The sequence below is a fragment of the Aulostomus chinensis genome, chromosome 21 (assembly GCF_037954235.1).
Source record: "Aulostomus chinensis isolate RoL2024-O1b breed Wild chromosome 21, RoL_Achi_v1.0, whole genome shotgun sequence".
Lineage (NCBI taxonomy): Eukaryota > Metazoa > Chordata > Actinopteri > Syngnathiformes > Aulostomidae > Aulostomus > Aulostomus chinensis.
The window spans coordinates 4,734,144-4,804,645 of record NC_141340.1 but is presented as its reverse complement, the minus strand read 5'-3'; the positions used below and the strand labels follow the sequence as shown (position 1 = coordinate 4,804,645).

Here is a 70,502-nt window from a genome sequence, read left to right as displayed (position 1 = left end):
CCCTTGGGAGCCAGCTTCTTCTTTGTTAATAAGAATGATTCCTCCCTCCGTCCCTGCATCGACTTCTGTGGCCTCAATGATATCACTGTCAAAAATAAATACCCCTTTCCCCTCATCGACCTTGAACCCCTCTGTTCCGCTTCCATATTCACTAAACTCGACCTGCGCAACGCCTACCACCTCATCCGTATCAAGGAGGGGGACGAGTGGAAGACAGCATTCAACACCCCGTTGGGCCACTTAGAATACCAGGTCATGCCTTTCAGTCTCACTAACGCCCCTGCAGTTTTTCAGGCCCTAATTAACGACGTATTACGAGACATGACTGACCGCTTTGTGTTCATTTATTTGGATGATATTTTGATTTTTTTTTCCGCACCACTGAGGAGCATAGGCAGCATGTCCGGCTCGTCCTACAACGCCTACTAGAGAACAAACTCTATGTTAAACCCGAGAAGTGTGATTTCCATGCCACCTCCGTTAGCTTCCTGGGCTTCATTGTGGCCAAGGGACAGCTGCAGCCCGACCCGGCCAAGATCCAGGCGGTAGCCAACTGGCCTACCCCCACCACCCAGAGGGAGCTCCAACGGTTCCTCGGATTTGCCAACTTCTATCGGAGGTTCATCCTGGACTACAGTAAGGTGGCTGCTCCCTTGACCAAACTCGCGTCTCCCAGTTCTCCCTTTCAGTGGTCCCCTCTGGTGGACCGGGTATTTGCTCAGCTCAAGAAACTCTTTACCTCTGCATCTGTCCTCCGGCACCCTGATCCCTCTCGGCAATTTGTGGTGGAGGTTGACACCTCTGTCTCGAGAGCTGGCGCAGTGCTGTCCCAACGAGACCCCCTTACGGACAAACTCCATCCCTGCGCCTTCTTCTCCCGTCGTCTCTCCCCGGCTGAGAGGAATTATGACGTGGGCAACCGTGAATTGCTGGCGGTGGTTTGGGCTCTCCAGGAATGGAGGCACTGGCTATAGGGCGCCACTGTTCCCTTTTTGATTTGAATGGACCACAAGAACCTGGCTTACTTGCGCTCAGCTAAGAGGTTAAATTCCCGACAGGCCCGATGGGTCCTGGCTCCCGCAACGCAAAGCCAGACGCCCTTTCTTGGCTCCACTCTCCTCCCTCGGACTCGAAGAGTCCGGACCTCATCCTTCCCCCCTCCTGCGTCGTGGGCATGACATCCTGGGAGATCGAGTTTGCCGTGCGGGAGGCGCAGGCTCAACAGCCAGGTCCAAGTAATGGACCTCCCAACCGGAGGTATGTCCCCGACTCTGTACGCTCCCAGGTTCTCCAGTGGGCTCACTCCTCCAAGCTCATTTGTCACCCCGGCGTCGACAGAACCCTCCAGTTCCTCCGGCAGAGCTTCTGGTAGCCTGGTATGAACCGAGACACACGTGAATTTGTCACTGCCTGCTCTGTCTGCGCCCTCTTCCCGTTCCTAGTCGCCCTTGGTCCCACATCGCCCTGGACTTCGTCACCGGCCTACCCCTGTCCAAGGGTAACATGGTCATCCTCACCATCACAGACCGCTTCTCCAAGTATGTGCACTACGTGCCTCTCCCTAAGCTGCCCTTCGCTCTTGAGACCTCCCGACTACTTGTGACTCACGTCTTCAGGCTCCATGGCATTCCAGTGGACATTGTGTCAGACCGCGGACCCCAGTTTTCTTCACAGGTTTGGAGGGAGTTCTGCAAAGCAGTGGGTGCTATGGCCAGCCTCTCGTCAGGTTATCATCCCCCGACCAACAGCCAGACAGAGCGGGCTAACCAGACCCTGGAGACTGCGCTGCGTTGCGTAGCTGCCCACCATCCAGTCTCCTAGTGCTCCCATCTCCCCTGGACGCACCTCGTTTCGTTGGACCTTTTGAAATCATTAAAATAATAAACCCCAGTGTGGTGAGGCTTAACCTACCTGACTCTTTGAAGGTCCACCCTTCGTTCCACGTATCTCTACTTAAGCCTGTCACTGCCTCCAGCAAGCTCTCTCCCCCACCGTCGCCCCTCCACCCCCCGCCTCGTCGACGGTGGTCCCGTCTACTCAGTATCGTGGATTCTGGACGTCTGGCCCCGTGGACGAGGTTTTCAATACCTCGTGGACTGGGAGGGGTACGGTCCCGAGGAATGGCAGTGGGTCCCCAAGAGCTTCTGCATGGGGGAGTCCCTCCTCCAGGATGTCTACGCGGCTCATTTGGACGCACCCGGTAGACCGCCAGGAGGCGGTCGTTGACGGGGGGGGGGGGGGGTACTGTCATGGTTTCATTTCCGGTGCTTTTATTTTGTCAGCCTGATTTCCTGTTTTGGTTCATGGTGTTGTGTGCTAGCTTTTCTTTTGCCTTCTGTTCACTCCCTTCCCCCGATGGCATTGAGGAGTAATTGGCTTCACCTGCGTCCCTCGTTACTACAAGCCTTCTTAAGCCCTGCGGTGACACTCCTCAACGCCAGAGTATATGTTTTACCCATGCGGTACCTACGTGGCTCCCACCTTGTGTGATAATATTCGCGATCTCTGTGATTACTTCAGTGGCTATTTGTGGGACCCTTGTCTCTCCGCTCTTGTTTTTCCAGTGCCTCCCCGAGCCGTCACTGCCCTGCACGTTCTCGTCATCTCATGTTGTTTTTTCGTTGGAACCCCTTTTTGGATGCACATCACGCCTTGTAAATAAAACCTTTGTTACCCCAACTGTTTCCGCTCCTGGGTCCTTCCTACTCTGCACGTCACAAGTGTTCCTTTATTTTGAAAGATCTAATCTAATAATTTTTCCCCCTATACCAGTGTTTCCCAAAGTTTTTTCTCTCTTGACACATCTTTTGTTTTTGTATCTAACAAACCAGTATGACCCGAATCACAGCAGTGCTAATCTTTAAATCACGAGAACAGCCAAAACACAAATGAAAACTTCTGCTTCACTTCGTTCGCGACTTTGACTCACGGACATTTTGTCATAAATCACTTGGCTTTCTGCACACAATGTTGGTTTTACTTCAATCAATAAATAAACAGTTTAGATACTTATAATAACATAGAATGAAAAGTTTGTCGTCTGGTTTTTAGCTTTCTTTTTTTTTTTTAAATTCGACCAGCATTTATTTCTCACTGCAGAATCTAGCAGAACTTGTGAGTGAGGTTGGAAACTGATGAGACCCCAGCGTGTGTTTTACAGATGTGAGAAGACTTGTGTGTGTGTGTGTGTGTGGTGGGTGGGTAAGACAACAATGATTTTCCACAATCATGGCAGCACTCAAATGTGTGTGGGCGTAGCATAGTTTGACTTTTCTGGACTACATTCATTAAAGCTTGTTAACTCTTGATAATGACGTGATATGGACTTATGGTGTTGTGACACACACATTCAATATCCGAGCCAATCAGAAACAACTGAACCGAGTTTCACATCCACACACTAATAATCTACACATATATTAAATTCAGATTGATATTTATATTCTGGCTGACATGCACTTGTACTAATTAATGTTCCTCCATGTATATATTTCATCACTTTTTCTATATTTGAATCATGTGATGGAGGACCTAAGATGGCGACTCTGTTTGTTACCCTCGAACATGAAATGTTACACACATCATAAAGTGGTAAACAGCAGCTTTTTATGTGTGCTGATCGCATTCTGCCTTTATTCATAAAACCCTGTTACCACAAGACAACGGCGTGAAACATTTATCAAGAACGGCCTTTCTTGGCTTCCGTACTTCTGCTTGGACTTTCTGTACTCTGGAGCCTTTGACTGAAGTTCCCTGATGCTAACAAATTAGCCCAAATTAACTCCATAAAATGAAACCCCCATTTGCCTTGTGTTAATAAATGTATGTGCTACCCCAAGATGGCAAGATGGATTATGAATAAAAGAAATAAATTGCTTTGTTTATTTAATCTCACTGCCATCAGTGTGATTTCATGGCTCTGAATCCTGGAAATTAATCACAAATCTGGAACAAATGTTCTACTAATCGGGGCAACTTGAAAGTGAATTTACAGCTCGCACCTCACCTTAGCCTTGGAATAGAGAAGCTCAAACTTTCCAAAATCCATATGTTCTGAGTTTAAAAACTATGTTACACACTCCGGCCTGAAAATCACACGTCCAAACTTTTCTGATTGCAGGATTTGGACTGAGGAAAAAAAAAAAAGACAGCCTTAATTTCAGAGGGAGTTTTGAAAATCAATTTTCTCTCATTCAAAGCGCAGAGAGGCACAGGCAAAAAGCATTTTTCGGGAAAAGAGCAATCAAAGCGTGCTGTTGTTCCCTCACTGGGTCACAGTGGGGGTATTTTCCCTTCCACTGCTTCCTTATACAACACTACACTCTAAGTATTTGCTGCCTTTGCCGTTGATCCATCATTTCACTCTGCCAGTATTGATTGCATCAAGTCCTTCCAAATGCACGAGTGGAATAACCTTCCTCTCCGAATTCACTTCCTTTTCAGCTGATGGCAGAGACATAGAGGGGTAGCACTGAGCCAAACGAGGCAAAAAGGTCGGTCCATGTGGATTCCTGCCCTGTTGATCATGTGCATCGACTGCAACCTCAGACAATCACCCTCTTCCACTCTCCCCTTCAACCTTAGAACAGCCCAGCCGGCCACAGCTTGCACAGAATCAATCTGCATTGAGATATGGCCATCTGTCACAGTGCTGACCGATGTTGGCATGCAAGGCTCTCCCTTAATAGACAAAGAGACTGAGATCAATAGCCAATTCAGCCTTGGAATGAGGCTGGAATGGATGGAGGAAAATGCATTTTATTCACCTCCTCCAGGCACAGAGAAGTTAGAGGGAAGTATGATGAACATGCGCGACCAGTACAGTAGAGAAGGGAATCATTCACCGGCTCCATGACTCACCTTGCTGGTGCAGATGAGATTACTGCTATGTGATCTGTACTCGTTTGCAGAGAAAGAGCTATTCCATTTAGAACTCATTAGCTATCAGGAGGGGAGGGAGGGTTGGCTGGCACGCTGCGGCGGCTGATACTGGGCGAAAACACCACATTTCACAGCCAGAAATCAGTAATCGGTTCTAACACTTGAAAGGTCCAGCGAGTTCGAACACACACTGCAGCAAAAATATCTGATTTGTGAAAAATTTAAAAACCAACGGAAGCAAAATAAACATGAAAAAAAATCCCCAAATTTCCTTTTTCCACAAGAACAAACTGAACCAATGCAAGTGTAATCATAAAAATCCACCAACATTTGTTCCACTTTTAATATTTAAAGGAAAAGACCAGCATATCAGAACCTTGGGTTTTTTTTGGGGGGGATACCTTCACTTTCAGGGGCGGCATGGCTTGGAGGTAGCATGGTTGTCTAGCAACCGAAGGGTTACTGGTTGGATCCTCACTTCCCCTGGTGACCATGTCCAAGTGTCCTTGAGCAAGATACTGAACCCCTAATTGCTCCTGATGGCCCTGTGACGGACTGGTGACCCATCCAGGGTGAACCCCGCCTCTTGCCCAATGCCAGCTGGGATAGGCTCCACCCCCCCCCCACCCCCCACCCTGGGGACCCTTAATGGATAAGCGATATAGAAAATGGAAGGATGGATGGACTTCCACTTCCCTCTCAGCGAACAAGGATGGAACACTTGAGCTGACTGAATTTTGCTGCATGAAACCAATGAAGGAAATTTAAAATAATGACAAGCTGTGCAGAAGTGTCAGTGTAGAGGAGTAGGAGAGGAAGCAGTGCATCAAGGAGTGATGACCGGGAACATGGAGGCGCAGCAAGGCCAGAGAGCAGCGGCGACCATCTCAAACAGGATGAGAGCGGCTCAGTCACTCAAAGAAGCTATTCTGCATCAGAAAAAGAAAAAAAAAGCCTGAAGTATAAAATTCTCTTCTTCCCTCTTCCTGGCAAGGTGATCCACAGTTAGGTGCATTCCCCACTGCTGTTAGCGTAGCTGGTTTGTCTCCCGGCTGCAGGGGTTGAAGTGACCTGTAGAATTTAGTTGAAAGAGCTGAGCGCCAGGTGGGCGGCCATCTGCCTCGACCAGTGTATCAACAACACGGTTCAAATCTGGTGAGATTAAGGCACAAAAAGGAATGTTGACGGTGTGGAAAGATGGTGGCTGGGGATAAAAGACAACTTCTTATCAAGGTGGAATGGCCAGATTTCTGCGGTCTATTTGTTGGACTAAAAAAAGTAACTTTCCCCTCATTTCCCAACATTTTAAAAAACTTTTCATAAAAAAGACTTTTGTTTGGATGATTTCAGGTCATAAATACAAATATGGCACCATTTTCATCATGATGAAATGTCCACTTTTTATACTTTAAGTTCCTTTTGCTACCAATCACTGGGCGATCTTCAACACACATTTCTGCCCTCAACTTATTTTAAAAGTTTTGTCATGATGTAACTGATGATTATGGCAGTTGGGACTGGAATGACAGTCATTGTGACTGTGCATGAACGGACAGCAGCCTCTTGAGAATGAGGTGCAGGAGTGGAGTCAGTCACGAAAACTGAAGGGTTCCTTTTCTATCCGTTCACCGCTCATAATTATAATGTGACAATTCTCTGTTTCCATGTTATCATTTCCCCATTGAGGTGCATAATAACCTTTCCCATTAGGAGCCTGTCTCCATGGTGCGTGGTAGTTCTCAGTGGAATCAGCGGGGGCAACTGTGGCCTGCGGTCTGCGGTGGGGTTCGCATCGCCTTCCTCAGGCTGTCCTCAAGCGGCCTCGGCCTCACCGCGGTACAAAGGAAGGGATTCAATTCTGAAGTTTCCACCTGAAGGATTGTAGCAAAACCACACTGCTTCAAAGGAGATCACTCCGAATGCATCTTCTACCTCCTCTTCTCTCTCTCCGTCTCTAAAGGCGGCCGTCCCTGATGTCGCCTCTCAAGGTCACGATGCTCTGAATGTGATTGAGAGCTTAAATGGTTTTATTGATCCGGAGTGATCGCACAGCACTGGAGGGACCAATCAGCCCACACGCTCGCATAGCTCATGTTGATTATTCACCTCTGGTTTCCTGTAAGACCTCCCGCTGCACTGACTCTCTTTCCCTCTCTACCCCGCTCTCGCTGGCTGTATCTTATCCGCATGCTTTTATCTAAAAAGTCCATGTTTGTGGTTTTTCAGTAAGTTTTAAAGGAGCCGTGTGTAGAATCTATTGGTGTAGTTAAAAAACAAAAAAAACCAAAAACGGCCTGGTGTTCAGAATCATTCGACGTCTGCAAAGTAGTGTTTTTGTATCATTGTGAAGAAATTTTAAAGAAATGAAAGCATGAAATAAAAATGTCTTCGTTGGTCACTTCTGTTCACGTAGTGTTTTTCATTGGAAGTCAAACTTCTTTCTAAAGCACTTAATTTAAAAGTCTTTCTGTGGCACTTTAAATTATAATCATGATTTAAGTTTCACATCACAGTCAGTCACATATATAACGTTTATATATAATATGTTGATCCTGTGTGAGAGGTAAAATCCAGTGACACATTCACCGTCCAAAATGTTTCCTGTAACCTGTGCTGGTGGCGATGGGGCGCGTCCTCGTGTTCATGTCCTCACCGCGATGCTGCTGCTACTGTTGAGACCATTTCAAGACACAGAATCCTCATGAAAATGCAAACAATGTGCTTGAAACTGAACCGATCGCATAACTGATTTCCCAAATGGGAAGAGGCGAGTTAAACAAGTGATTAGAGTCGGTCGGCTGGAGGGAGCATGTGTTTAGAGACGGGGTTGAGACTGAAAAACAAAAACAATCATAATTTTATATATATATATATATATATATATATATATATATATATATATATACATACACACACACATATATACATCCACACACATCTCCAGAGAGGCTTGCCTTTCCAATCTTGCCAGAAGCAAAACTACCAATAATTTTAATCTATTTTTTATTTCAACAGCAGCTGCACAAGTTAAAAAAAAAAAAAAATTCAATACTGCAGGAGGAAAAACAGCCTCAGCAGTATTAAAATTACACAGTTGGTTTGATCCTTAGGTTAACTGTCACGGCTGAATGTCTATTTTTCACTTCAGAAACTTCTTACTGTATAAATGAATAAAGTGTGGTGCATTACGTGAGGTGACACGTTCTCTCTTCTGCAGCTTGAATGGGAGCAGCTGTGTGCAATCATGCCAGTCACTGGTGCTGTGGACTTGATACTGCAGGCTAATTGTGTGTGGCAATGAAGTTGGCCCTCATTAACCTGACTGCTTTACCTTTGACTGTGGATAAATGGAGGGCTTTAAAGCCACCATCTGTTGCTGCCACCTACTTTTACAGTCTCCAACAGATTGGAAGTGACATGCGGAAACCTTTCAAGGGCGTTAATGTTGGGAGGGAGTCTCTTAATAAATCCCTGCAGAGCTCCGACTGGTCGGATCATCGCCATCATTTAAGTAATCACAAGCACTCTTTTGTCAAAGGATTTGCTTAAATGTCGAGAGCGTTACTGTTGCTTTTAGCCTTTTGGTCTATGGAATGTTTTGGTTTCGTTTTAGCAGCGACTTATTGTGGAGAAATAAACAGCAAATAGAAACCGATACGATGAGATTGGGACGAATATCACATGCATGACAGTGACCTTGCCCTTTGACCACCCAAATCCTGTCGTGAGTCCCGGTGGACACTTGCGCCAAATTTGACAAAATTCCCTGGAGACGTTCCTGAAATTTCGTAGGGCTGTACGACCTCTGATCTGTGCTCTGATTTGAAAGGCTGATCACATCTGCACCTGCTGGATTTAACAGCTCGAAAAAGGCAAATAGACACAATCAAACCAGTCGCACACAGTGGTTCCAGTGGGCACCGCTCACCCATCCAGCAGGGGTGTTTACCCGTCCCCGCCGTAACATCCTGCAGCTCTGAGAGATGAGAAACATGTTGACGTTGACTGACTGTCAATGCTTCCTCGCTGAGCCTTTTTCAGACTTTCCAAACTTCACATGAAATCCAAGGCCAAACCAGGGTCGCAATCAGACGCTCAATCATGTTGTAGGTTCCCAAGTGAAACAGAACCGCACTCTTTGTTGGTTTGTGCGAATGTAATAAATGAAGAGAATTCTGCTTATATCTGCCTCCATCCCTCCAACGCGTCCTTCAGCATGACAGTGACTGCACTCGTCGGTTATGAAACCTGCTCGTCTGAAAGGTTAAAAATCTCAATTCAATCCGCAATTTAATTACTTATCGAAGTGTCGGCTCGCCTTCAACATCAAGGATACGTGTTTAAATCAAGTTTGTTCATATTCAGTTGACTTGGCTATGTCATCTCTTCCTGTGTTTCCTCGGCTACAGGAGATTTAACAGTGCCTTTGCTTGCTGGCATTAAGAGAATTCAGAATATTTTAATCATGGCTTTAATTAACCCAGCGAGGAGTCCTCTTAATCAAGACTTTCCCAAAGACCTCCTGATGGCACGTTAAAAAAGCTTTCATAAAACTGTAACGAGCTGAATCACAACTGTTCCCAAGATGGAACAGAGAACATTCCAACTTCCAGGTTTAATTCAGGTGCATCTAACATGGACAGGTTGGAAACCACAGGACCAAATGAACCACACCGTGACCTTGTGGAGGAGATGAAGAGAAACAACAGGGGAGGTCAATGAAATTTAAGTGACTGATGCCACCTAGTGGCCATATTAATTATTGTAAATCAGTTGACCTCATGACAGAGAAAACCATTGGCCAGTGCCAAAAAACCTTGTCTTTTCCCTTAAACTTGAAACTCGTGTCGCATCAGGGGGTCGGAACTAAAACTTAGAGCTCTGTTGCCTCACAGCAAGAAGGTTCCATCCATCCATCCATTTTCTACCACTTATCCTGTTCAGGGTGGGGGGGGGGGGTGGAGTCTATCCCAGCAGCCTTCAGGTGAGAGGCGGGGTTCACCCTGGACAGGTCACCAGTCCATGGCAGGGCCAACACATATAGACAGACAACCATTGGCTCTCCCAGCCACACCTACGGTCAATTTAGAGTCTGGATTAACCTGGTCCCCCTTGATGTCTTTGGACTGTGGAGGAAGCTGGAGTACCAGAGAGAACCCAGCAGGAACAGGGAGAACATGGAGACTCACACAGAAAGATCCTGTGCTGGAGCCGGGGCTCAAACCTGGAACCTTCTTGCTGTGAGGCAACAGTGCTGACCACTGCACCACCGTGCCACCCTGGCAAAAAGGTTGTGGGATTCAAATCCAGCGGCCTTTGCGTGGCCTTCTGTGTGGACAAACAAGCAAAGGGGAAAATCAGAGGTACAACTGTGACCTGCCCAGGATGTACCTCACCCCTCGGCCAATGACGAGCTTCAGCCCCCGACCGCGGCCATCACCGGGATATGAAGTGCAGACAATGGACGGACATGTTTCCATGTTCAAAGTCAAAGTCAAAGTCAAATTTATTTATATAGCACGTTTCACACACAAGGCACTTCAAGGTTTGTTGGCTGGCTGGGTCCGGTGGAGGTTGCGTGTTCTCCAATTTGCCCATAAGCAAGAATGTGAGTGAAATGTGTGAAAGACAGTGGATGGACTGTTTAGTATAAAACATGAAAGATACATTTGAAAGGTGTTTCCAGCTGAACGTCAACTGATCTGCACCAGAATAAACCAACTGTAGGTGTGAAAACACCCTCATACAGGAGCAAACGTCTGCATGCTACCAAAAGACCATGGGGTACGTATACTTCACTGTTTTTCTCTTCTACTTAAAGTCTTCCAATTTAACAATTTCAGCTCTAGATTTATTTTATCTATCAGTCTGTCCGTGATCCTAATCTAATGTGTGAAAAGGAGCCACAAAGGTGGGCTATATCTCAGCTTTAGACCGACAGACTCTCGTTCAAACAGCAAATCCCACTGAGGGCACAGTAGCTGCCGAAATCCCCGACTTCAACACCAAGATTGAAGCAAAATATACAGATCACATAGGTCTGCAGGCATGAAAGCGTGAGGAGAATCCCTGAAAGTGTGGTGAGACATCGCTCGGCGCATGAGCTCTCGTCCCCAGAGCAAACTTTAATCACAATTAGAATCCCGGCGGTCAAACCTACTGGCAAAATGCCTTCTGAAGACATTAAATAGAGAGTCAAACGGCCTGGAAAAGGTCTCACTTTTTTAAAACTGGACTTTCATTCTTCTTGGATAAAGATACATCAGGAGAGAGAACTTCTGTCATCGTACCATTATTAAACATGTACATTTAAAGCAAAAATATTCAGGAGAGGTGCGTTGGATTTGCAGGAATTCAGCTTCAGCTGGCAGCAGACTCCATCATTCCAGCATTTCCTGGCGTGATGGAGAACCTGGGGTGGCTAAATTACCTGTCAAACCGGTGTTGTGGTCTCACTGGAAACGTGGCGTCAAGAAGCTACAAGCTTCAGTGTATCTGGTGTAATACTTGAGTCGGACAAGAAGTCTTAATTCCACTCTTTTTGTTTCTACCTCGCTAGTTGCACCTTGGCATCTGTATATTAATAGTATTGTTTGCAGAACATTAACTTTCGTTGGCCGTGGAAACAGCTTGGTCAGAATAGGGTCATTTTTGGAATAAAGGCAAACACCAGAATAACGGTTAGTCGTTAATGATGTGTAGTTGCTTTAGTTTGGGGGCATGAAAGACAGTTTGGGGGTTTGCTGCTGTTTACGCGCGAGTGAGTACAAACCAAATCTGGATATTAAAAACAGAAATTTTCACCATAAATACCTGAAAACCCCAAAAATGAGGGCGTTATTGTTCCGTGGTGGGTTCTAATCTCCCCACAGATGTGAGAGGCTCATCCCACATAAAACAATTTAGCAACAACGACTCAGGTTTAAATGATTATAAAGCAATAAAAACATATTTAATTTGCTTTTAGAACTTTCAAATATTGCAGCACTTTCAAATTTGCTATTCAAGCTTTGCTTTGAATAGTTCACAATGTCTCTATTGACAGGGAAAATAAGCTGAAAAGCCTTAATCCTTGAAAAGCATATTTCATTAAAATGTCCTTCTATAAAGCCGGTAATGTATTCACTTTAAAAAGGTGGAATGAGAAGCGGTGGCGAGGAGAGGAGTCTATCTCCGCCGAGTCTTTGGAACGTTTATTTCTGGGGTCGATACTGTGGCAACTGCTGCGATCTGAATTGGTTGCGAAGGCAAATCTGCATAGGCAAACACACTCCGACGACGCTCTTTCCTGCACAGATAAACACACTGATTCTTATTTCTGTCGCAGGGAGAGGTGCAGGTGCTGTAACCTTTTGCTGGCGGTCCTGTCAGAGTGAAAAACTCAGCTGTGCGGCAGGAATGACATACTGCAAATAGGCCTTCAGCTTCTCATTGGTATTCAGCGAGCCCGACACTTCTCTCTTCGCCCTCAACTCACGCACTCACACACACTCACACACACACACACTCACACACACATACTCCATTCCACTTCCCTGCTTGTCATAGTGCATATTGATAAAGCCACCCGGAGCGCCATCTTGTGGACACCACTGGTGGTTGTTGAAAACATCACGTCCCACTGTATTAAATCTAGAGGCTGACAAATCGTCTTTGCTGGAGAGTAAAAGGGAGCTTTGCTTCTCTGTTAGAGACATAAATTATCATAATCAATGTGCACTTTCCACCATAAAAAAACAGCTTCACTTATCTTGTCTGTGTCTCTCTGGGCATTTGGCTAAGTACAGAGTTCATTTTGGCACTAACGAGACTCAAATGTTCACCAACAGTCTGACAGATTTTGTCGGTTTAAAAAAAAAAAATCAAACAGACAAAAACGGAGCAAAAACTGTGACGTTTACAATAAAATTTTGTCGACTCAGGCCTCGCTTCTACACACGTACACCTGGACACTACAATTTTGGTGTATGATACAGACGAGAGCCTGCATGGTGATAGAAGCACCTGCTGATTAGCCAGGGGCGAGAGGCTGACGTTTACCAACACCTAGAAGTGGGGAACATTGGCACAGAACACTTAGCAATAGCATGTTAGCTCATTTTTGCTTTCATGGTCCAATCCATGAAAAACTACTTAAAAAAGAAAGAAAAAAAGTCTTCATTTTGGGCCAGGCTAAGCAAAGTAAATGTGCCAACCAACTCTCTTTGGCGTGACACACTCACTTCCATCCTGCTACAGGCTCAATCAGATTACATTCACATTTCGACGCGCGCTCGTGCTGTTATATCCCTCTGAGTGGCGGTGCAGCGCCGGCTCCATTGTGTTGTCATCTGGATCAAAGTAGGAATCACCTGATACCTGAACACAGCACCTGTCACACTCTCCTCCCCAGTCGTCTCCTATGGAAACACACCGCCGCCGTACCTCGTATTAATCCATCAGTCAAGTCGGCATCAGCTGAAGGGCTTTCAGGGAGAGCCGTCGCGTCCGTTCCCTGTGATGCTGCTGAGGAAAGTTGCCATTTACAGCTTCTAATCATGCTAAAGGTTGGCTTTATTCAGTACACGTATATTTATACGCGGTCTTTGGAAGATCATTCAGTGAAAGAACCAGTAAAACAATGTCAAAAATGCTGTTTTACTGCAAGAGTTGAAATTAAAAAGTCATTTTTAATCAAGTACCTTCCTCAACTACAATGTCAAGGCATATTCACTGAAGTACTTGACCCTTGGAGCAAAACGGATCGAACACAAACTCCATTTAACTTTGACTTGAAGGAAGTGTGTACTTCCTCCATCACTGCTGTGGCTTGACAACAATGGATATTTGATATTCAACAGGAACAGTGATCGTCACTCCAGCATCTCCACTCAAGGATTTAACTCGCAGGTCAAGTCTCAAGTCATGAGTCCGCGTCTCCAGTCTCTATGAGGGGAGCTCGGAGGATTGAGAGGTGAGTGTGCGCCTCTGGTGAGTCTAAAGCTTGTCCTGAGCCCTCACGTCCACAGAACTGCCAGTGCAGCTTGAAGCTCTTCACCAGAACTCCCTGGACTGGAAATCTTCCCCGGAGTGGATAAAGCCTGTCAGTCAAAGCTCTGCTGCCGTGATGTTCACCTTCAAAATCTCATCCGCTGCCTCAGAACAGGATGTCAACGCAGTTGAGCGCCGGTTCATTTACCCCACACCATACTGGCGCTTTCACCTTGATCCAGATTTATCGACCAACTAACTCAGACGGAGGACGCCGTGGAGACAAGCAATCAGCTGGGCCGCGGTGCACCCAGGCCTCTGATGTCAAGTTGCTCCAGCTGGATGCAGCAGCAGCAGCATACTGATAAAAACCGAGCTGGAAAATCTGTACTCCACTTGCAGGAGCCCTGACGGCGATGACAGCGTCAGGGGCGGAACGGAGCTTCTAACGTAGCAGAAACTGAGCGTGTGTGACACTACGGACCTTGGATTAACACCTGGATTAAGATATTAATGACTAATATTCAACTATTTCTTGAATATCTCTACATGTGGGAAAATCTTAATTTTCTGAAGTTTTAGTATGACAGCATCTACGTGAAATATGTCTTCCTTTTAAACTTGTATAAAGCAGAGGAAGCATCAGGTACGAAGTATCGTCAAGCTTTTCCAGGGCCTTCCAGCTATGGTCTACAAAAAAAAATGTCAAAAGGTTTTTGTTTCTGCATGAATTTTCTATACTTTTCCTCATTTTTATCGATTCTTCATTGGTCAGACATGGTTACAATTTCCCACCATACCTGTGTAAAATGTATCAATCCCAAAACTGCCAGAAAAAAAAAAAAAAAAGAGAAGGCGTAGTTGCGCTGAGGAATGGCCATCATATACTTCCCTCATAATGTGCGACGCACTTCCGTCACTTCCGTAAATTTGAAATTATCTACCAGACTAAAACCCACTCGGCACACAGAGTTGAGCTGCATCTCGAGTCAATGTTAAGGCTCAGGTCGAATTTTGCACTTTAATGCGGCGCACACTTCTGATGAACCCCTTTTTAAATGCAGACAGATTAAAGATTATGAAGAGCCGACACTCATTTAAACATGTTTTTAATAATGCACGTCTATCAGTTCCTTCCTTGTTCAACAGAAATGAATGTTGACCGCTCAGAAACACAAAAACGAGACTGAAATCACTCAAATGTGAGGTTTTAGAGCTCCTAATTCATGATTTTGTTTCAGAGGGAAAACGACTTAACAGGAGGTTTCCACTGTCGTCTGACATCAACAACAAATCAACGCACAAGAAAATAACTAGCTGATAAACAGTTATTTGAAGCCCCGACGGAGAGCAGAACGTCTCCTGATTAAAGAGTATTCATCAGAAAAACAGAGAAATATCCTGGCATTCCTTGACTCAATATCACAACTGACAGCTCTTACCATTAAATACACCAGGAGCTTTAATCACTACCCGTCGGTCACTGCCCTTCCCCTCATCATCCCTCCAACATGAGCAAAGACCAGTGGATGCTCGTTTCAGTCCATCTTTCTTGGTCCGTCACAGCTGGGAGAAGAGTTGAGCAGCATTATCAACGTTCACAGATTCCTTCGGCGTCTCTCTCACCCCCTAGCGAGACAAAAGTAATGAAACCTAGCAGGAGCTGTAGATTTTTGGGGAGAAATGTGTGTATTTACCATCCTCCCCAGATTCCGACAAGAAGATAGATGCCACTCACGCCTCATTAGGGAGCTGACACACAGAAACCTGAAGAATGCCAGTTAGCTTAGCACAATGAATGGTAGTGAATGGTAAGTGTTAGCAAACTACTTGTGGGTCCTCCTCAAGTGTTGCCTGGTTGAACTAGCTCAGGGTTCAAGATCTTGAACCCCTCCTCTCTAACAAAGTCGGCCATGATCAGCAGCAGCAGTCGCTCAGTTTGGGTGGTTAAAGTTTAGAAAAAATGTGATCACATGTCATAATTGTTGGGTAATTATCAAATGCTATGACCAACCCCAGATACAGTGAGCATACAAAGACTAATGTCAAGAAATGGGTATTTGACGACCCTGAACAGGAGCATGCTAACACTTACCATCCACCACCATTCTATATGCTAAGCTAACTAGAAGTCGGCTGGGCTCTTCAGGTCTCAGCTCCCCAACAAAGCACAGAGGAGACACACCTGTGTCACCGCCACCGCACCTGCGTTTGTTTCTTCGGTTCAGGAGCGACAGATTTGGAAATGCTCTTCACGTCCCTCTGAACCTCGGTGAAGATTTGGTTGAGGTTCTCCACCTTCTCATTTTTCACCACGTTGATCTGTGACACACACACACACACACACACACCTCAGTCTGTATCTTCCTCAATGAAGACTCAACTGATCACATGATCTTCACTTCAAACATCAGTCTCTAATGATCAGTGTTGCCATAGTTTGTTGTCCCCATTCAAAATACATTTTTCTCGATAGCGCTTGTTTTGTGACACCACAAACAATGATTGTGCACCTTTTAATGACATGAAGCAGGCACAGTAACAGCGTTGTTTTCTTTGTCCCTGCAACAGCAGGTATGGCTGCTAGGAGGGAATGTGTACAAGTGAAGAATCAAAGCTGCGAGGGCTCTTACACGCTTGAGTGATGTCGTGACAGGTTTGGCTTTGTTCTTCAGCTTCGAGTGCTTGTTCGCCACTTGAAAGACGTTCTTCTGCTTCTTCCCTCTTTGTTTATTCTTGGCCATGTTACCTGAGGAGAGAAGGCCAATCAGTGCCGATGCCCTCCTGGGGAATGTTTCATTGCCAAAATGCGGTTCGTGTTTCATCATCTAATGTTGGAGTTTCCTCGCTCCGACAGAAAAGCTCGCCGCTCTGCTGCGTTAAGGAATCACTGGTTGGAGGGATTCTGATTATAAATAATGCACAAAATAAATGAGGTTTTTTTTCAAACAGCTTCCTTTTCTGTCAGCAGTGCTTGGGATTTTACCGGTATTGCAAATTCATGTGCATATTCTAATGTGCATTTCTTTTTTTAATCATATGGATGTTTTAATTTAGTATTCATAAAGAACAATGATTAATTTTCCATTGTCTTCAATTAACATAATTGTATGATATAAATGAATGCATAATATTTGAGATATCAAAAGTTGTTTTAATTAATTGAGGCCCTAGGTCCCTATGCAAGCTATCGAGAAAAAAAAGAAACTGAATTTTGCAGCATATGAAAGACAAAATAAATGTTAGCGTACTGTGATAATTGGTGGAAAAATAAAATTCAAGAAGCCATAAAAAATTATACAGTAATTATTTTAATTATATTAATCTGGTGTGGTAATAGCTGATATTGATTTTGAGTCAGTAGGTCACATGACCTGGAAACTTATTTCAATATAAATATCATTATAATAATTATTTATAATGCAGCCCGAATACATACTAGCATCTTATCTATTATTCAATTTCCATATAAATAACTTATATTTTCCAGATGATGGATTATGAGAACTCTTTCGTCTCATTCAAACTGTAATTTATTGATGGTCCCTAACTGAAACGCCTGTGGTTGAGAGCGAGTGTTCGGTTCTCCGTTAGCCGGACCCTGACTGCCGAACCAGGGTGAAACCGAGCAGGAGAAGCCGCCAGGGCCCATGACGGCCAAAGTAAACTAGCTTCACCGTGGTGTTAGCTCGACATGCTAACCGTAAGCTACATATGAGCGAAACATATTCTCGTCGTTCTTCCGGTTTAGCTGGTTCCTTTAATTTGCTGAAGCGGTTTAAGCAAAGCGGGACTCCGTCAGATACACGGTCCTAAAAGACGTAACTGTAAAGCCCCTTAAAACACACCTTGGTGGAGGAGATATTAGGTGTTGGTGCCCTCATGTGCTGCCACAAAATAAAACAAACGTGATTTCATCTACGTCATACGCGAGCGACGCCGTCGCACCAATAACACGTATGTGATTTTTTTGGCCTTTTCCCACTGGAAGCCCTCCTATCACCGTATACAATAACCGACATTATAACTTGTTTTATTGTTGTTTCTCCTGCTGCGGCTTTCCTGTGGGAGGGGGAAAAAAATCTAAGTGTTAGTGCTGCAGTTTTGCGGACTTACAGCAGATGGCGCCATTCTACTGCGACCTGCGTGTACCGGGCTGCCGCTGACTGCACCTGTATCAGTTCCCATCACTGTCACTGCGTTGGAAGGTTCACGTATCACTAGAGGGATAAAACTCTACGGTGGAATCTAACCTTAACCGCCCCGTGGTCATCGGATTAAATTCATTATTAATCCAATAAAGAAGAGATCCTCTGCTCCATTTAGGTAGATCCGCCCGGAGTGATCAACTGGATCTTCCGTGCTCCGTCCCAGCAGAGCAACATCGAGGCTTTTTTTTTTAATTAATTTTATTGTGTACACCTGAAAACTGCTCTTTTTGTTGTTGTTGCTGTCTTTAATGACTTTCCCCCTCTCATTCTTTTTGAAGCTGTAACTGGTGAACGATCTGTTAGAATGTTAGAATATGATTGGTCTGTTCCAGTTGTTGTTGATCTGCTGCAGCATCGTTAGTGACACACAATCAGCTGATTTTCTTGTTTTGTTTTGTTTTGTTTTACTTTGTGTTAAAAGAAGGAGCCCAAGAGAAGAATTCGTCTAGAACTTCAGAGCCATTTTCAATAAAATGCTATTTTACCGCTTCAATTTTATTCGATTCGTGTGCATTTTTGCTTCTTTTTTTTTTTTTTTTTTTTTTTTTTTACATGAATCCGACCTCAGAGGGACGCGTGCGTCGCCTTCAGAAGGCAGTTGTTCGCACAGGAACCGCGTAAATCACCAGGAAAAAAACAACATCAGCACCGAATTCCACTCTCAGACGTTTACAGGTGATTCCTGGGCGCAATCAGCTTCACCAGTAACGACGTCTTAACCTTTTTATTGTTATCACGATAACAGGACAACTTCCGGCCGCTACACTACCGACTGTAGTTGTAAATCCGTCTGCTCAGCGCGTTCTGGAGGGGGGGGGGGGTGACAGAGATAGAGAGAGGGAGGAGAGAGAGAGAAAGAGAGAGATGGAGAGAGAGAAACAGAGAGAGGGAAGGATAGAGAGGGTGGGGGAGAGATAGAGAGGGTGGGGGAGAGAGAGAGAGAGAGTGGGAGAGAGAGAGATCATTGATCCACAGTGTTGCAGCGCTGCGTCTCCTCTAAACTCCTCCCGCTCATTGCGCGGAGTGGACAGCACCAGTCTGGCACACACACCTACACACCCGCAAACACACACACCTACACACACACACACACTTTCACAATCATACACACACACACACGGGCGCGCGCGTTCGCACTCACACGCACCGCACCAGGGGGCCCCTATATAAGCTCCGCAGCTGTCAGGTGAAGGGCACTGGCTGCCTTGCGCCCGGGACTGGACTCGCTATAGGAGGGGAATCCGGCTCTGAACATCCAGAGATCCAACATGTCTTGGGGCTACGCAGCGAACAACGGTGAGGCTTTCTACGGCAGACCGAGGTGTCTTACTGGGATTGCACCAGTGGCGTGTGTGTGTGTGTGTGTGTGTGTGTGTGTGGGTGCTGAGGGATGACACATACACAACGCATTTTACGCAGAAGCGCAATTTATGATCAGAAATGAAACCAATTTCACGATTATTTAATAATCATTATCATCATCATCCTAGGACCCGACAAGTGGGCTGATAATTTCCCCATCGCCAACGGACCCCGCCAGTCTCCCATTGACATCGTGCCCAGTGCAGCATCGTACGACGGGGGGCTGAAGCCGCTCGTCCTCAAGTACGACCCCTCCACCTGCCTGGACATCCTCAACAACGGACATTCCTTCCAAGTGACCTTCATAGACGACAACGACAGCTCAAGTCAGTGCCTCCACGTTTATTTGATTTCAGTTAATGAACGGCGGCTGACGGCGATTTAACGGTGCGGGACAACCGATTCCACATTTCTGCCTGCAGCTCAGATTAAAAAAACAAAAAACAGAAACAGGTTCACTTGTTTTATTCCGTAGTTTTTCCTCTCCCTTTGGCGCGTCTTTCCATGCCAGGCTGGGGTTCTCGGCAGGCTGGAGGAGCTTTCATTCAAGAAACAAAGAACGCACGTAGCTCGTGATTGAATTGGTAACGCAACCCTGGGTGACGCTTTCCCACGCCGACGCGTTTCTGCTGCTGGTGAGGTCAAGAGAGCAACTACAAAAAAAGAAAAAAAAGATTACTCTCCAAACAAACCCGGACTTAGTTAACTATTAATGGGCAAAAGGTGCGCGGGATTGTGTGTGGCTGACATATAAAAGAAGGTTGTTTAATTTTACTTCTTTTTTTTTAATAAAATGTAGAAAGAAAACGTCAGGTTGTAATCGGGTTGCGCGCTGTTTTCCCTCACGGTTCGAGTTCAGGCAAAGATCTGGACTCTGCTCCTTCATGCTGCATTTTATTTTTCAGATCTCAACAATTTTTAGTTTTTCTTTAGTCGTCAGCTTGTCCCCACCCGGTCGAGCATAATGCATGTTTACATAATCAGTGCAACTGGGTTACTTAACGATTGGTACATAAAGGCAAAATGTCACCTATTTCATTAAAAAAAAATCGAATTATTAGACCTGTAAGTCAAACCCGCTTGTGTTTGTGCTGAAAACAAACAATTTTAAAGAAAATGACGCTCACTATTTCAAGTGTGGGATGTTTTTCGATGTAAACATCAAGGTGATACAATGGTGCATCAGCGACAGGTACGTCAGAGTTATACAAGTGCATCAAGATTATCCTACACCAGCCTCTACTCCTACCTTGATAGCTCTCAGCAATGATTTTCCACTGCGCGGTTCTGAGTAAAGAACAAGCTCTCAGTCTGCATCACGCATCATGTGAAAAAAAGATGAATATTACAACTTCCTGTTCAGTCAGAAAAGACACATCTCCCCGTGGATCATGTGACGACTGTTAGAGGCCGGTGTTGATAAGGTGGCACCAGAAATAGAAGGACATACAGGATTATCTGCTCCTGTAAATAGATGCATGATGTAATAAGGAGGGAGGCCGGATGGTCACAATACCTGGACATCATCTAAGCCTGGATGCAGCCTCCAGGTGGACACAACAGGATCCGAGTCCCTGAAACAGGAAGTCTGCTACTGTGCTGATGCACTTATTCATCTGCCAGAAAAGATCCTCTGAGGAAGATGATTCAGACGCCGCTGTGAATCACTCTGTCACTGCTCCCACGTTCAGCTCAGCTCACGCCGGCCGACTGGCTTTTCTTTCCTGCAGCTCTGACCGAGGGGCCCATCTCAGGGACCTACAGGCTCAAGCAGTTCCACTTCCACTGGGGAGCTTCTGACGATAAAGGCTCGGAACACACCGTAGCCAGCACCAAGTACCCCGCTGAGGTGAGGACTCTCCCTCCTGCCAAAAAACTCCTCACACAGCTCACGCATGTAACGTGTTTCTCATGATAGACTGGAGTTCTATTAGTTTTGGGGAACATTTGGCTGCACTAAAGCCAAAAATAATCTAATCCGTGGGATTAAATTTAATGGATGAAGGAGAAAAGCACTTAGATTCAATTAGGACCCCCCCCCACACACACACACACACACACACACACACACAAATAAAAATACTGTTAATTTATGCCATTTCCATCCAAAAATGTTTTTCACATCATGGTGTTTGTCTCCTCTCAGCCAGCATGTTTATTTATACCTCACATCAGTGTTGCAGTCTAACATTAGACGTAAAATATGACTTATGGATTCCACTAAACGGGGAAATGGACAGTTTTATTTCAAGTAAATGATCCCTGCTGATGAAGTTGTATTTGTATAGCGCTACATGTGTAATATCTACCTTTTTAAAAGCACGTTTTATGCAAAATAAACTAAATATTTCAAATGCACCCAAGCGTATACTTCACTACCTGTAGAGATTCAGAGAGAAACAGATGATTTCTTCTCCAGCAAAAATGTCAGAAAGTAAGGATTTCCAACTGAAGATGTGAATATTAATATTTTGTTTGAATGCCTGTGTTTATTCTCTGATTCACCTCCAGCTCCATCTGGTGCACTGGAACACCAAGTACCCCAGCTTCGGAGAAGCCGCTAGCAAACCAGATGGACTCGCTGTTGTCGGAGTTTTCCTGAAGGTCTGGATCGACCGTGGCCTAACACATTGGGGGCCGTATTTTAACTGCATTCGATTGATATTAAAGTTTATGTTCACACTAAATCGTCGATGTTTTCGCGTGTTTTCAGATCGGTAGCGACAACCCAAACCTCCAGAAGATCCTGGATGCTTTTGATTCCATCAAGGCCAAAGTATGTTGCCGTGACAACCCTATTTTTCCTGCACTGAAGTGATATAACCTGCTCCTCACTCACTACTCCCATTGTGTTCAGGGCAAGCAAACCACTTTTGCTAACTTCGACCCTTCCACCTTGCTCCCCGGTTGCCTTGACTACTGGACGTACGACGGCTCTCTAACCACGCCCCCTCTGCTGGAGAGCGTAACCTGGATCGTCTGCAAAGAGCCCATCAGCGTCAGCTCTGCACAGGTACGACTGCTCCGACAGGGATTTGACTCTCACCCCTTGCTGGATGTGTGCCCAACGTCTAGAATAGCTCTTTCAGCAAATCAGCTCTTTTTACATTCATCCAAATCAAGGACTTAATTGTTCAGATTAGCGGTGCAGCTGAAAGGAGAAGAAGAAACCTTTGTGAGAGGAGGAAAGGCAATACAGCCACCTAGTTCTCACTTGACCGGCTGGGAGGACAAATGAGTTCACACAGCTGCTGGTGATGCTCGTCAGTACGGGGCAGCCAACAGGGAATGTTTATCTGATCAGTTTGACAAGATGGGGATTTAGACTATGATTCCAGCCACGACTGAGTCAAGATAGCTGCCATTTCCTGTATTTACAGTGTACTTTATACTATACGATTACACCCAATCCTACTACAACCCATTCATCTAAATAAACTGGCTCCAGTTTGCCGGGGTGGTTCAAGTCTGGAGGCAGTGGGGCAGCCTAAGGTGGGCCAAGACCACTTCAGGAGAGCCCTGGCCAGAAAATGAATTAACTTCCAAATGTATGTAAATTATGTTACGGCACAATGCTGTTTTTTTCTACTACAATGAGATGAAAACTAGCTAAAATGGATAAATTCAAACAAAGCAACCCATAACTGTACCCAAGCATTCTTGTACACCAAGTAGATAGAAAAAGCTTAAAGTTATATGGTGGTAAACCTGGTCAGATGTTCATTCATAGAGGCGAGGCGGTGACTAAAGGGTTAACATGTGAGGACGTAACCTTTGGACTTGGTCCCATGAAAGACCAGGGACTCAAAGAACTCAATACATGTCATTAGTTATTGATTAGTCAACAGCTAACACACATAAATCATAACTCTGTCCCTCTGGTTGGAGTGTGTACATTACTGGCTGAAGTTGGGTAATTGTACCAATACATTATCCAGAGTTAATGACACATCCCTTAAACAGGTCACCTGATCCCATCCTGTTATTTCAGGCTCGTTTTTCTTGCCCTGCCTGACTAATAGTTCAACATATTTTCCCTTATTTGCTTTCTTGTGTTTGGTAGGAAGCTGGATGGCCACGTTAACATCAGTTAAGAATGGAGGTACAGCCTGTTTGCTTAGCTTAGCTTAGCTTACTTTAGCATAGCTTATCATAACTAAGGACGTAAGGCAGAGGGAAAGAACCAGCATTTGATCTGAACAAAAACGTCTCAAAAGCTCACAAATGTTCATGCTATATCTCATTTGATTAACAGTACCAAACCTGAGAGTACAATCAACCTTTATTGATTAAATAATTAAAGAATTTTTAGTGGTAGCAAGCAGATTTGTCCTTTTGGGGGGGGGGGGGCCTTAAGTTAAGAGTGGAGTGGAGAGAAAATATATTTTTGAGGCTTCAAGATATAACTTGTACCATCAATTTTTTTTTTTTTAATTCATGGCGACAAGTCAAATAGGACATATCATTTCTCTTTAGCCATTCCAGGTTCAGCTAAGCTAAGCTAAACTAAGCTAGGCTAACCAACGTAAACCGTGGCGCTCCGTTATGCTGCCTGCTGAATCAGGGTTGTTAGTTTAAATCTCCATGCCCCTTCTGTCTCTGTTGGGCGTCCCTCCAGACACCATTGGCAGCCGCCGCTAGGCGAGGAGCCCTGGGGAGAGACAGTTCACCATAGTAGCCCCTTTATGCTACAGTGACTCACTGTTGCACACTGGAGAACAAAATAGTCAAATCCAATTTTATTCATATAATCCAAAAAAACAAATCACAGTTGGGCTCAGGGGGGTTGACAATCTGTACAAGTTACAACACCGTCGGTCCTTAGAGCCTTGACTAGAGCATGAAAACCCTTTTAACAGGGAAACATGGACAAAATCCACAGAGGAGGATCTCTCGCTCTCTCTCAGTCCCACAAGCACAGAGACGATGAACAGAGTCACATGGCATCTAATATAAACAACCTCAGACGAACATGTCTGATACGTGGGTTTGTGTAAATGGTGTCACCGCTAAGGATATTAAACCCGAGTCTCTGGATTCCCAGCAGCGGGAGTATTGACAGGTTCGGTGAGTGACAGTCACAGCAGGTCGGCGCGGCTCACTAACCCCACAACTGCTGTCTGCCCTTTCACAGATGGCCAAATTCCGCAGCCTGCTCTTCTCCGTGGAGGGTGAGGCCGAGTGCTGCATGGTGGACAACTACCGCCCTCCCCAGCCGCTCAAGGGTCGCCGTGTCCGTGCTTCCTTCCAGTGATCCCCCTCCCCCTCTTTCACCCTTTTTAGCCTGCTGCCCGCCCCCCCCCCATCCCCCGGACCTTCCATTTTAGTCAGTTACCTCTATTGCAGTGAGCCACAGAAAACATATCCGTCCAATTTTAAATGAAATTCCCGTGGCCCGTTGCTAAGTGTGGGATTGTAGGATCTCTGTCTCTATGTGTGTGATAAACCAGCAGAGAAGCCCTGTCGTAATTTATGCTATATAACAACACTTCACGGTGGTGGCGGCACGTTTACCAGGATTTTGCATCTGTTGTCATGGTTCGTCGCCTCCAAAACGCCACAATACTGAAAAATAATAGTCAAAATGGTGCTCGGGAGCCAGCAGGAAGCTGCTGTAGCAGCCAAGGGGAAGGACGAAGCAATATCTTAATCTGAGTGAGGTGCAGAGGAAACATGTCTGCATGTTCACACACACACACACACACACACACACACACACACACACACACACACACACACACACACACACTCTCGCTGCCAGTCTGGCTGTAATCTCCAACCGGCTTGCAGCTTCTCCATCACAGCAGCTTAACGAAACACTGCAGCCGCCTCCATCAGACCCCGATTGACTCAGAAAATCCCCCTCTGGCACACACACACACTCACGACTTCGCACGCACACGGACGTGACGCCTACGGCTCTGACCTGCTTATTGATCTGCATCCAGCAGCAAAGAGGACAGCTCGATACCTAGCATCCTGACAACGGCTTCTCTTTAATCATGTGATTGTCGTCCCGTGTTGTGGTTTTTACTATGATTGTCTCTTCTTTTTTTTTTAAACCTGACAGCTTATATAAATAAGTCTTACGTGATTCCCCGATTATTGTTTTGTTACCAAAAGCTCCTGTGTATTAGTGATAACAGCAATAGAAAGAATTGATTCTCCTTGTCGGAATGAAAATGTCGAGTGCTAATGCTTCAAACGCACAATCGATGCCATAGCGGCTAATGCACAAAGCCAAGGAAGAATTAAACCTGCCAAGGAGAAAAAGAAGCTGCCAACAGATAAGATTATAGCGTCCGACTGATGTCAGCAGGCCCAGCAGGACAATAATTAACAAAAGACCGTGTGAGAAGTATTTATGAAACAATAGCAGCCTGTTCCCATAACGGACTGTAACTAACCTTTAAAAAATGCCTTATGCCAATCGCTGTTAGGGCCATCCAGGATTATGTCTTGCTGTCATTCTATTTTGGAAGTGGACATTTTACTAGTTGAATAAATATATTTTAAGATTAACATGTGTGCGGTGTTTTCTGTGATTATACAGGGATGGTTCTATCACCAGGAACCTTCTTTTGAAGGTACTGGTAGGGTTTGTTTTTTTTTTTTAATTTTTGGTACTTTTATCACAGCCTGCGATAAGAAGTACTTGAAGGTATCCTTCAACGAACCGATGCCAACTATTCTCCTGTCGAAAAAGTCATTCATGGCATAATTTTTCTTCTATTAAAAAGTGTAAAAAAAAAAAAAAAAGCTCCCAAAGATCTGAACGCCACACAAAAGGTTCATCAACAGCAGCGCTTCAACCTCTTTGACTTCTCACCCCTCTTGCAAGCCTTTGGCAGGAACACGAGAGAGATTTTAATCGACTCCACCTTCTCTCCGAGGTGTTAACTCGGTTCTTCAACCATGTGTCTGCACGTGCGCCGTAAAATACCAACACAACACACAGAATCAACGAGACAGGCCTAATAAGAACTGTTGTATTCAAATTGTAGTGGTTTGTTAAGGGTCAAACAATCACTCTCAACCCAGTGAAACCAGTTCAGACGTGTGGTATTTTACATTTTGCTAACCGAGGCTAAATATCCTTCACACTGAGTTAGCTCTCCAGCATTTATCCAGACACTTTTGTCAGAGGAACAACAAGGAGGAGAGTTTTGGCATCCGTGTTTCAGCCGCCCACGTTGCCCATAGCAACAGCGCACTCATGATTCAACCTCTTCTATGACGTATCACAACTTCCCTTTTCTTATGAAAAGCTGCATGTATGTATGAAACATACAGAGAAAGACAAGCTGAGCGGGCAAGACAGTGGTATGCTAACCTGCCCATCTGCTACCATTCATTGTACTAAGCTAACTAGCAGTCTGCTGGTCTCTGTGGGTCTCACAAACGCAGATGTTGTGTTCCTTTAGGATGTCTTTTGCCATCGCTGCTGCTTTCATTTTATTTTTGAATCAGTTGTTTCACCGCAGCTTCCCGCTTCCACAGACTCAAAGCGCCGGCTGCCTATCTTTTCATCTCTCTGGTGTTGTGACAGCTGGACGGGAGGAGAGATCCTGCAGGGTTCCATCGTGTCGCACAGATGTGTCCACACTTAATTAGCCTCCCTCAACGCATGCCTTCATAAACTGATGAAGTGACCGACTGGCGTAGTCCGCAGCGTGAATCTGTGCCAAGGTCAAACCAATGTCATAACAGATTCATATTAGTTACACCGGGCTGAGCAGGAAACACGTGATAATGGCGAGTTGTAAATGGATTTCATTGAACCAGTAAGGTGAAGTCAAACAACTCCAGCTTCAGTGACACAGTTAGCACAGAACAGAGATTTGACACAGTCACCACTCTGGCTCCCGGGCGTTTGACCAGCGCGTTGCATAATCAGAGATGTCAGACTGGTGACACACATTGTGGAGACAGGAAAACATCATTAACCTGAGAGAGTGGAGGGCGTAGGCGAGTCTGGGGAAAGCAAAATCGAAAACTGCACAACACTGCAGGGCCGAGAGCTGACATCGCACTTGTGTGTGACTAACAAGCAGGGTGAAATCTCACCTCTGCTCAAGGACGGCAGCAGCGAGGACCTGCGCAGGCTCACCCAGGGAGGACAGTACACCTTCAGAATCAGCCGCTCATGATACATGCAACATCCTTACTGCCATATGTTTTACATTTATGCGCATTTCTTACTCTGGTTCTTCTATTCCCACGTATATGTTGTATCTCAAATATATATTTCATATATGACACATCTGCTGTTACTTGGACTAAAAAAAGCTATAGCTCGTCTTCTTGCTGTTACACTTGTAGCACGAGGCAGATGCTGTATTTCTACACCTTTTACATAGATTTCTGTTAGAAGACCTTTATACTGTTTCTGTTATAACATGTTTCTGATTTTCCTGGCCGTAAAACACGCGACTGCGCTCCAGTCACAGTAGGATGAGCTACACAGGTCAACTGACTAGACTTTTGCCGTTGCAGCAGGGCTGGGTGTCTCTGATGGTGCATCCTACGTGCTGAGGTTTCTGCTGAAGCAGCCATCTCACAAAAGACCACGACCTCTTGACGCCACACTGCACGGCGGTGGCGTAACATGTGATAAATTTACGTGGCGGCGACGCCACATATGCAACGCAATGAAAATCAGTCAGGATTCTGTTCTGTGGTCGCCACACGAATTCCGCGACCTAAAGTTTTTGCTCATCTGAACCAACCCTGATTCTTGATGCCTCAACTTAACATGAAACCTTCTCTTTCCAACAGTGAGCCTGAAATTGTTCTCTTTAATTTGTGGTAATAATTAGTACTGTCCAAGTTACGATATATACTGTGTTTTTTATAACATGACTCAGATTTTTCAAGTATTTATCTGTTCTGTTCTTTAAATGGACCATCAGTGCTATATTTGTATTAACCGCTGGTGGACTCATTATTCTTAGAAAAGGTGAAACAATTTGCCATCATTGGACTTAACAGTTCTAATAATAATAATAACAAATCATGATAATTTATTTGATTCATGAACTAAATATAACAATTTTAGCTCATATTTTGTCTGTAGTTCCTGGGTAAGTTACTTTGAATTGGCCTCGTCACTTCATTCATCTGAAGTGTAAAACATCCAGTACAAAACCACAATACTCAACAATATAATACCATAATACAACATAGTACAATCGTATCACAATACAGTACTGGACAAAACAATTTATTCATTACAAAGCACCAAAAATACACCAAAATATTGCTCATCTGTGGTGTTGCGCCGACTGAAGCAGGAGAGGGTTCACCTCCAGACGCACGTTTGTTTCCTGCCATTCACTGCCGTGACTTCTGGAAACATTGTTTTACTGTTTGTAAATATGATAAAGTACGAAGCGAGTATGAATGACATATTCATTTCATATCTACTGTTGTAGAAAACCTCCTCACAGCCGCGTGTGCCGAATCTCCAAGTCATCAGTTCAGAGATAGCGTTCAGGAAGCCGTCCGCTCAGAGCCAAGCATTCTTCACGCTGTCAGCCAGAATAGCTCCCATGTAAACAATTCAATGGCAAATTTCCTCTCTAATTTCCTGCCCTCTGTCTCCTCCACTGCTGTTCATGTAAACACCAACTACTTAGGATGTGCGTTTCACTGACATATCTGGAAAATCTGAGGTCCTTCGGGAGAAATACGACATTCGTTTTGTTCTCCTATAATGTTGGATTGGGGAAACAAAGGTTTCGACAGACTGGCCTTTCACCCAGCAGCTACATCAGACAAATGTCTCATGGTTTAATCCTTTGTGTTAAGCACTTTAGTTGACAGATATGTGGAGCACATATAGATTAACCAACACCGACAGCTAAAAATAAAATCTTAATAAAAAAAAACTGATGAAATGAACGTTGTGTTTTTGTTGATGTGACCAGGCAGGATTCCGTCCACATTCAGATGCAGCAAGGGGACGACTCGGATGCAGACTCAGAGAACAACGATCTAAAATCTCAAGAGTTTAATCAGTCCAGATTTGTTACACGGATGATCCAGAATCAGCAGGCAGAGAACAGGAATTACCAGGTCCACGTCAGGAAAACTTTCAGGGAAAAATCAGGCCGGGTCAGCGACACCGCCGAACGAAGAAACGACCACAATAAACTGAAGAGGAGAAACAATGAGGCGCAGGTGCGACAAATTAGGGCGGAGCCTGGTATCACACCTGAGTGAAGTGAAGGATCTGAAATGAGACAAGAGAGAAACAAAACAAAAGCACTAGACAGGAAACATGATGGATGTGTGAAGACTGAAGAAAAACCACGTGACAGCACCAGCAAAGAGGCTAAAACCCCTAGCGTCAGTGGTCCTGACGGTGTCACAGCAAGTGCCCTCTTTTGGCTGGACTGTGTCATAGCAGCTGTTTCATTGCAGCTGGAATTTAGCGTTATAATCAAACAACAACAACAAAAACCCTGACACCCTGGAATATGGGATCACTAAACAGATCCCTCTGGCCAAATAGAGGATAAGTGAACGACAGTAAAGTGATAAATCCGTTGACAGGCGAATAAAATCAGTTTAGCAGCAGCCAATCAGTTTAAGATTGGCTCTTAAATGTGACTTAAAGTCACTGAAACGTTGAGTTTGTGGCGACTAGAACTAAAAGGTCAACCTTCACAGTGCTATACAGTGTTCTCTCATTGATACGCTGATGGTGTAGGAGCATTTAGTAGCTCCGTAACCTGCTCTAGGACACCAACTTAGAAAAAAGGGGATGGTTTGGTTGCAAGACGGGCCCCTCCACCTCCAAGCCGTACCGCAAAAATCAAAACTATACTTAACTAGGAAGGATTTTCAGCAAAAGGCTAAAAAAGCCACCAAAACTAGACTAATAATCAGTATTTTCTTGGAAAAGTTAACCGTTGCTGTGAGCTTTGGTTCAGGAGGCCGTAGCCGGAAGGGTTCAGCTCTGGCTGCATCCTCCAGGGAGACACTGCAGCCGGTGTCAGCAGGCTGCCACCCTCTACAGCCGCGTCCGCTAGCATATCAGCGTGTGTGTTTGAGTGAGAGAACGCGTTGTAAAGCGCTTTGAATGGTGTCTAGACTTGAAGAACGCGATGCACATGCGCTGTGGTTGTGACCGAGACGCTTGGGGACAACAGGATATTTCCCTCAAACATCAGCATCAGTGTTTGTACGTGTTAATCCACGGGGACGAGGAACATGATCTTCATGAATAAACACAGCAAAACACACAAACACAGAAAAAGAGTTGTTAACAATTTTTTTTTGAAAATCTTGTCCGTCAAATGAAATCCAGATTTAGCCTCAGAATGAATCATCCTCCGCCGTGACCTGATTTTCTCTGTCAGGCCTCTGTGCATATAGAACAACTGATGTGCTGAAAATAGGATCTTCAATTGGTTCCTAGGAGCGAAATAGCACAGTGTGAAGTTCGAACCTGCAAATGAAGCCAAAATATGACAACCTCCATCGCACACCGGGTGTATTTATAGATGAGTGTTCCTCTTGTTGCCGCTCTGTGTCCGCATGATGCTTGGTTACATGTTTACATTCTCTGCCTCTAACTTTAATGAGATGAAGGGATAATCCCAGTTAACTACCCATGGATACTTGAGCACGCTGGCTGGCCCATGGCAGCCTGCTGTGACATACGGACCAACTGTTTATATTTTGTGAATTAATCATTCCTGGAACAGGATAGTGATGACTGAGCATCTTGCGTGTGGCCTCACTGACCCTTAATCCTCAAGATGCTTATTCATTGTGGTTACATCTACGCGGACGTAGGTGGTGATGCTTTTTCCACTGTGATTCATGGATAAAATCCAAAGGCTGTGCAAGAAGCAGCCCTGGCTTTGGTTTCGGAAAACCACATTTCTCTTGCAGACCAGGCTTCGGTCCTGCTCCTGCTAACTGGTCTTTCCCAATCGTGACACAACGCCAATTCCAAGAACACCTCAACCAAAGAGAAGTTTTGTTTCTGGAATTACTCGCCTTTTCTCGTGAGATATTTTAAAATGCCCGTCAGCTTAAAAATGAAGACATTTTTTTCCAAGGTTCTTTTGTTGCGTTGCTGAGAATGAATCAACTATTGAATGGAAGATATAATCAGAATCAGTGTCGCGTGCCACCGTTAGCATAAAACGTTCATCTACTGCTCACAAACCTACAAATAGTTGCGACTTCTGGTTTGGTTTTGCATCCACTACTGAACACAACTTCAGTGTGTGAAGCCAGTGACCAATACCGTCATTGTCCCGCCGTCTGTGACTCCCATTATTGAGCGAGGGCACGTGACCTGATGGGGGGGTGGGATCTGTGTTAATTAGCGTGACCCTCATTGCACCTTTTGACCTCTGGTGTGTGAAAAGGAGCAGTTAACCATGCAAATCCAAAGAGACACATGGTTGTAGAAAACCTGGACAACAAGGAGCTCAGTGTGGGGGGAGCTGGTGTCACTGAAGACATTGATGCTTATTATTCTGCTTGGGCTTTTGACCAGAAATATAAACTTCCTATTCACCAACTTGATAACAGGGGACGCCACCTTAGGAAGACTTCAGCATTCCAAGCAACTGGATTTTCCAGTTCCAACCTTCTTCTTTTTTTTCCCTGACACAATGTTGGTTTCTTGGAAATGTTTGGATTTGAAATATTTCCTTTTTATGGGTCTATGAGCAACAACAATCCTCATGTTGTTGCATTAACCCGCATAGATACAGTATATAGACTTAGCAGTCATTGCTGGTGGCATGACAGTCATAGCCAGGAGACGCAAGTCCAGCATCTGTGTGTTAGATCAGACCATAGAGACGACACGACGGCTTCGCGCAAGTAACCTGGGAGTCCCTGCTGACATTCCGCCACTTATCGCTCTTCCTGCTGTGACTGTTTCTTCATTTGGTGTTTGTTAAACTCAGAAACAGAGAAAGATCTTCCATGTCTTTTGTTCATTTCACCAAACGCCACACCGGGGGTTGGTGCCTCCACCCACAGAGGTTTCACAACTGACCTTGTGTGGGTAAACCATTCAAATGAGTTTAAAAGACTCAAATTCATGACTGAAGCACTGGAGGCAGACATGCTGCCTACTGTAAGTCTTCCAGAACATTTCTTTAAGAGTTGAGGGGCTGGGGGGGGGGGGGGGGGGGGTAGTACCCTCCCCTCCCCTCCCACCCAACCAGCACACCCTGGTGGGGCCTGTCTGGGAAACCCAACTGGGGCCCAGTCAACTTTGTCCTCAGATTCCAGTGGGCCTCACATGGCTTAGCCCAGACAGGCTGATGACATGCCCGTAATGGCTTCAAAGACGGCTCATAATGAGGGAGTGCAGCCCACTCGGGACCCTCCCACGCAGAACCCATGTTCTCTATCTTTAGCCTGGGTGTTCAGTCCACATAGGCTTAAACCAACCCATTTCTAGTCCACAGAACTCAAGTGAAGCCCCACTACTTGTGACGGGCTGAGGTGGGACCTTCATATCCCAGCTCCATGCCCAGATCCACACTGCGCAGAATAAGACCCACAATGATGTCATCGGGGTAACATTTTTAAATATGGCCATCTTTGTAGTCCATGGACAATAGGACAGACAATCCCTGCGTACGTCACAGCCCAAACTGATTATCAGCTGCAGCTATGATATCGCTTGACTAACGTGTCAGCATTTTGCACTGATAACAGCTAGCAAGGAGTTTGACAGCGAAGGATTGGGTCACCCATCAAGGCTGCAGGAGAGGCCTTATCTGGGTCGCCGACGCAGAGCCCAACCACACCTCCCGCTCTGCTGGTCACTCTGATAAGAAGAAGAAAGGGTCAGTTAGGCTATCAGGTCTTTGGTTTGCCGAGTGAAAGTGTGCCGAACCTGTTACCTGGTTGTTTTTACGTCATGATGTTTCACCTTCCCACAACTTGTTCCTATTCTCCCTGACCACCAAGTTTGAAACAAAGCTTCCTTTTCCTCGTTTCACTGTTGCAATGTCCCTCTTTGATTGCGCCGGATCAGAGTGGAATTAAACCTTGGGTACATTGCTCTTCATGCTCCTGCACTCTCTCAATGGTATGCTGGCTAGCGTTACCCTCCAGAGTAGAGTTTCCCGTGGTGCAGCAGGTCATGTCTCTCACGTTACTACCCGTTGGCCTGGGAGCGCCACAGCGACATGTCCCCAAAGGAGCCACCGGAGGGCAAATGAGAGCAAGAGAGCCTGTCGTGTGTTTGATCATCACTCAGGGGGGAGTTCACTGGGATGCTTCCTGCGCCGCCGTAATTAGAAAAACCAGTTTGGACCATGACCGTCCTCAAAAGGTGTGTATGTGTTTGTTTTAGATTATGCATTAAAGAGTTCATGTTTGGTTTACCTCCCTCAACAGGAATCACCTCCGTTAGGTTGCGCAACAATAATCTCCTCTTCATCGCCAGTCCACCTCGGCACGGCTTGGTTTTGACGTCTTGACTGACATGCTGAACTGTATATAAGCCAGCGAGTGGATGACGTTTCTCTCTGTGCTTGATTGCCCAAATAAATCTATCCCAAAAAAAAACAAATCAGCAAAATATGAATAGAAATAAATTTACTTTATTTGGAATAAGGGGGGAGTAGAACATGTGGAAAGTGAGGGCGATGTCAGCCAAATCTAATTGAAAATTTTAAAAAAGTAATTTTCTACTATGTTGAACAGATTATTTGAATGAGCTCTTTCTTGGTCCGCCTCCACCAGGTTTGTTCAAAATCAGTTTTTTTTTTTTTTTTGTTGTCTATTTCCCGCTAAAAGTCAGACAAAAATAAAACCTGAAAAAACATGAGCTCCCTCTCAGAGGTAGAGATCACACCGATACCACTGGAAGTCCAATTTTTACTCATGCAGTTTTTACATGTCCAACAGGAGTCTGAAGCCCACCCCCCACCCCCCCCCCCCCCAAAAAAAAAGAGAGATGTCAGATATAAGCTTCACAAAGAGACAGATTACTACAAGATGGCGGCATGAGATGCTGGGACAAAATGTCGACCATCGTGGCGGTGACATAACAGCTTACATAACAGGCCCAAAAACAGCTAAATGCAACTGAGTCGATTTGTCTACAGGGGAAGAGACACACTTTCCCTGCTTGGCTGTTTCACTTTGAAACAGGGTTTGTGTGTGTGTGTGTGTGTGTGTGTGTGTGTGTGTGTGTGTGTGTGTGTGTGTGTGTGTGTGTGTGTGTGACCCGGTCGAACATTTTAACGCCACACAGTTTCCTCTTCAAAGCCGATTAGAATACAAGCGAAGACCAAGTCCAGCACAGAAGCATCTGTCACCATCGGTATCACAAGTTGCCTCCGAGGAGCGTTGGTCTGGCGCCATGTGAGCGAGGAAGAGGAAATTCCTTCAACGTAAACAGTAAATGTACAGAAAAGATCAGCCTTTGATAATCCAACTCGGCCCAGACGGCTTCAAAAAGCCTCTAGAGTACGGACCTGTTCGCCGGCGTGGGGTGATGATGATGTGATAAAGTACAGCAGCAGTGTCCCTCATCGTCTTCTCAAACAAAAGGGAGATAACACAGTTTTTAGAGGTCGCGGTGTCATGACGGGTGATACACATCACGCAACAGACACGTGCAAAATACATGTTGAGAAATTACAACCTGGATTATCCAGTTCATGCTGAGGACACTTCAGTCGGGGTAAACTCTTCGCCCGTCCGTGCGTCCTCGTCGTGAACGTTAGCGTAAACTCGTGCTGCTAAACAGAAGCCACAGCCTGTTCAGGCTACAAGAGAACGCGGCTCTGCTTGTTATTAGTTCATGCGTTTCCTGTTGCGTGAACATTTTTTCAATATCACTATTAAATCAGACCTGCTCGTGTGCTTCAGTGGCCTGAACAGAACCCCAACATGGCAACAACGCTTAGCTTGCGTGGATCCTTTCAGGACACAAATTCAATAAGGGGACGTTGGAGGTTTAGGCGATAAATTCAATCAACGGTTCTGAACGCTGTGTGAATTTTTTTTTAAAAACTGCAAAATTACTAGGCGTCATAGAGGAAATTACAGTCTTTCTATTGCTAACAGTATATCTGCTAATAATAATCGCAGCTATGTTTCATTCAAGAGCTCTAAAAATCTAGATCCAATGACACGTGTGGAATATTGTGTTTTCTCCTCCCCGGCGACCTTACAAAGTGAACCAGAGGACTCTCGGTCAAGGCGGCAGGATTTCACCAGCTCCTGATCCGGCTGTGGAGCGTTTCCACATTCCATTCCACAGCGATGGTTCCTCAACTTGAGCTCCATCATCCCAACCGAACCCCATCAACGAACCCGTCTGCAAAAAGGCTCGACAAACCAGTGCGAGTCCTGACTTTAGAATAGAATAGAATTCAACTTTGTCATTGCACACGTCACAAGTACAGAGCAACGAAATGCAGTTTGCATCCGTCCAGAAGGGCTTAGCAAGTATAAATGTGTTTACAAATGTACACGGTATGAAGGAGTCATATACATGGGTGTGTAACATTGCTATGAATATGCTATAACTAAGTATGTAGAGGCTATGAACAGATTATACACATGGTTATAAATGTGAAGGCTATAAACAGACTCTCAATATAAGTATATGACTATTATGCAGGAGTGCAATGTTGGATGTGTTCACACGAGTGCAGTGAGAGCTGACAGGTTTAAGCTGGTTAACAAGATCGTTAAGATTAGTCAACTAGTTAAGATGGAGATTAGTCGTGAGATTCACCAAACATGGTTGTTGGGTGTCACGAGGACCAAGAAAGAACCGTTTGGGATTCCGATTTGTTGACCATTCATAGAAGTTTCCTTTTTGAACACTGGGTTTGGCTTGAAGTTGAGTTTGCTCTCCTCCACTGACCAGAAACGAATGATTTCAGGAGGCTGTGTTCTTGCAGTGTCTTGTAAACTGATAACAGGGTTCCTATTATAGTTCTCTTTCTCCTTGTTCTTATCTGCCAGCAGCATTGCAGCAACTTGACATTGCAACTTTTCACACTTTTAAGGAAGATAACGTTTGTTGCACACTCACGATGATTAAAAAAAACAAACGTTATAAACTGTAGCTTTCAAGAGTGCCTTCCAATTCCAGTGAAGCTCTGCTGCTACATTTGATGTTCACCAGGTTTAACTGGTAAAAGTCACCAACAGAAGAAGTTACTCTGTAAACTCTGATAGTGGCGACATGCCAGGCCAGGCTGCAAGATAAATTAGAATTCAATTTTTAGTGTGCAACCTTCATTTTTGAGTTTGAAAAAGACATGCTTGCAAAGAAATGCGCTGTATCTGATGCTCCAAAGGGTGCGGTGTCTTTGTCTGGTCCAGACTTCTGGCACCACATGTTGGTTTTCTGATAACACACAATCACTGATAAAAAACGCTGTGGACTACGAGGCCAAACTCACAGTGTAGAAAGATGAAAGACGTTCAAAGCTCCCAAAAGTTGAACAAGAAGATGAGGAGTTTGGTAAAGAACTCGTGAATCAGTGCTAATTTTGCCGTTAGATTTATGAAATTAGAAACATTTGTTCATCTATTCATTCTGGAATCTTTACAAAAGAAGGCGTCAGCGGCCGTGTATTTTAATTTTTGTTCTTCAACCACGGCTCTTTCATCGTAAATTACATGTATTTTAATGCAAATGTGTTTTTAATGATGGAATTTGATTTTATGTGAGGCTTCGCTTGACTCAACTGTATTTTTTTCAATCAGTATTTCCATCCTGCAGGATTAAAGCTAGCATTTTTTTTTATTCCGTTGTCTGGAATATCAGCTGTAGCACTAACAGAGATTCTGCTGCATGCTTGTTCACTCTAGCAAAAAGCAAATGCAAGTGAAGTGTTTTCTGCTGCGCTTGCCTCGCCTGCAGGCTCGCCGGCTGTACGAGCGAATCTAAAATGACAGCTTCATTGTAAATCTGACAAACAGCACGACAGAAGGAAGACCTCAGGGGTCACGGCTGCAAATCTGGGCAATGTTGAATCAAGCAGTCCGTGTGTGTGTGTGTGTGTGTGTGTGTGTGTGTGTGTGTGTGTGTGTGTGTGTGTGTGTGCTCAGAGACAGCAAGAGACTGATCTAGATAAACAATAATATGCATGCATTTGCACCAAAGCAAGTCAGCGCCGCTGCAGCTGCTAGGCCAGGTGACCGGTCTGCTCTCCACCAGGTGGACTGTTGAATGCATTCTGGGCGATTCTGCTCAGCCACCCAACACTTTTGCTCTCGAGCTATTTGACTACACATCCTCCACTTATTTTGATTTAATTTGTTTACAGAACTCACAGGGACCATGCATTTTGCGAAAGAGGCATTAGTAGGTGCAGATGTAAAAAAACACTGCACCTTTTAAGAGTTCACATCTGTAACATTGAGTGGACGCGTCCATTGGTACCGTTATGACGCAGGCACGCCGAATATACCGAACAGGTCGTTCCCACTAGCGCTGATGTAGCTGAGTAGGTTCAACAGGCTAGCTGGTCATGCTCAGTGCTGCCGTGAACACGAGACCAAGTGGAACAACTGTTACAAGCTATCTTGTCATACACTGTCGAGCAAATTTTTAGAAATGCAGCCGAAAAGGAAACACGAATTTCAGCCGTTTCCTTAAAGTGAAGACATGGGGTCATACAGTGCATATTTCTGTCAGAAGATGGCGGTATAAGCAACGTTACCGTGGCTGCACAGGTTTCACTAGTAGTTAGCTTCGAGCTAGATGTACGGGGCTGGCTCCTTCTGCATCCTGGAGTCACAAAGAGGTAATGCAGGGAGGGGAAAATATCCTCTTGAGCTCAAGACAGATAATCGTGAGTATTTGAAAGTACTCATACACAAAATACTCAATAAAATACCCCAAGTATCACCTTGAGTACACATGAAATGAGATACAAAACACCTACTACTGTACGATTAGACAATAACACAAATAGGTTTCTGAAAATGATGACTTTAGGTTACATTTAATTTTGTCTACAGACGGATGTCAGGCTGTTTCAAGTCCTCAGCATCACTGTCTCATCCGCCACTTCAAGGCACGTTATAGAAGGACAGGATGCTAGAAACTGGCTACATCACATCAGAATTATGTAACAGGACCGTGTGTGTGTGTGTGTGTGTGTGTGTGTGTGTGTGTGTGTGTGTGTGTGTGTGTTTCCCCCTCAGCTGCTTTGATGACTTGTGCCAATCCCTCTCTCTTTGCAGATAACGATGATTGTAGCTAATTAACAGTGAGGCTTCAGGAAGCCGTTTGTGCTGGGTGGGGTTCTCTATCTTCGACTTTGTTGTGAGATGCTGTTTCTGAATCCGCCGCTCCCGCCTGGGAGGTGTCTTTCAGGCAGAATTCAGCAGAAATAGAACCTGAAACACAAAACAGAGGTGTTTCTGATGGCTTTTCGCTGACCTACAGCCCCGTCAGCCACCTTATCCACCCGGCTTAAAAACTAGACACTGACTGTGTCTCAGTGTTGGCAAAGCAAACACAACAGCCTCCATCATTTAAAGTAAAAACAGAAGGACTAATAGTCCAGCTGATTGTAATCACACTTCCTCTGTGGCGAGCGGCGGGGCGAGCGTGAGGTGCCCTCGTAGGGCCTCCTTATGCAACCAGACACTATCTGTTTGGCGCCCACATATGAACGCTGGCTGATACCACATCAAGTATCAAGCAAGTTTGTCAAAAAACACTGAAGATAATGATCATGCAAATATCTGTGTCCCGGGCTGGACGTCAGAGGTCAGCGGTTCAAGGGTAGAGGCAGTTTAAGGTTGGCTAGTAAGAAGAATAGCAGGGAAGAACCTGTCAGATTATCATCCAATATTGATTTATGGGTTTTGACACAACATTTAGGCATTTACCCATTTAATTTTTGCTTATTTTTCTTGGGTTTTTTTTTTCATTTTATTTGTCCACACAATATTTTGTGGTTTTTTCCTCTTAATTTCTGAAGTCAGTGCTGCTTGCATGTTGCGGTTTTATAAAATTACTTTTGTCGCTGTTGGTTTTGGTGCTCAAATCTAAAATATACAGCAGGCCAAGCATTATTTTTTTGAGAGGTAAAGATGCATAAACATAATGAGCATCCACCAAATAAGGGAGAACGTGTTCTTTCCCCTAAGCAGCTAAATGGCTGTTTCAGAGGCTAATATTTTGAGTCACAACACGACCGTGTCTGCAGGTTTTATGGGGATTACAGCAGCCTACTTCCCTTTTCCTCCTGAAACCACCTGCATTCTCCTTAAGATGATTAGAAATGAACAAAGGTCTGCATTTATCAATAATTCACATTGCTTTAATTTTGTTAATTCAGATGTGTTTTGCACCTGAGGGTTAGAACCGAGGGGAATTAAACTTGATCCGACACTCCTTCGCTGCTGAACATCTGAGACGAAACAATGAAAACTATTGTAATAAAACTCCCAACTGGCGAGAGTCTCGCTCTCAGTTATGTGTCAAGGTCGCTCCTAAGGCCTGTGCTTACAAAGTAGATCTCGTTATCTTAATATAGCACGCAACCGCATTAATCCAGAGCTGCAAACACACTGACTGGGACTCTGAAGGAGACGTTTGAAGGAGATTTCACCTGTCAACTTTAACTAGGTTTGATTGGTTTGACAGTTTTGTGTGTGTGTGTGTGTGTGGGGGGGGGGTCCTTGTGATATTTGGGCAGTATACCAGAAACACTGTATCCAACTCCCCCTCAGTGCTTCCTGATACCCTCTGTCACCCCACCAGCACGGTGAGGCTGAGGTTGCCCAGCAGACGTGTCCACTTGGTGCTCCCAGGGGCTTCCCCTGGGTTTGGTGGGCTAAACTGGGCTGTAGCTGGGCTTGGGCTCCCAGCTCCACCGGCACATGTAGTGGGAACACTCCCTTCTTGGACACGGTTTGATGACGGGCCCATCACCAACTCATCCGGGCCAGCTCCTGTAAACAGAGCTGGCAGTGCTGGCCGATGTCGCCCCTGCCAGGAACTGAAATTCAGAGTTCAGGTTCGCCCCATCAAAAGCTAACGGGATTTCTACGTTTAATTATGGATAATATGAGGAAATAAGCTCTGTGGCAGACAAAAATCAGACTTATGATTTTTGTTTTGAAGTGTAAATGTAGTCAATGGCAGTACAAATCTAACAGGTCACCATAGCTCACTTTGCTCGTGTCTCCGTCTGACGTGTGGACCTTTAAGCGGATTGTTAGCAACCACTATTTTTTTTTAAAACACTTAAGAGCAGCAAAGCTCGTAAGTCTGATATTTACAGACATATTTTGTGCTGTGGGACAAAATATTTGAATGTCAGTGTAAAAAAACGGCCCCGATTTTCGGGCTTTTAATCAAAAAACAGACAAGTGACTCAAACTTTCAACCACGTTCACTTCCTGGTCCACTCTATAGCTAATATAGCTAACAGTGTCACAGTACAGTTACTGTCACACACACACACACACACACACACACACAGAAAACTGGCAAGTACAGTATCCAGCTCTGCCATGATAAGATAAAGTAAAACTGTATCGACTTACCACAGGAAATTAGGTCATTGTAGCAGTAAATCTGTGACAAGGAACTAAACGGTATAAAATGAGCAATAAAAGAACATGAGCTAGAAATAAAAGCTTATTGGTGTGTGTGTGTGTGTGTGTGTGTGTGTGTGTGTGTGTGTGTGTGTGTGTGTGTGTGTGAGTGTGTGTGTGTGTGTGTGTGTGTGTGAGTGTGTGTGTGAGACAACCCCTCATTTTTAAATCCTGCACGTTACAGGAGGGTTTCTAGGAATCTGCTGGCCTGCAGATATCAGCGATCCCCTTTTGTTCATTTCTCTCACCCTAAATTTATCATCTGTTCCTTAAAAATTCATGCCCCTTATGTTCCTCATTAAGGAACTCGTCCTGTACGAGCCCTGACTGTAATACAGGGGCTACAGTAAATACTCAGATGTAAAAATCCACACAATCCAGACTTGTGTTTCAGAAAGGGTCCCTTGGTTCTCCTCTCCAATGGAAGGTTCTTCTCTTGTCCACATGAAATAAAAGAAGGATTGAGAATGAACGTCGCAGCTGCGTGCTGTTATTTTTTCCTAATTTTCTCCCCACAGGCAAACTCTTGTTTGGTTCTTGGCTCTTGTAGGACCGGCTCTTGTAGGACCGGTTTGGTGCTTGGCTCTTGTAGGACCGGCTCAGCCTGCCAGGAACCTAGAGGGGAGATGCGTCCCTGGAAGCCAGAAATGACGGGTGCGAGGGCGCCGGTGTGCCAAGTCTCCCCCGGAGTAGTAAGACTGAACGTGTTCTACCAAGGAGACAGAGAAACAAGGCCAGCACCCCGGTGTGCGATTCTTTGCCCGCAGTGATGCACGATTCCCTTCATTTCCATTAATTTGCAAGAGGTGAATTTGGTGAGAGGAGAAGTGTCTGGCGGTGTCGACTCAGCACCTTCCTCCTCATCGCCACCTGCCTCCCATTCATCGTCCACTGGCTGCAAACAAAGACATGTAGGACAGAAAGGATTTTAGCATTCTGGCTACATCTGCAACACACACACACACACACACACACACACACACACACACACACACACACACACACACCATCTAGATTCAGCTCAATTTTAAGACCCTTTTTTTCTTTATTGAAACAAGAAGCAGAGGCCTTTAATCTAAAATCCCTCGTTTGTTTTATTTCAGGTTTTCCAGTGTTGTACCATACAGGCTTTGAAAAATACGATCATACGATGACGACACGAAACAAGAAAACAAAACATGAATATTGGTATTTTGAATGAATGTTTTGTGTTTTCATTTGTTTTTCTGTGCTATTAATTTGCATACATACAAAAGATTTATTCTCGGGCTGAAAAGGAAGGAAGCGTGATGAAGTATTAAAACACTGAAAGACGCTTTGTGATTTATGGTACTCCTCAGTGAATATGCAAGGACGATAATGAGGTACTCAAAGGCATTAAAGTACTATAAGATGTAGTACCTCCAGGATGTCATACTGCAAATTCGACTAATTTTTAACCGCCGGTTGAGTTTAACATCCATGCTGGGTGGAAGTGAACGAACCGATCATTTTTTACTGAACCTTTTCAGTCTCTGCTGCACACCAGGTCAGCCTGTTGAGCTCATGAACTGGACTTGTGGCTTCTCTTTGTTGGTTAGCGTATCCTCTGCTGCGTGCCCGCTACCATGGCAACCAGGGCAACCAATGAACGAGCGCAGAGCGGCAGAATCAGACTCTGAGCAAGACCGACACGCGAGCTACGCTGAACAAGAACAACAAGAAAAAAATGTGTCAAAACTCGTGATTTGATCACATCTCTGTATCTACTGAGCTGATGTAGCATATCCATGTGCAACTAGCACGCAAAGTAAATGTATTGGAAATAGTAAATCATCACTGGACAATCTGGCACCGTGTTTTCGAAAAGGTAGCAAAAGTCTGATGGTTTGGATACATTTAAGTTTAAACTCAAAGGAACCGATACTGTGAAAAGTACCACTTATCGTCTGTTCTTTTAACAATACAGAAAACCTTTGTCATACTTTTGATATTCGAAGCAGGGTGAAATTGACCTTAACCCTGAGTCCCTCCACAAATCTCTCGAGTGTCGATGCAGAAGCTCCCATGGCAACGTGTGTTTGGCGTCTGCTGGGACCAGCAGTTCCCTCTGGGACAAACACTCAGACACATGAATGGAATATTAATCGTCCTGGACTGAACGTTTTTTTTTTTTTTTTTTTTTTGTCAGCTGAACTCAAAAGAGGTCTCACGGCTCACGGCTCAAATCCGGTCTGTTAGTCCTTCATTCAGATGCATATGAACCCTTGTCGCCTCGGTCTTGTGCCCCGGCTCTTTTGAGAGCCCGGCCAGCGAGTCCACCCCGGCCCTGCAGCTTATTTTCTCTGAATGTACCCAGTGAATAGTGAAGAGCCGTTCTGCAGTGGACCGCTTCTCCCTTTGACAATGACAAAGCTGTGCAGAGGAGACGTGCCTCACATGGCAAGCCTAAAGAAGGTGATGTATTTGAGTCTATTCATAACGCTCATTCATCATCGCCTGTTTGTGGGACGTTTACCTCCTATTATGACGTTCACAGAAGGAGGACACCGTGTGTGTGTGTGTGTGTGTGTGTGTGTGTGTGTGTGTGTGTGTGTGTGTGTGTGTGTGTGTGTGAGATTCATCTCTTCACGAGCAGCAGCACATATTCCTCTGCAGTGTTTGACATAACGCCTACTAGTGGATTCAGCGCAAAGGGGAAAGATGGCCACTTTCCAGGTTTTTGAATTGGGGCAAGAAAACTGCAGTCAGCCCCTCCTCCTGAATCTCTGCTGAATCCTCTCACCTACATGCAGGGTTGGTTTTAGGGTTGTTGGTTGTTGTTTTTTTTTGCAAAGAAAACAAATCGCAAAAGCAGAGAAATAAATTCCTTGCAGTTTGTGCCTGGTTTGTGAGAGCTCTGTAATCCATTTGATCGGAGTACAAATTTGGATTATGTGAAGCCTTACGTAACGTAATCTGTGGAAGGAAAACAGATGAAATCAAATCTGTGTCCTGGTGGAGTTCAATGGATTTTCATGTAACTCACAGTGAGGCTCTCACAAAGGATTGAATGGCTTAAAGTACTTGCTTATCTCCAAACCCCCCCCCCCCCGCCAAAAAAACCAACCAAATAAACATGCAAATACAACAGTCCAGATTGTGTATGTATGCTTCTCTCAAGCATAAAAAAGAAAATTCTTAACCTGACATTCTTCATGGGTGCATGACGCACTCATCTGGATGCTATCAGGCTTAATGTCCCTCCTAGGGACTATGTTTCACGAGTTTGGGTAAAACTCAAAATTTCCTGTGTGAGTAAAGCAATTCATCAGCACAGATTTGCTCCTCATCATCGTTTGGTTTGTAATCTATCCCCCTCCGATGACATGAAACAGCGTTCGCAATCCCGATCGTGCGTTTTGTGTATTTTTTTTTTAACCCATCTGTGGCCGCGGGGAGGGAACGGAGGAGGTCAGCGTATTTCACTCGCCACTCATCCATCAAAGTCCCCGCCCTCAGCACAAACGTCCTCTCTGTGGTACGCGTCCTGGGGCCTGCATTAATGTTTCTCTGCCTCCAAGATGACCTTATCAAGCTATGAACATGTGTTTCATGTTGTACTAATTATAAACTAATGATTATTTAATCTACAAGAGCAGAAGGGAGTATGCAAGCAAAAACAAACACCGTGTACGGACCAAATGACCAAACACGACGTTTTAATGTCAAACCGCTCTCAAATCTGTGAGGCGCTGTAATACAGCGGGGCCTTGGCTGTGGTTCCTTCAGAAGCAAAAGCAATTTATGTCCAATTTCCACTCTTAATTTTGCTCTGTTTTGTTTCCACCAGCTCCTCAGGGGTAAATACTTCTGTTGTTAGGCGCTAACCTGACCCATCCCCTTATGTAGTTTCTCCCATGAAACTCCCACAGCTCCTTGCACATAAACTACGAGACCGGGCCAGGGTCAGGAACACTTGCATGGTTTTCCAGTGGGGCGAATTGCTCCCAAAATCTTTCATCCTCCATTGTCTAGCCTGCATGCAGCACAGTGGTGCAGTGGTCAGCACTGTTGCCTCAGACTTAGGGGTCTTTCTGTGTGAGTCTGCATATTCTCCCTGTTCCTGTGTGGGTTCTCTCTGGTACTCCGGCTTCCTCCCACAGTCCAAAGTCATCAAGAGGGGACGAGGTTAATCCAGCCTCTAAACTGACCAACGGCGTGGCTGTGAGAGCTGTTACCTAGGTTACCTATGTTACTAAGCTTGCTCATAGGTGGATCAATGCTCAAAACAACCTCTCCTCACATCCATGGGGGGCAGCACAAAACATAGGCTCAGTGCAACAGCTGAAGAGTCCTGAGAGTCAAACCAACCTCTCCTGGGCTTCCAGAACTGTGTCTGACAGTGCTAGCTTTCGTGTTAGTGGTGCTAGCTTAGCCACTGGTTGCAACTGAGCTGAATAAAGAGTCACATCTTGTCCTCTGTAAATATGATCAGCCTATTTAATATATACTTTTTTATATTTCCTTTTTTGCAACAGGCCTTAAAATTACAGCAAAATATAACATCTTCTGGGTGTTGGCCATCTCTGGAGGTAGCAGGGTAGCTAACAGGAGTTGAAATGTTTTAGGCTACAGTCTACTGCGGTACAAAATGCCAAGTGCAGCCATGGGCACCCATCCTCTCTCATTTTCACTTTTTCCAATGTTGCCTTCTGTCCTCATTTGGCTTTTTCCATCTGTAAACTAACTTCTGTGTGGTTCTTCTTGGCAGACACATTACCAACCCTCTGCCTGTTGCAGCATAGGTTTTTTTCCATTCGAGGTGCAAGGCTAGCAAAAAAAAAAACAGCACCCATGAGAACAGTGGGAACATTGCACACTTACTCAAAGCCACAAGAGTTTATTAAGGATAATGTTTCTAACCCACATGGATCCTCATCATGTCAGAAAGTTGATTAACAACAAAAATGCAGAACGTTTTGGATAAAGGTGGCCTGGAAGCCTTTGGAAAAATGTGCTTGCTCATGTTTTATTTGCTCTGGCAGGCGCAATCATGCTTACAGTAACAACTGAGATGAAGGAGGACACAAAAATGCAGGCTTCGCAATGACAGCAATGATAGACTTGTAATCAAAGGCTTTAATTTGGAAAGCTGAGAGTTGGTTGGGTAAATGGCAGTCCAGAAAACAGTCCAGGGTCCAAACATGGAAAAAACAGCAAACAGGCAACTAAATCCAGCAGGACAAAGACAAAAGGCAATAATCAAAAACCAGCCCGAGGTCAGAATCCCTTTGGGAAAACTCCCAGGGAAAACCACAAGTGGCCAGCTGGGAGCGTATGACGACAATCTAGAAAAATTACAAAAAAAACAGTGAAACGAAGGAAGCAAAATAAGAAAAAAAAGTTTCCGAAGTAAAGCAGGAAATAACTAAACGTGCAAGTAAATCTTCAAGCTGACTCATGACATTTTTGTGTATCCCTTAAGAAGTAGATCACGTTGTGTAAAACAAACAGTAAAAGTACTGCTCAAAATTACCAAGAGTAAAGTAAATGATTAAACAGTAATTTGTTACCTTCAGCCACGCACAGCGTGGAGTTGGACCAGAAGTGCGCTACACACGTGTACTCAGTCTCTCGTACACACATACAAACATACAACACACACTCAAACCCTCTTAGAAAAGCATCAGTACATTTCTTTGAAAAAACACACAAACTTTTTAGAATATATGTTTATCCATCCTTCCCAGAGCCAGACAAGAACATAAGATGTTCTCCACATCACTCCGATGTGGGTGTAGGAAAGAGCTGAGACTCACCGCTAGTTAGCTTAGCGCAATGAATGGTAGCGGATGGGCAGGATAGCACACCTTCATCAAACGTAATCAAATACACTGTCCTGTAAAGCAGTCACTGTCTACATTTGTATTACTAATATTGTGGATAATATTTGTTGTGAAATAAACATTAAATTCAAAAGAACTTTTAATTTTTGGATCACAATGTTAGAACTGCTTTCCTAACATAGCGGCACCTGAAAAGACTCAGCGTAACTTCAGCCAACAGAACTGATTTTTGTTGTTGTTGTTGTTGTTGTTGTTGTTGTTGTTGTTGTGGACAACAAGAAGAGTGACCGCTAATACGTGGTTGAGAATTTCTTCTGACCAAACTAGGATCCTGAACCTTGTCTATTTGTTGGTTTTTCACAGAGCTGCGCTAAGCTGACTCACACTCGGCGAGTCTCTGCGGTTCTCAGCTCACAGACTGTCTGGGGAAGGCGAGAGAGTGAAATATTCCTAAAAGTTGGCCTGTTCCTGTGATGCTGTGAAAAATACATATTTTCATCTTAATTTTCATGATCATAAAAACATATCACATTCATTCATTCATTTAATTAATTTTTAGTTTGATGGGTGCCACACTTGGCAGGAATCACAGGAAGTCCCGGGCAAAGGTCATGAGTGCATCGAGGGGATCAGGTGATACATGTCCGGTCATTTTACCTTGACATTTGCATCAGACGTCTCAGCTGCTGAAATGCTGAATGTGATTGATTGCTGTTGGTCACTTACGACTAAGTGCTGGCTGAGGTTTGCGCTTGGTGAGAGTTCACCTGATACGTCTGCGAAAGAGGAAGCTGACCCCGGATTAGAACATTTAAACAAGAGGTTACCACCTTTGAGACCTGCTGTCAGTAATAAACATGAGAAGTGCAGATTAAATTGGTCCATCCAGTTTTATTTATTGCACTTGTTTGCCTCAAACGATAAGTGGGCCTCCACTATGTACAGTATTTTCTTTAAAGGGGACAACCAGGATGACAAGGGGAATAAATGTGCCATGAGGCGAGAACATGCAGAGACGGCGCTGACTCGTTTATTTCCCGTACTTGTAAAAGTCTATGAGGGAAAAACGTCCTTGCACTGTGGGAAAATGACACATCAATGACTATGTTTACATGGATGGTAAGATTCTAATATTAACAAATAAACACTTTGAATAAGACACATTTTCTAATACACAAAAGACCATAGAAGGAGTAAAGCCCGAGGAGCTGAGTACTTTTTCCCAAAGACCCCAGCAGGACTGAACTAAAACTGTTTGACCATGTAGTTCTAGCCTCCAGCGGGAGGTAGGAATTCAGCTCGAAGCAAGAGATTTACATAATTCCTAAGAAAACTCTCAACATATAACACGGTAGCAAGATGACAAAAATGGATTGAAGATTTTCCAGCTTCAAAGTTAAGACCTAACATAGATGTGTCTCCTCAGTCACTGGACTCTGTAGCTACGAGAGTATAAAATTAATATTCTACATAAACGGCTGAATCAAATATTGTGTTAGAGTAGAATGAGGCCAGAGGTCTGAGTGTGGCCGTCAATGTAAACTCAGTGGATGTACAAACTCACAATGCACGATATTACAAGTAGACTATGAGCAGATGTGAGGGGATGTTCCTACGTTCCCTCCATGGGTTCCCACAGAATGAGAGCACACGTGCACTCTCCCAACACAAACTATTCCATCCATCCATCCATCCATCCATTCATTTTCTACCTCTTATCCTGTTAAGGGTCGCGGGGGGTGGAGCCTATCCCAGCAGCCTTCCCCCTGGACAGGTCACCAGTCCATGGCAGGGCCAACACATATAGACAGACAACCATTGGCTCTCCCAGCCACGCCTACGGTCAATTTAGAGTCTGGATTAACCTTGTCCCCTCTTGATGTCTTTGGACTGTGGAGGAAGCTGGAGTACCAGAGAGAACCCACGCAGGAACAGGGAGAACATGCAGACTCCACACAGAAAGACCCCGTGCTGGAGCTGAGGCTCGAACCAGGAACCTTCTTGCTGAGAGGCGACAGTGCTGACCACTGCACCACCGGGCCGCCCACCTTCACCTAATTTAGGCAGATGGACATTCCTCAACAACCTCACTGAGGGAGGGGCTGACGTAACGTAGGATGACCCTGCCAGGAGTGTTATAGAGGAAAGTTGGCCGTCAATGTGACAAATGCACTTTGCTACAGTTAAAGCGGCGCCCTGTTATGTGTTAATGCTAATGTTCCAATTCCATCCAAAAAGGTCAAAACCAGAATCAGAAAAGACTTTGGTGCCAAGTACGATTCTCTACATACAAGGAATTTGTTGTGGTGCTGTTGGTGCATGCAGTCCAATAAACTAAACTAAACTAAATACTTAAAGTGCAGAAACATAAAAATAGAAATATACACAAAAAAAATATACCAAAAAAACAAAAAGGAGAGCAGTCACAAAATGGCATTCATTGTTTTTGTTTTTGTTTTTGTTTTTTACAAGGAATTCTCTGTCACCATTAGAGGTCACAATATGTTGCTCAATACTCCATCAGTGCTCCACATTTAAGCTTCCCTTTATAGCACATCCATCCACTCTCAGACCTCCACGCTGACATACGATACTGTGCCTCATGCTGCCGTACATACGTGTCTATCAAAACAGGCCACTCTTGTCTCCTGGAAGGCCACACTAGCATATTGACTCCTTCAGACAGTTCTATAAATAGCAGGGAAGGCCTGTTTCCCAGGGCTCTATAGCAGGGCCCTAATGACTGTCTGCTCACCTTCAAGGGGGAACATAACCTAAATTTACCACGGCGTCCTGATTTGTCTCTTTGATGGAACATGCAGAGCACTTTAATGCATTTAGAGCAGTGTTCATACACACCCACAACGCCGCAGCTGTTTGTGATGAAGCGGTGGAGGGGTTTGCTGCAACGAGGCACGGAGCCACTGAGATGCCGAACAATAAAAAAGTCGGAATTGTTCCTGTTGATTTCTAATTCATAGTTCTTGTTTAAAGTTGTTGTTTTTTCCCCCAGGACGTACCTCACAAATATAAATATATTTTGTCACTTAGCTCTTTTGAAACTGAAGTTCTGTCAATCAAATTCTAATCCTCTATACAGTGTTCGTGTGGGAATACTTTGGAGAGGTGATTTACGAGATGTTACCGATTCTGCAAAGAGTTCCAGAGCTGAGGGGTCCTGACTAAAATCCAGTCCCCTCCCCCCGGTCTGGATGCGGGTCCCAGGAAAAGCCAAGGAGAACTCCGGCGAAGGATCTGAGGCTGCATGCAGGCTCAGAGGGAAGGTGGAAGTGCCTGAATGAAGTGACTGATTTCATTATAAAAGAGGAAACAAAATCAGGGATGACCTGCTCTGGATCAGGCTGAGAGAGAACTTATTGCTCTTTGAGGTGGTCCTCAATTGATGAAATCAAGAAAGAACAAGTTCTGGTTGCAGGGCTGCGGTTTGAAGGAGCTGTTTACGTAAAACGAAGCCGGACTCTGGGTGGTGGAAAAGACCTCTTACCTCCACCTGCCATGAGAATCCACTCAAAAGCAAGAGGGTGGGTCCCATAAATGTACTGTGTAGAGTCTTTTGTTCGTTTTTCCCTGGAAGGCGTATCGAAAGGAAATCTATTTTCCTTTAAAAATGTCAATGTAATTCATGCAAAAGTTGTTTTTTAATTTTTTAAATGTGCTGATTATTAGGATACTTGTAGGTCAAAGGCGCTCCTGCAGGCAGCTGGTAACTTCCAAAATCTGTCTGCTGACAGTCAGGAGACCAATTTTTACCCAGGCTAGAGGAGGGTTGCACCACAGGCCATTAACAGGTGTAGCTGAGGGCCCTCGGCAAAAAGGTATGCAGTCTCTGAATGTCCCTGGTTTCTAATTTGTTTTCGATCACTTCGGAAACACGTGGGACATTTAGCACTTCATTTCTTGCCGGCAGGACTGAAGATGTTCAAGGTTTCCTCCTTCACTGGAATTCAGTACCATTAGATGATTAGGATCAAGGAGCCAGCATTTGTTTATGGTGTGTCTGAGGAAAATATATATTCACCAAATAATAGAGGGCCAAGGGTGGTGCCTTGAGGAACACCAGGTTACACACCCCATTGAAGAAGAGGAATGATGACGTCACATGCTAAGACATCTAGAGAGAAGACCCTTTTCATTTAAAGTTGTTTATTTATTGACATTTCCACAGCTACAAACAAGCAAAACTCTTGATTAGCTCCACCAAGACGGTTGAGTTGTGTGTTAGCTTGTTTGTAACGGTAACAAGACTGAGCAAAAACTACCAGGCCAAATTTCATTATCATTGTTAAAAGGAGGAACCCATTCATTTATCCTTTTGCTTTCCATGGTTCATTTTTTTTTTGGACTTTTTTTTTTTATTATTCCTTTCTCTAAAAATATTACATTGATATTTATGAGTTCTGGCATATTTTTCAGTTTGGCCCCTGTAGTTCAAGACATGGTTTTAGATCTGTGTTTAATTTAGCAGTGCTGGAATACAGAATTAATAACATCTACAATGATAAACGGCTCAAACAGAGCACATTTGTGTCAAGTTGAGAGTTGTACAATCCTCTTTTGAGGATTATAACGACCACAGGGGAGATTTATCTTGTTACATACCTACAAGCTGATTTTTTTCCATGAGTCGCAGGTGTTGTATAACATGAACGCTGTTTTACTACACAAACATGTTTATTTTTTCTGTTGGTGGAGGAGGAAACACTTGACCTTTCCTTCAAGACTGGACCGTAACAACCACAGCAACGGATAAATAACCTTCCAGTTTTCCCTGAGTAAATTAATACGTGTGAGAAAAAGGTTTGAGAGTCATTATGGAGGAGTTAAATGCTACTGGGTGTTTGGGTCAACAGCGGCGGGATGAAGGGGTCCGTCATCTGGTGTACACCAAGACCACTGCTTAGAAAGGAATGCAATCATGAACATACAGCATAGATTGGTATCTCGGGGAAATGGTGCTTCTAAAAGCCATTAGGGGTCGCAGATTGGATCGACAAAGAGAAACGGTTTTAGAGGATGAATGGAACCATTTGTGTGTTACGTAAGAGGTGAGGGAGGCTGAGAGGGTGAGAAACCAAATACAGAGGCTCAGACAAAAGGCGCCAGACTAAACAGAGCGATGGAAGAGGAAGGGATGAGCCCGTGAAGGTGGCAGCAGGAGATGTGGACACGAAGAGACATTTATCTCCTCCCATAATTTCTGATCATTGCAGGTTTTGTCCACAAGAGCTCAATGTGTGTGTGTGTGTGTGTGTGTGTGTGTGTGTGTGTGTGCGCGCGCGCACGCGCTGGGGAAGGCAGTGACCTTGAAAGATATTGTTATAATGTAAACAGTAGGGCGACTTGTTCTGCCAGCTTTACTGCTGACCTGTGTTAAAGGGCAAGATTTTGTTTTCCACAAAATCACTGTTGTTTTTCGTGCGACTACCAGCTTGAAAATATCAGTTGTGCACAAAGCTCCTCATAAAACTGGGCTCTGAAAGGGAATTTCTAGTTTTTCCTCAGTGCTGACCTAAAACCCGAGTTCAAAATGCATACCTAAGAGCCACAACTCCACCAGTGTGGGCACCACACTGTTCCAATATGCAACCTGTCCAAGGATGACGTGGAGACTTGAGTCCCTCCTGCACCGAGCCTGATCATGGACTTTACAGGGCCAGGGTGGAGGATTTAATGACATCTAATGGTGAAGATGGAGGTTGCACACCAAAGCTTAAGGAAATGAATCCACGTTTTTGCCAGTACCCAAACAGTGAGGACATTTTGCCCGGTCCTCACAACTTCAAATGGCCGTTCGAAGATCAACACTTGGTTTTAGGGTCGGGATTTAGATTCAGGATTCGGGTTTAAGGTAAAGGGCGAGGGAACGTGATGGTCCTCCCAAAGGTATAAATACAAGGATGTGTGATTGTGTGCTGTAATTTGCTAAAATGAAGTTGCGTAAACCACCACCGAAGCAGCTCGGAGTGCTTCGGTTAGCTCTGCTTCGGAATTTGTCACCGTAGCATCACAACCACCCAGATAAAGTCATGGAACTTTGCAGGTTGCGTCGGTGGGTTCAGAATGAAGGTCGGTTCTAAAAAAGGTTTCACGGGACCCCATCAGCACCGAGTCGTAATGTGAAAATGTAGTAAATGACGACCGAGTGTTTGTGTGTCCGGTCACAACTGATCTGAGCCACTGAAATATGATTCACCCATAAAATCAATCGCCATTTATACGTCTTTAAAAAAAACAACAACAACAACTTAACGGAGATGGAATTCTAGTGTTTTTTTTTCCTCAACAGTTCCTCACACGGACCAGGATCTCGCAGCCCCGCCTTTCTGTGTTGAAACCTACGTGAGCAACTCAAGCAAGAATTGACGGATATTCACCTAAGAGTCCTATTATCAGGTAGCATTAACCACAAATAACGTTCTTGACGCGCGTCTGAACGACGACCTCTGAGCTCTGCCTTCTTAATCTTTGTCTCGCCGGCAACAGCGGCATATGTGCCTTTGGGAGACGCCATCGTGCTGTAGATGCGGTGACGCAGCGGCGGCGTCTCTAAACTGAGATTAGTTTTCCGTGAAAACTCGCACAGAGCACCTTTAAGCCCTTCTGCAGCCGTACCAGTACAGGATGTCAACCCGTGCTTGTTTGTGTTTTTAAAATAAGCATCCGCATTCTTTTGCGCCCAACCTGCAAAAAAAAAAAAGTTAATTGTCCCATTATAGCTATTGATTGTTCTCATAGTTTATTCAGAGCATCCTCCGGCTTCTCTATTGTCTCTGGCCTGTGGGAAGCTGCTAATGTGGCGCCAGTAAAGGGTTAGATAAACTGTTACGGCTGATGAATCCACAGCAAAACAAAAACACGCCATGTAAATAGAAATAAATAAGCAAAGGCATTTTAGAATTTAGGGAAACATCCGTAACAGCTGTCTGATATTCATATTCCACGTGAGGGACGTACTCGGGTTCCATTTGTTTCCTTGACATGCGGTGTTTTACTGAGACGCAACCACAACAAATCACGGTTTTACACATGAAAAATTAATCAGCTGCTACTTACATCCACCTCCTGCCCCACGTGCCACCACTTACTTAAATAAACATGGGAAATGTAGTTGAATAAGGACGAGGGGAATAAAACGGTGATGTATCTGCTCAGTTGTACAAACACCTCATTGACTTTCTCTCTTTTCCTGCGGGGCAAACGTGCACGGACACACGCACGCACGCTCACACACTGATTCGCTCTTTTGCTGACTGCTTTGAAACAGGAAGGAAATGTTTGCTGACACACAATCAGCTGATGACCAGCACTGCGTTTCCGGTCCTGATGACCTTCCGTGTCCACAGTCGAGTCCAGCTCTAAGCTGGAGAAATGACATTTTGCTATGGGAGTGGGGTCAGAGCCAAGGACGGGTTTCACCCAAACACAAACCTGTTCATCTGTCAATAGACACAACAAGCAGTGCAGCAGTCAAAGCTGGAAGAAGTGACGTTAGATGATCTTGTGCTGCCACCTGCTGGACACGTTAACACTTTCATGAAGGAGATTTCATAAAAAACAAATAGTATTTTATGTAATGAGGTTTTGGCGTGGATTCAATATAACTTATCGCATTAATAAAGAGTTTTAAAAAAGGACGATCTACCAGATCTCCAGAAGTATTTACCAGCACATAGTACCTGTACTACAGAGTACTTTCAGCAAATGCTGTCAGTCTGGCACTTAATTCAGTAGCTGTATAAAATGCTATTTCTTCATTAAAAAAAAACTAAACTAAATTGCAATTTAAATCATTTCAGTTACTGTAGAGTAGCTTTTACTCTTTAAAAATGCACATTCATGCAGTGTTGGTGGGCGTGGCCAGGCCTCAATTTGATGTACATTTATTTCAAAAATCTCCTCTCAGCTTATTATCAGATTCAGAAGACTTTACTGATGCCTGTGGAGAAAATAAGTCAGTTGCAGTGGCTCCCATTGTAGAACAACAGAATAGAAAAGGAACCATGGTGTAGAATGTAAAAAAAAAAAAATGACAATAGGGAATAAGACATGTTACAGAATGTAAAATATGTATAAATATAAGTACACTATATGCTCTACTACACTAAATAAAAAAACAGGAAATATGTACACTAACAATGTACATCAATCAGTACAAATGGGATTTGAAAAACTTTGACTTCAACCGTCTGTTTGCAGGCTCTCTTTTTGTTCTCTCATTTGTGGTATAAACGAAATGCATTGATCTTCCATGTTTACGCTGAACAAGTAAAGTTAAAAACTCTCCCTCGCGTCTTCTTTGTGCGCGTGTTACTGTAAACTCGTCGGTTTAAAAAAAAAAAGAGAGAGAAAAAAAAGGACACATTAATGGAGGCGTTGGAGGGTTTAAAGAAGCCAGTGAAAACTTATCAATGAAAACCCTTTGCAATTCGATCAAACATAGACTTTTGAGGAGTCTATGTTAGTTGTTTCTTACTTTATGGTCTTTTTAGTCAGATACATTCATTAAAGTGTATTTTCATTAACTGTTCATGATACGATGATAGAAATTAAGACATAAACGCCTATGAACCGACAGAAGTGTCATATTTGAGTACAATCGAGAGGAAACACTTCATTCTACTCCTACATTTATTTGGTTTTACTGAAACGGGATTCTCATGCAGAACTTTTACTCCTCATGGGGTATTTTTGTCTCTTTACACGGCTGTTAGGGTACTTTTACTCTGTTGAATGTCCTGACACTTCCTTCCGCGGGGACGCAGCTCTGTGGCAGGCGCACTCCCCGCCACGCACGTATAACTGGCGCAACCTGTATTCATAATCGAACGCCCACCACTGAGGGCGGATCGATTCGTCCAATTGGACCAATCACAGACCCTCAAATTTGACAACCTCGCAGCTGATTGGCTGAAATTAATCCGGGAACTATCCCCCCCCCCCCCCCCACGACAGTTTCCGTGTGAGACACGGATGCTCACTAACGAGATTGCGGCTCCCAGGACCTGTTGAGTTCTGACCCTAGATGTGTAAATATTAATTCATCCATTTAGCTATATTTTCTAGGTTTTTAAGCGCTGTTACAGACAACTGGGCCGCTGGAAGACGTAAAGATGCAGGCTATAAGGTGAGGGGAGCGGAAAGTTTGGTGGCACTGCTGAGGTGGTTGTTGTTTTGGTGGTGGGGAACTGTGACGTTAGCTTACCTGCGACCGCCCGGCGACTGAGTGAACCTCACTTGATGAGAGTTGGCGGGGTTTTGTTTTTCTGTTGAAGTCTTGGCAGCAGCGAGTGTGTTTAGTTGGGCGCCTCTGGTGCCGCGCCCTTCTCTCTCTCTACGGTTATGTCAGCTGAACTGGTTTCCCAATGTCAGAAACTTCTTCCGTGCCACCTGGTCCTCCACCGAGACGCTGGAGGGAAAAACCGTCCTCATCACCGGGGCCAACACCGGGATCGGTAAGGAGACAGCGGTGGATCTGGCCAAGAGAGGTACTATCACCGTTGTCACCATCACTATCACCACCATCACCATCAGCAGCAGCAGCAGCACTGGTTTCTTTCTGCTGCGTCATGGTTGCTTGCGTCACGCCTGTGTTTACCAGCGAGGCCCACTGACGGTCGACTCTACAAATGTTCAAGACTGAGTTTTTAATACCACCTTTGTTTCACCGCCGGGTTCAGTGGTGTTCAGTTCAGTTTGGTCCATGAGTCCACGAACGCTGAGGAGAACCAGAGCGACTGCGCTCAGTAAATCAGTGTCAACCTCGAGTAGAAAAATGACCTCAAGTCGTAGGGAGTTTAAGACCGTGTCGGGAATCCATTTTGAATTCATAACTGAAGCGCTGCAGAACTTTCCTGCTCTCACATCATCAGCTCCAAACTTTAGAGATCCCCTTCGTCTGATATGAGCTGAAAATGTCACTTTAGTTTTATGGGGTTTCCCGATGGAAGGTAGAAGAGTGAGGTCATATGATGCAAATCAGATGTCAGTGGCGGATGACGTCATGGACATCATCTCTCTTTGTCCTGGGGCAGAGCAAGTTGGGGTTTTGTTTTTATACACATAACATTTATACTTGACATGAAAGAAAGGATGAAATGTACCTTAAATATATCAGAGTCCCAAACTAAGTGACTTTAGTAGCCCTGAAGGAGCTCCTGGCTGGTTTCTCCAGGTTAAAAACGCCAAAGCATCAAATACCAGGAGTGTCGACTAGAAGGAGAGAGTGTGACGGTGCACCGGAGACTAAATGATAGTCTTTAAGTAGAAAATTTTTGACTTGCAGAACAGGCAGCGGCGGAGGCTGTGACCAGACCAAGAGTTTAGACCGCGTCAGTACTAAGAGGCGCCACTGAAACTACGAGGCAGATTTAAATGAGCACTCTTGACGTTTTTCATCAGGAAGAGATCTTAATAATCAATGAGAAGTCCAGTCTGACGCCATTCAGGTCCCATGTTTCCACCTGAGCTTCTAACCTCTTCTTTTTCATGTTGAAACACAAAGTCCTGCAGTGATGAGGTCATCAGTCAGCCTGAAGCGTCACTGTGGTGTCAGGAGGGGGCGCTCCGCACCTGTGTATTACCTGATCCTGTGTGTGTGAGTGTGAGAGAGTGTGAATGCATACCTGATATGTCAGTAGACGTGCTGCTTTGTATTTCCGTTCAGGAGCAAAGATCATCATGGCGTGCAGGGACATGGAGAAAGCTCAGACTGCAGTGAAAGACGTCATCGAAAACTCCGGCAATGAAAATGTGGTTTGTATGAAACTTGACTTGGCCGACAGCAAGTCGATACGAGAGTTCGCAGAAGCCATCAACGCAGGTACGGACCCAGAGGGACGAAGGGACTGCCGCTGCCTCAGGTGACATCATCACGTGACTGGTTGTGTTGTTTTCTGCAGAAGAACCAAAACTCAACATCCTCATCAACAACGCCGGCGTGATGGTTTGTCCCTATGGAAAAACGGCAGACGGCTTCGAGATGCAGATCGGTGTCAATCACTTTGGTAAATAAGACTCTGACTCACCTCTCTGCTGCCTCTAGTGGTAGCTGCACCCCACAGCAGGACATTTATTAACTTGCATAAGAGCAGGAATCAGGACCAGAGCTCCGCCTCTGCCGGATAGATGAGGGAATACTTAACTCCCAAGTCCTGATTGATCCTATGACATTAGAATTGATAGACAAGACGTCTTGCATGGTTGCCCTCTACCATCTAGCAGCACAATGTACGATTTACCATTGGCAAATAAACAAAACCGTTATGACGATGGAAATAAAAGATGGAAGTAACACAAGAACGAAGCTGAAGCGATGATGAAATCAGCTTGGAGGGACGATCCAAGTGAAGGAAGGCAGTTTTCTGATCTGATTTCCTCTCGTCGACCTCTCCAGAAGAGCTGCCATCATCAGCCTTGCCTGGGGGAACAGGTAGCAGGTCTAGGCTATTCCACCCTGGACTAAAACACACACACTAAACGTGTGTGTGTGTGAGAGAGAGTTCACTGTCACCAGTGTACAGAACTCTACCCTGCTGGATTATTTCTCCCTGATACGGCTGTTAAATATTGAGCAGAGTTGATATCATTGCCGCTGCTATGACAGACTGATAAAGGGAACAGTCACCAGGTGAGATAACCACTTCAGGTTATCACACGCCCATCAGAACATTACCACTCCGCCAAAGTTCGCACGCCACAGTTCGGCCCTTTGACCATCAGAGGCGACGCCTGTTCACCCGACTCGTCCTGGTGTGTCCTGCGTTTACTGGACTTCAGGGGAAAGTTCACCAGTCAGCACTTGGGAAATCAGATTTTGGTGACTCAGTTTAACTGACTGAGTCAATTAAAAGTTAAAAAAATGTCAAGAAAATGGCAAAAACAGTGAAAGTAGGAACTTTTTATGTTTGCTAAACTGCACAGCAGTAGTTTTTTATTTATGGGTGTTAGAATATAAAAAAAAAAACAATAAATATGACCTTTAATTACTCACTGAAACAGCAGACACTTCCTCTGGTGCACATGTTGTTAAAGTCAAGTACTAAATATTCTGGCTGCAGTATGAGTACTTTGAGGAATACTGACAATCTGCACATGCATTATTTATTCACGTAAATACTCGTAACTTCACAAAGTATTCCGAGGAATATTTCAAAGCCACTAGAACTCGGTGTCTTTAATAAAACTTTGAAAATGTAGTACAACTCTTAATTCTGCAGTTGTAGTCCAAGTTTTCTTCTTCGCTGCCTGTAAACAAGTGTCATCCGTCCTCCATGACCCTGCCTTGTCCTCCAGGTCACTTCCTGTTGACATATTTATTGATCGACCTGATAAAGCGATCAGCGCCCGCCAGGATTATCACCGTGTCGTCCATGGCTCACGCCTGGGGCGGCATCAATCTGGAGGACATCAACAGTGAGAAGCACTACGACAAGAGCGGCGCCTACGCACAGAGCAAGCTCGCCAACGTTCTCTTCACACGTTCGCTTGCCAAACGACTAGAGGGTACGTCTCCCGCCTCTGTACCTGCGCTGTGCGCATCGGGTGTTTTTTAAAAAATCTTTTACTGTTAAACTCGTGTACGTCAGGAACCGGCGTGACGGCGTACTCGCTCCACCCGGGGGTGGTCCAGACGGATTTATGGCGTCATCTGAACGGCCCGCAGCAGTTTGTGATGAAGATGGTCAGTCCCTTCACCAAGTCGTCAGTGCAGGGAGCCCAGACCACCATCTACTGTGCTGTGGAGCCAACGCTGGAGAAGGAGAATGGCGGATACTACAGGTACAGCCGCTGTTGTTGCCGGCGACATAAAATTAATAAAAAGCTACGCCCAGAGTGCCCCTCTAAAGTAAAGTCCCTCTTCCTGCAGCGACTGCGCTCCAGCCAACTGCTCGGCAGCGGCCAAAGACGACGTCCTGGCCCAGAAGTTGTGGGAGCTGAGCTGTAAGATGCTCGCCATTGAGTGGGAGTGAAGCCATCAGGATCAAAAATAAAATCACTGCACTTCCTGCCAAGAAACCATGTGAAAACCTTTGCTGAGACACTCACGGACCTCCTGATCGGGCACGCAGGCGGCGTCATCAGCACCGCAACCCCGCTATGAGTTCTAGTTGTCATGTTTTTGCCGACGCAGTCAGAGGAAGTACTTGTACTTTTTTATTCCTGAGGTTGTAGTGGGGGGGGGGGGGGGGGGTCATGGCTCTTGCACTGAAAGGTTTTAATATTCCTGGCTCTGCAGATAGAATATAATGTTAAATAACCTCAATATTTCAATTCTCTGACTCTGTCCATCAAAACAGAGCGTCATCATCTTTGTGAAGGCAGAATTCAGCGCAGAGCTGTCGTCCCGGATCAGATCCCACTGAACACGTGAACCTGATTGAAGGAGGATTTGTTTACATTTCAGTATTTTTTTTCCCTTACAGTTTTTCTATGTATTTCTTTTCCCACAAATATACAGTAATTGAGAAAATATCCACATAATCTACAAAAATATAATCCACATACATCGTTAACTAAAGAAACCACTTTCACTGTAATTATCTTAATTACTTGAGAGTAATTTTTAGTGGTTATTTGGGTTTAAATGATGGAATATTTTATCTTGTCCTTTTTTTTTTTCCACAATAAAGACAATCGATTTTGTCACATGCTCGATCTGCAATATTTTTCCCATTAACTACATATTTAGAGGAGGGCGGTCCCAGCTGTCATCAGGCGAGGGGCAGGGTCACCCAGGACAGGTCACCAGTCCATCTTAGATCCTTTGGACTGTAAGCAGCCGTTGACCAGGATGTGGTTTAGTGGCTCCTGGTGTTTGAGGTGAAGGTTTTCTGCCAGAATGAGCAACCTGCCTCCAGTAGAAGTGTCTCAAGTTCCCAAAGAGACACGAAAGGTGATAAATTAACACATAAATGCCAAGGTGCCTCAGTTGATAAACCACATTACACATTATTACAATTAATCATTTTTCTAAAAAAGAAAGTGTGTTAAACACAGCAGTGATGCATCGCTGTGCTGATGTGCATTCATGACCACAACAGAAACCTGAAGTAAAATAAACAGGATTTTGGACACAGATGTTCATTAGTTTGGGTGGAATGAATTAAATTAAGTCCAGTACATGAAATGCCTGCAGCTGTCAGGGGAAACAGAGTCAGACCCACTTGTGGACTGGGAGGCAACCAATAAACCAGTGACCACTAACAGTTAACTAACCCCTAACCGTCAACAAACCACCACTGCTGTGCAGCTGAAAACATGAGGCACCTAAAAGGTAAAAAAACAGAGTTTGCAGCCATGCAGGAGAAAGAAACGGGGGGGGGGGCTGCTTTCTGCAACTCTGTCCAGCTGCCTAGCAAGGCTTAGCTAACCTCCCCACACCTGATCCTGGTCCTGGTGATCAGACGCACCTGCCTCCCATCAGGGGTCCTGACTCCACAGAGCAGACGGTCATCAGTGTGAACGAGGCACAGGTGCTCTGCGCAGTGCTGGCTTACAGTATCTGATTGATGGTGTGTGTGAGAATTCCTGCTACGCTATTAAATTACTGCTTACTTGAACTAGCGGCGTACTGCATAAAGCACCCAGCGGGGACTCACTGACCTTAGCGAGAGGAATATGTTGGTTCTGATCAAGTGAATTAAGAGCTTTGCTATTAACACCCTCATCTTATCTGAGTTTTTGTAATCATTTTGACACCAAGTAATAAAGAAAGTAACTTTATGAACACACTGATGTTTACTGCATTGGATTATAAAAGCAATAAAATAAAGATAGCATTTTGATATGTAGGGAATTTAACCCAGACGACCAAGATGAAGCTGTTTTATAAAGTCTTCAAACTTGATTCACCAACAGATACACCAGAACCTAGACTGCGCCATAAAATGTGAGCCTCTATTTATTTTTGTGAAATCACTGATATGATTGTGCTGAAAACTGATCACTAACAGGGAAATGAATCGAAAAATAACGACGCAAATTTCGACGCATGGAAAACTTTACATTGTTTGACTTTCAGACATCGTGAATGATCTGAGAATGAATGATATTACAATTAAAGTCTCCTAAATTCAAGGTTTCCCGTGGCGTTTTATCCAAGTTGTCACTTGACCTCAGCAAATGTTTGGGCACGTTGAATGAAGGCACTCCCACCTAACGTGCACTGAACGTGTTAATCATAATCAAAATCATGCCTTGGGCTGAGTGTTAATTATGGCATGGAAGTGATGAGCGTGGATGAAACGAGACCCCAAATCACCCCAGAGTTGGATAACACGTTGATTTACTCATTAAACTCAGTCTAATCATTTGCAGGCGCCATAAACGTGTGCACTCGAGTCAATCATCTCCATGGTCACGTATACAATCAACCATTAATGTTTAATAAAGAAAAGAAGCCTGCTATAAGAATCAAGACCAGAGGTGATACCCTCACTGAGGAAAGAGGTGAAGGGTACGGCTGTAGAGGCGCGCTGGTGCGTGACCCAGGGACTAATTACTGGATTAAACAGGATCCGATGTTGTCTGGAAGCAACTGTGATGGTGGCTTTATTCTGCAGTAAAGGTTTTTGATTTTCCTTGACAGTAATGTTCTGTCAGGATGGAGGAAGTTGAAGACGGAATCGCAGTGGTGGGCATTGGATGCAATTTTCCAGGCGGTGAGTTATTTGAATTCTGGAATTTATTTGTAAGTTCCTCAAAATATTGCTCACAACTTACAACCTACTTTTTTTGTTTGTTAGTTTGTTTGTTTGTTTTTTTTGTGGTGATATGGCAAGAAAACTGCCACAAAAAAATAAAAGACATTACTTTTTATCTCTGAAAATTCCGCGCAAACGTTAGCTTGGATTGTTCCAAGCATTAATGATGTAATTTTCAAACAGGAGAAGGGCTTGAAAATTTCTGGAAGGTTCTGGTCAATGGGAGAAACTGTTCAGTGCCAATACCTGCAGAGAGATTTAACGTAGCCAGCTGGTACGACCCCGACGACAACAAAGCAGGGAAATCCCGAACAGCCAAGGCCGCTCTCATTGATGGGTACAGAACACACGATCAAGTAATGATGAATAGCAGTGAAACACAATAAGTTATTGATTAAAAAAGTGTGACTGAAGCCACATATACAATAAACAATACAATAAACTTGTGCAATTTTGTCAAATGACTTAATTTGATTCAATGATTTTGACTGTTTTTTGTTTTGTTTTGTTTTTTTAGATTCAACGAGTTCGACCACAAGTTCTTCGGCATCAGCGACAATGAAGTGGAGCAAATGGACCCTCAACAGAAGCAGCTCCTCCAGGGTGTCTACAGGGCCCTTGAGAATGCTGGCATTCCTCTGGAAGAGGCCAGCGGCACCAGGACAGGAGTGTTTTTCGGTAAAAATTGTAAAAATATGTTCAGAGTCTCGTTTTTAAAGATGTGGTTTTATGCACAGGAGAAGAGAGAAATGAGAAGCTAGTTGTGGTCATGCATACCGGGTGTAAGTCGTTTTCTACATTTGCTTTTTTTCTTCTTGCCAAGTTCACACTTCATAAATCATAAACTGATGTTCACGTGTGAAAGTTATCTTGCAGAATAAACGTATACATCTCATGAACTTTTGTTTGCGACAGAGTTTATTTTCAGCAATAATCCTGTTGGCATTTGGCCGAGAGAACCCGTTACGATATTGACTTCCTGGTTAGCCAACAATGATGTCTCATATCTGTGTCTCTCCATAATATGAATGCAATAACCACAGAGTGGTGTGATTTCATGCCAGTTTTATTGTTGCTTTTATTACAGGCCTAATGAACAGAGATTACGAAACAAACGCTGCACATGTGCACCCAAGCGTGATCAACCACTGGACCGGTACAGGACTAGCCATGAGTATAGCAGCCAACCGAGTCTCCTACATCTTCAACTTCACTGGACCTTCACTGTCTATAGACTGTGCCTGCTCATCATCGCTCGTGGCTCTTCATCTTGCCTGTCAATCCATCAAACAAGGTCTGCATGTAAGGCACTGACCCACCCTGTAAATATTCTTCAGGGAGATTTAAAAAGACATTATCTTTCCAACCAGGAGATTGTGACATGGCTGTGTGTGGAGGGGTGAACTGCATCATCGAACCAAGAGTGTTTGTTGCTCTCAGCAAGGCCAAGATGATCTCGCCTGATGGAACCAGCAAACCGTTCTCCAGCAAAGCAGACGGCTATGGTCGAGGGGAGGGCTGTGGGGTCGTTCTCCTGAAGCCACTGAAAAAGGTAAAAATGTAGAGAGAAATAAAATGATCCAGATTCCCTTCATTCTTTTCCTGTTTATTCACATCAGATCATAAAATATATAACCAATATCATTTTATAACTCACTGATTTATTGCTACTAAGGCACGTGTTTCATTGAACAGACTGAAGTGCCTTCAGATGGTATATTAATCTTTGACTTTTTAGTTCCTGTTTACATATTCAAAAATGTACCCCTGCCAGGGACATACTGTTTACAGTCTTGGTCTATCAACTGGATTATCCAAAAAATTGGGGGCTGTTTTGTTGTTGTTGTTGTTGTTGTTGTTGTTGTTGCCAAACTTAGTGGAGCGGTGTAAATGGGCCAAGAAAGAACCCATTAAATTTAGGGGCACATTCCTCTTCGTGCCTCTTGTTTTTTAAAAAGCTGAATGCAGGAACATTTGACCCCACTGGGTTAAAGGCCAGATTAATCCAATTTATAGTTCCGCTGCCAAGCATGAAGAACGCATGTCTTGTGATTTCAATAAAAACTGTATCTCACTGAATATCCCTTTAAACAGACTCCATTATTAACCAAATAACCATATCAAGTACTGATTAAAAAAAGGGATGTGGTGAAAGCCCATTTTCATAGAATAAAGAGATGCACTGTCCATACCTATTCAGTTGATTCTGCCAAACTGCTTGGGCTTTGTGCTCTACAAGGAGAATAAAGCTCTCTGTCCTCAACTTCGCTAGACTCCAGTGCTTATTTGAACTTCGTATCTTTTACTATCAGAACTTAGTTGGTTCTCAGGCTCTGAAACCTCTTGAAATTTTGACTGAGAAAGAAGGCGTTGAGGCTCAAGCGAGAAGAGGCCCGGTCTCCAACTGGCCCCAACTTGGTTTCACAAATCCACATCAGTATGTGCTGTGAGTGCTTTCTAGCTTCATTTATTGTCATTGTTACTTTCCAGGCTTTGCTAGACCATGACCATATCTGGGGTATAATTTGCAAAACGGCCGTCAACCAAGATGGACGCTCAGTCACGCCAATCACCAAGCCCTCCATGGTTCAGCAAGAGGAGCTGCTGCGAATGATCTACTCTGAAAGTGACCTCATAAATGTCCAGTACATAGAGGCACACGGGACGGGAACCCCAGTTGGAGACCCAACTGAGGCAGGAAGCATCTCAAATGTCATTGCTAGCCCCAGGCCCCCTGGGTCACAAACACTCTGGATTGGCTCAGTGAAGAGCAATATTGGACATACGGAATCTGCAGCTGGAGTCGCTGGACTCATTAAGGTTCTTCTAATGATGAAGCATGAAACTATTGTTCCGTCAGTTTTCTACACAGATGAGACCACCAGTGTAGATACCAAAACCCTGAATATAAAAGTTCCCAAGGAGGCAGAAAAGTGGGTATCCTCTGGCACAAGAATTGCAGGAGTGAATAATTTTGGTTTTGGGGGTACAAACGCCCATGCCATTGTCAAGCAGCACAAACAGTCTCAAACTGTGCAAAAGAATGACAGGAAGCAGACGAAGTATTTTGTCCTATCTGCAAATTCTCCAAAATCTCTCACTTTGATGTTGGAGGACACCATTAAACAGTTAGAGAGCAAAGTAGATCTGGACACTCTGTTGTACACGTCAGCTTGCCGGAGGAGCCATCTAAAACACAAATACAGAAAAGCCTTTGTGGTTTCAACCATAGTTGATCTGAAAGAGAAGATTAGTGCAGGTCTTAGCAAAAATATTAGCCCATCGTCCTTGGATCCAAGGTTAGTGTTTGTCTTCTGTGGCAATGGTGTCACCTATCATGGCATGGCCAAGCAACTACTAAAACACGAGCCTGTGTTCAGAGATAGGATCCGAGAGATTACACAAGTTTTCCAAAAATTGAGTACACTGAACATCTTGGACGCACTTGAAAGTGAGCATGAAGGTAGTGACTTAAAAAATCCAGATGTTGTCCAGCCTCTCCTTTTTGCCATCCAGGTAGGCATCACCACCTTGCTCAGAAGTTGGGGTGTCAAACCTGATGCATTGCTGGGACATTCTGTTGGCGAGGTGGCAGCAGCTCACTGCTCTGGCCTTTTGTCTCTTGACGATGCAGTTAAAGTAATTTATTACCGCAGTATTCTCCAGAGCAAAGTCACAGGTGGGAAGATGCTTGTGATCAGCAACATGGCTGTATCTGAGGTTACCGCTCTCCTCCCTCCTTTCTCTGGTAGAATTTGTGTCGCTGCATTCAACAGCCCGCAGTCCTGCACACTCTCAGGTGATGCAGATGCTATCGAGAGGTTCAATACACAGTTGAGCACCACAGCCAACAGTCAAAATCTGTTTATCCATGTGCTGGATGTCCCGGCTGCATATCACAGCCACATGATGGATAAAATTCTAGCAGAAATCCAGAAGGTCATTGGTTGCTTAGAGCTAAATAATCTAGAGACAGAGTTGTTCTCAACAGTGACAGGCGAGGAAGCACAGCAGGGTGATTTCTGCACAGGTGAATATTGGGCAAGAAACATTCGTGAGCCAGTTGCTTTTGACAAGGCAGTAAAGGCGGCCACTAAAGGAAAGAGGACAGTCTTTGTAGAGATAGGACCAAGAAGAGCCCTACAGAGGAATATCATGGAAACTCTGGGAAATGACGCAGCTGTTCTTGCCTCGTTGCAGCCAGAGAAAGATCAGGAAACAATAACATCTGTTGTTTCCAAGCTGTTTGAACTGGGTGTTCAGGTAGATTGGAACACCTTTTACACCGGATATGAGAGACAGCCACTGCCTTTTCCCAAATACCAATTTGACTGTTCAGACAGGGATGTTATCATCGGAGCAGCACAGAAAAACTCAGTGAGGAATCACCCCATTCTTCAATCGACAGGAAGTGAGAGCAACGTTTTCAGCTGTGACCTCAAGTCTGATTCTTCGTTCTACCTCAAAGAGCACAAACACAATGATATACCCATCATCCCTGGGGCCTTCTATGCTGAGTTGGGTTTAGCTGCATTCATGGTTAACGCCAAACCTAAAGTCCCACTGAATTCGCTACATCTTAGCGTCAGTTTTCACAGTCCATTTGTATTAACTCAAAATTTGCCAGAAATGAAGGTACAACTAGAGCAAACAGAGAAAGGAACTACTTTCTCAGTACTCTCCTCAACTGCGACATATGCATCAGGCACAGTGGCTGATACAAAAGAACGGCTGATTGAGGTACAGAGCCTTTCTTTGAGTTCCATCTACAAAAGATGCACATCCATAGTGAGCTATCAAGAGTTTTATGGGTATCTCTCTCAAGGAGGCTTTCAGTATGGAGACGTATTCAGGAATAAGGCTGATGTGCACTACGGTGAAGATCTGAAAGAGGCTTTTGCATTTGTCACAGTTCCACAGGAATTGCGGTCTCAGTTGCATGAGTACTGCATTCATCCTGTTGTCTTGGATTTCATGATGCAGCTTCTCCCAGTCACAGTAGAGCACATTTTTGCTGGTAGACCAGGATTTCCTGCCAAAGTAGGAAGTTTGACGGTGTTGGAACCTTTGCAAGAAGAAATGGTCGTCTATCTGAGAGCAACTGATGTGGGTGTTGATCACTTAGAGGTCTGTGGCTGTTTTGCAGATCAAGAGGGCAGAGTGCTGGTTGAAGTTAAGAATGTGATAATCAAGTACCTTGGCAGTCATTCCCATGTAGTTGAGGAGTACTTCTACCATAATGATTTTACTGTCGTCCCTGAGAGTGTCACATCTTCTCCTCCTCCCAAGGCCCTAATCTTCTGTGACCAAATGGGAATCTCACAAGGCCTGCAACAGGACTTAGATGCAAGTTCTATATATGTTTCCTCAAAGCATGTGCAAGATATCTTGAGCCATGGGTTCCCTGCCCTCTTGACAAATCTTAATATCATGAATATTGAGGAAACCTTTCATGAGGTCTTGTTTTTGTGGGGCAAAGAAAACCTCACTTTACTGGAGGCTGATTCTGTCCTGCAAAATTTATCGAGCTGCTGTGAGATTTTCCGCCAGATAGCCCTTGAGCTCAAGCGAATACGCTTCCCGAACTCCATTAGAGCAGTAACCTACCGTTCATCTGACATCACAGTAGATAACATTAATCCAGGCTTCGCTATCGCAGGCATGGCAAGGTCATTTGCTGCGGAGATACCAGATCTTTCATTTCAGCTAATTGATATAAACAGCACCTCTGCTGAAGACATTGCAGCTCTGTCAAAGGTTCTAAGATTCTATCCCTGCAGCAGGTACCCAGAATTGGTGGTAAAAGGTGGTCTTATTCTAAAACCATCCATTGTCCATACTCCAGCTAAAATAGCTTTCAACTCAGAGGGCAGTTTCACATCCAACATGTCTGAACACTGCTTCCTTCAGACAGCTGACGCATATCAAATTAATGAATTGAGTGCCATTCACATTGATGACGAAGCCAAGCCAATCAGCGACACATCAGTTGAAATTCAGCCCACTAAAATATGTGCCCATTCCTCAGACTACTTCCCTGTCAGTGCATCACATCTAAAATTTGGCCAGACACTATACTGGAACAAACACTCATCACAGAACCACAAGCTTCTCACTCTTGATTTCAGCGGTACCATTTCAGCAGTCGGGAAAGATGTCAAGAAGTTTAAAGTGGGAGACCAGGTAGCATCTTGCTACCCCATGGTGGCAGCCAGTAGGGTCAGTGTCCCACAGGATGTGTGTTACAGCACCAAACACTTCCCATTTCTCCAAAGAACACCTTGTGTTTCTTACTTTCTGCTGGCATGGGAGATCCTGCATCGAACCTTGCCTAGAGCCAAACGTCATCTGGGAATCATATCCCCTGTAACGGACTCAATGCTCGTGAAAGTCTTGGCACTCACTTCTTATAAATCAGGTTGGCGTGTGATTGTTGAAACACAGTGCAATGGTTCATTCCTAGATGTCAGTCAAGTGGACGCATTCATTGTTCTGCCTCCATACGACGACTTTTTCATTACTAAAATTTGCAACTTTCCTGATGTCAAACATGTTGTCATCATCTGCCAATTTCACACACAGCCTCTGGATGTTCTCCAAAATGTGAAGGAGAACGTTCACGTGCAGACAATTCACATGCCAGTTATTCTGCAAAGGGGAGCCCTGAGGACACAAATGCCACACATTTACCACTGGCTCAGATCCTTGAACCTGGGGAAAAAGTTTTCTCTCGAAAGCTTTACTTTTCAGAATATCACATCTGACAACAAGGGGATTCATTCAGAGAAACCAGACTCTTATTTCCACTCAAAGAAACTGGCTGTTGTTGTTCTAGAAAAAGGTCCCACCATGGCAATATCAGACATTCCACTGCTGCCAACTAAAAAACAGCTTTTCCGAAAGAGAGCAGTGTACATTGTGGTTGGTGGTCTCTCTGGCCTGGGCTTTGAAACGGTCAAGTTCATCTCACACAGAGGGGGTCAGTACATTGTCATACTGTCCCGTAGTAAGCCCATGCCAGATGTGCTAAAAGAGATACACAATATAGAGAAACAGTGTGGGAACAGCATCACTACCATGGAGTGTGATGTATCTGTCTCTGAGCAAGTGCACAAGGTTGTCAGCATCATTAACTTGAGATTCCTCAGCTGTCCAATCAGAGGTGTGTTTCACAGTGCAGTTGTCTTGCATGATGGGCTGATAGAGACCCTTGACAGATCACTTTACGAGAAAGTTCTCAGACCCAAAGTAAATGGTGTGCTTAATTTACACCATGCAACACAGAATTGCCAGCTAGACTACTTTGTGTGTTACTCCTCCATGTCAGCCTTTTTAGGAAATGCGTCACAAACAAATTATGCTGCAGCTAATACATTCCTCGACATGTTCTGCCAGTACAGGCGCAAACTTGGGCTCCCGGGACAGTCTATCAGCTGGGGAGCTCTGAACCTCGGCCTACTCTTGAACAAAGAGCATTTTCAGCGATTCCTAGAGGCAAAAGGGATGATGGTGCTGGATGTGGCAGAGATTCATAAAAGTCTGGAGCAGTGCCTCATCATCAACCGACCCCAGCAGGCAGTTTGCAGGTTTCACTTCAGAAATATCAGGTACAACATCCTCTCTCAAAACGCTGCACTGACCATGCGCTTAGCTGGGTTAGTGGAGGAAGCTTTCCAGAAATCCAAAGAGATAGATTCTCAAACTGAACAAACCAACAGAGTCCCACCAAAAGACTATGTCATCTCTCTGCTCAGTGAAACAATTGGTATGGACGGAAGCGAACTGAAAGATGAGTCACCTCTGTCTTCATTGGGCATTGACTCCATGCAGGCCATGACTCTGCAAAACCTCATCTTTCAGGAGAGAGGCGTGAATATACCTTTGGTGAAATTATTGGACCCCAATGCCACGCTATCAACAGTGGTGGAGATCCTGAGTGACGACGGTGAAGATTTCAACTACAACCA

The 70,502-nt window shown here is 44.6% G+C and overlaps 4 protein-coding genes and 1 long non-coding RNA gene across 8 annotated transcripts in view; 3 read left to right on the top strand and 2 right to left on the bottom strand.

The window, feature by feature from the left end:
* Positions 1 to 14,943: 14,943 nt before the first annotated feature.
* rbis (ribosomal biogenesis factor) lies at positions 14,944 to 20,827 on the bottom strand. Of its 3 annotated transcripts, none has more exons than XM_086190799.1 (4): positions 20,674 to 20,827; positions 16,485 to 16,600; positions 16,057 to 16,173; positions 14,944 to 15,480 (listed from the first exon to the last, which is right to left on the bottom strand). In XM_086190799.1, the coding sequence occupies exons 2-4, from the start codon at positions 16,593 to 16,595 to the stop codon at positions 15,412 to 15,414; spliced, it is 297 nt and encodes a 98-aa protein (XP_086046925.1). In that variant the 5' UTR covers positions 16,596 to 16,600; positions 20,674 to 20,827; the 3' UTR covers positions 14,944 to 15,411. The 3 variants fall into 3 exon arrangements, with proteins under 3 accessions (XP_086046925.1, XP_086046926.1, XP_086046924.1); XM_086190800.1 differs by lacking the exon at positions 20,674 to 20,827 and adding an exon at positions 17,700 to 17,843 and having other exon boundaries at positions 16,037 to 16,173; XM_086190798.1 differs by lacking the exon at positions 20,674 to 20,827 and adding an exon at positions 17,700 to 17,843.
* Positions 19,112 to 25,946, top strand: LOC147241418 (carbonic anhydrase 1). The gene is made up of 7 exons (XM_086190796.1): positions 19,112 to 19,358; positions 19,553 to 19,750; positions 21,155 to 21,273; positions 21,936 to 22,028; positions 22,138 to 22,200; positions 22,282 to 22,437; positions 24,559 to 25,946. The coding sequence occupies exons 1-7, from the start codon at positions 19,331 to 19,333 to the stop codon at positions 24,676 to 24,678; spliced, it is 777 nt and encodes a 258-aa protein (XP_086046922.1). The 5' UTR covers positions 19,112 to 19,330; the 3' UTR covers positions 24,679 to 25,946.
* A 14,113-nt stretch (positions 25,947 to 40,059) lies between these two features.
* LOC147241417 (uncharacterized) lies at positions 40,060 to 57,821 on the bottom strand. The gene is made up of 3 exons (XR_015110827.1): positions 57,457 to 57,821; positions 56,037 to 56,856; positions 40,060 to 41,901 (listed from the first exon to the last, which is right to left on the bottom strand). It is a non-coding gene; the product is annotated as an uncharacterized LOC147241417 (long non-coding RNA).
* Positions 55,787 to 60,478, top strand: rdh12l (retinol dehydrogenase 12, like). Of its 2 annotated transcripts, none has more exons than XM_086190905.1 (7): positions 55,787 to 55,958; positions 56,204 to 56,319; positions 57,498 to 57,653; positions 57,736 to 57,837; positions 59,126 to 59,335; positions 59,419 to 59,611; positions 59,700 to 60,478. In XM_086190905.1, the coding sequence occupies exons 1-7, from the start codon at positions 55,945 to 55,947 to the stop codon at positions 59,800 to 59,802; spliced, it is 894 nt and encodes a 297-aa protein (XP_086047031.1). In that variant the 5' UTR covers positions 55,787 to 55,944; the 3' UTR covers positions 59,803 to 60,478. The 2 variants fall into 2 exon arrangements, with proteins under 2 accessions (XP_086047031.1, XP_086047030.1); XM_086190904.1 differs by having other exon boundaries at positions 57,733 to 57,837.
* Positions 60,479 to 62,292: 1,814 nt separating this feature from the next.
* The window catches only part of LOC147241415 (uncharacterized), an 8,529-nt gene continuing 319 nt past the window's right edge, over positions 62,293 to 70,502 (top strand). Inside the window, exons 1-6 of the mRNA XM_086191351.1 lie at positions 62,293 to 62,493; positions 62,719 to 62,872; positions 63,053 to 63,213; positions 63,623 to 63,829; positions 63,906 to 64,087; positions 65,026 to 70,502. The exon at positions 65,026 to 70,502 is cut by the window's right edge and continues 319 nt beyond it. Coding sequence (XP_086047477.1) covers positions 62,436 to 62,493; positions 62,719 to 62,872; positions 63,053 to 63,213; positions 63,623 to 63,829; positions 63,906 to 64,087; positions 65,026 to 70,502 — 6,239 coding nt within the window. The 5' untranslated portion in view covers positions 62,293 to 62,435. The remainder of the gene's footprint in view (positions 62,494 to 62,718; positions 62,873 to 63,052; positions 63,214 to 63,622; positions 63,830 to 63,905; positions 64,088 to 65,025) is intronic.

What these genes read in the sequence shown, in the direction of transcription:
- rbis (XM_086190799.1), bottom strand. Translation starts at nt 16,595, where the DNA reads ATGGCCAAGAATAAACAAAGAGGGAAGAAGCAGAAGAACGTCTTTCAA. An exon ending in TCACGACATCACTCAAGCGT is followed by an intron (nt 16,174 to 16,484) that starts GTAAGAGCCCTC and finishes TGTGTGTCACAG; the next exon opens with ATCAACGTGGTGAAAAATGA. An exon ending in AACCGAAGAAACAAACGCAG is followed by an intron (nt 15,481 to 16,056) that starts GTGCGGTGGCGG and finishes TTGTCTCGCTAG; the next exon opens with GGGGTGAGAGAGACGCCGAA.
- LOC147241418 (XM_086190796.1), top strand. Translation starts at nt 19,331, where the DNA reads ATGTCTTGGGGCTACGCAGCGAACAACG. An exon ending in TTGTCGGAGTTTTCCTGAAG is followed by an intron (nt 22,029 to 22,137) that starts GTCTGGATCGAC and finishes GCGTGTTTTCAG; the next exon opens with ATCGGTAGCGACAACCCAAA. An exon ending in TTGATTCCATCAAGGCCAAA is followed by an intron (nt 22,201 to 22,281) that starts GTATGTTGCCGT and finishes CATTGTGTTCAG; the next exon opens with GGCAAGCAAACCACTTTTGC.
- rdh12l (XM_086190904.1), top strand. An exon ending in GATCGGTGTCAATCACTTTG is followed by an intron (nt 57,838 to 59,125) that starts GTAAATAAGACT and finishes CTTGTCCTCCAG; the next exon opens with GTCACTTCCTGTTGACATAT. An exon ending in GCTTGCCAAACGACTAGAGG is followed by an intron (nt 59,336 to 59,418) that starts GTACGTCTCCCG and finishes CGTGTACGTCAG; the next exon opens with GAACCGGCGTGACGGCGTAC.